Here is a 60,948-nt window from a genome sequence, read left to right as displayed (position 1 = left end):
CTAGTGTAGCTAGCTATAAAGCTAACTCTGTTTCACCTTAGCTTGGCTCGTTGACGCCGGTAACCATGGTAACTAGCAGTCCGGGCTAAGAGGAGAGGCGGAGTTGAACACATGGACCGGCTTTATTCAGCTATTTACTTCAACATCACAACACAGGACCTTTAGGAGTTTCATCACACTGACTATAAAGCTTACAGCGGCTACAGCTGGAGCGTGGTTAGCACTGCTGCCCCGTACTACGATTCCCGGTGTGGGCACCTGAACGTATCTAGGTTAGTTGGTTCTTAGTAATGGACTGGGCTACAGGAAGGTATGGTGCCCCTCGAGCCCAGAGAATATGGACCAGGAAAAAACAGAACAAAATCACCCATTGAGCATAAAAAGGGGCAGAATTTAATATACCAGTTCATTGAATGTAAAAATATATAATTTTTTCAGTATTTAATTCATTATTTCGTGGTCCTGTTGCTTCATGAATTTATTTTATCTGTCAAACTCACCCATCGAAGTTTGACCCCCCCACCGAGCCTTGGCTAAGCCCCGCCCCCCTTGGTTACTGTTGCTATGCCAGGCTGTTTCCTTTTGTCTGAAGTTCTGTAGGAAAATGTCAGCATCAGTCCGGTGATCAGAAAGGGAAAGAAAAATTATTCTATTTCAACTTTTTAGTTGGAAGACATATCAAAAAATTAAAAAGTTTAAAGTTTTATGAAAAAAATCTTAATTAAATGAAGTTTATGTTCCTAATTTGATCAAGTTTTCTTTTATTCCCCAAAAAAGTATTGAAAATAGTACTGTAAAGAACTGGATCCATATATAGTTATAGTATCAGTTTTGATTACAGTTGATCACTCACTCAAAGCTTCCAGACTTCAAAAACCACACAAAAAAAAAACAAAACAAAAACAAAAACATGAACACAAAACAGTATAAAGGGGTCAGTGTATCTAACAGGAAAAATCTCAACCCCCCCAATGTTGAACTCAAAGTTACGCCCTTGCTTACATTTACTTTAATCTTTATCTCAGGTTTTACATAGCTGTTGATATCAATGTTTTGTTCAGTTAAAGCCTCACACTCTATGTGCTATATATGTTGGTTTTAGTTTTTTTTTTTTTTTTTTATCTCTTAGAATATTTGGCAAAGTGACAAGTCAAATTAATAATGAGGCAAATAGTTAGTTTATAATGCGATCAACTTTCAATTTGAAAACATGGTGAATCACCACATCTGTGGGAAGACTTCACACACCTGTTACTGTTGCTTTGTACTTCAATCTGCAATTACTTTGCTTCGTAATAATTATAATAAAGACTTTAATATTCTATTCGCAAGCACGCTGGGAAGTAAAAAGATTAAAAGTTAGTGGAAAAAGACAAACATAGTTATTTTAAGCTGTGTGTTTGTGGGACAGAGCAACACGAGCAAACCATCCAGACCATTCACAACAGTGTCACTCTACCTAGTTGGTGATGTACAAAAATACATATCTCCTGTTATGGTGGTGGGACTAAAATATTAATAAGTTACATTCAGCAGGATGTCCTCAAAGCAGCAGGACAAGCAGGAGTAAGAACAGAAAATAGAAAACAACAAACAAACACCAAATCACTCTGGAGATGCCACACACATCACCAACGCTCGCTCTTCTTTGCTTTGTTCTCTGACTGATGGGAGTTGAACTGGAGTTGAAGCAGGACCAAATAATGGTGCAAGATAACTCTCTTCTCCTTCTATTAAAATAAAAAAGAAACAGCTAAAGTCTTCATTTAATTAAAAATGATGCTCCTGATGCCACTAATGCTGCTTACCAGATTTGATATCTTAGTATATTTTTAATGTTCATATTTTATTTAAACATTTCCTCCTAAAATTGTCCTTGGCTTTGATTCTGTGAGTTCACTTTAGTTGTCAAAACGACCACTTATGGAAATCAAATGCCAAAAATTTATATCTGTAATGAATTTCTCTCCCCTCTCTCTGAGACTATATATTAAAAAAAAAACAAAACAAATGTTTTTAATATAGTCTTAATTTAATGACTTTAATTTATACTACTTTGCCTTTCAGTTAATTAGCTTGGCTTAAAAAGAAATTACAGAACTAATTTTATCTCCTCTGACAGTACCTTGTCTATTAGATGGACCTTTCACATAATTCATTTGCATACTTTCGCGTGAAAAATTTAGATCCTGGTTGTGACTCAGGGTGAAACCTGCTCTCAAAAAACACAGCATGATGTCAGCCATTATTTATTTAATAGCCCCCCAACCTCTAAAACCTCAGTTACCGGAAGATATATTTAGTGCTTCAGTCAGCTCAAAGACATACAACAGAATTCAAACAAGCATCAAATAATTTTATTTTACACCCACAATCAGCCAAAATATTTTGTCAAAATCCCTTTTAAAATGGTGGTTTTGTGCAACTCAATGAACTGACAATTCCACAACTTTTAAAAACAACTTGAAGTTTCCCTTCAATGCATTCATTGCCATCCTTTTCTTTTAGAGAGAAATCTGACACTTTAACTACGATGAGTAGGTACTGTCAGAGTAGAATAGTCATTTACGTGAAGATGATCAACACAACAACTGGAATATTTTCGATGTCAGGAAATATTAACCGCTTCTGTAATGCAGTGCACAGTACAAGTAATAAGTAAGTTCCTTTTTCATTTTCCGGATCGTTCACCATGACCATAATTATAATAATAAAACATTAGCAAAAAATGCAAGTAATCATATTTACTAAAAGATGTCATACTGTCAATTCCCTCAATAATTTGGATTAAAGAGTGTGCCTGCTAAATGTGTATTAGTTATTTTTGGAATGGACTTTCCATTCAACTTTTCACGGTTAGAAATGACAAGTGCAGTTAAACAAGTGGAAACAGGTGTCAGCATTTTGCATTGCATCTGGCTCATTTATCCTTTGGTGAGAACAAGAGATGTATCAAAAAACCTGAAAATTGGACAGTGTGAGAATGCAACCTTACTCCAACAAGAAAATGTAAACCACAGAAGTGTTTAAACAACAAGTTTACCTTGAACTCATCTGCTAATAGCTTTTAAAGCTCGCATTCGGGAGCAGATTAGTTTTAAAAAGGAGAAATAAAGTTGAAACTTTGATGAAAAATTAGGAGGATGCCTATTATAAATTAAACATGTTTTTTTTTTAGCTTTGGAGACAAATCTTGTGAATGCTTGTGGTTATAAGGGCATAAGGAGGGTTATGTTGGAAAGTAATAAATCTTGCCAGGTCTATCAAAGGCAAACGTCCTGATTCTGCACAGCAGGAAGTTTTGTGGGAACAGTCACGGTTGGATGATTAGACTAGTTGATTTTCAGAGTAAAGTATAGTAAAGTAGTAGAGTAGAGTAAAGTAAACTAAATGTGTTTTAAGCAGTGGTATAAAAAAAAAAACAACCTAACAATGAAAAAAGATTAGCAAATACGTCAGTGCTGAAGATTTTATGTCAAGTCGTAACACCAGAAACAAAACAGTTTTGTTTTGTTTTTTTAATTTCGTGTTCGTGTTAATCCCTGAGACTGTCTGAGGCACAGTGCATCTCGAAAAAAAAAAAAATAAAAAATAAAAAAAAAGAGTTATGACATCCCACTCATACATTAGTACACTCTATAATACAAGTCAGTAAGTTAAGAGGTAAAACTGAAAAATGAACTCTTGAATCAAACTCAATCTTCCCGATAAAAAACAACAACATTTTCTCTCCATTGTGGAGTGTCCTTGCAGTAAACCTGCAGTTGAAGATTCCCACAGCTGCTGCAGCTGTTTCTGGATCTGCACTGGTATGATTTAACCAACTGCGTTTGCTGGCTGCTCTCATTTTGCTGTCATTTGCCCCCATCAGTCAGTCTCTGGCATACACTTGAACCATTTGGACACACGGCCCCGCCTCCTGGGCTGTCTCTGCGGAGCGCCCGAGTCCATTAGACCGTCCATGTAGTGACCGTACTCACTGATGGCGTCTTCCACACGCGTTATATACAGCCAGCTGATTATCACACCAAAGAACTAAACAGAGAGAGAAATAGAGGAATAGAGGTCAACAAGGTTTTTTTCTCTCTTCGTCTTCAAATGTCTCTTTGTTTCCTTCACTGACATCTTACAGTCACACACAGGATGCAGGGCTGTTTTTTTTTTTTTGTTATTTAGTTGTGTTTTGGCTGCTAGCTGAACCATAAATCGCCCACTAAGTGACAAACTGTGACTTCGACCTTAACCTTGAGATATGGGGGGAGAGGGAACTGATTTCTGAGCCATCAACATCACTCTGCCAACACTAACAGCCTAATTGCCGACACTTCTGCAGACGTAAACAACGTTGCATGCTTCGGAGCTTGTACTTGTACTTAAACAAATATCCAGGAGTGTGATTCACTGCCCAGATCATAACACAAAGGTCCAGAAACATTTTTACCACGGCAGCGACGTGGTGATGCCTTAAATTTGTAACAAATGTATATTTTGCTTTTAAAATTTGAACAGATGCGTTAAACCTCAGTGCTCAGTGACACTACAGTTACCACAGATCCATTTTTTTTTTTAAGTAAATGAAGAACGAGAACAAAAATGAAATTTACACTCTGTGGTGATTCAGTTTTTTGTGTTGAATCTGTTTTCTGTTCCAACGAGTGATGAGTGAGGAGACACATGCATGAATTGGATGAATCACTGACAACTTCATCTCATTAAAGTCAAACACCACCTCTATTCATAAGAGTCTGCATGTGTGTGTGTTTTTTGCGAATCTTGAGTTCAAATGAGACGCGAGAAAACAAAAAATTTCACAGTGAGAAAATTTCATGTCTGTCGTACAAGAAAATGGGTTTGAAGGGAACTCAAACGTGTAGAAATCCATTAGGTGTAGTTTTATTAGAAGCCTCAGTATCTTTTAAATTATCATCATTTTATTTATTAGGTAGGAATTAGTCCTGACTCTGCTTTTTAATTCAAGTTGTTTTAGTTGCTGACGTAAAACAATATAAATCTCTTTTCCCTCATCAGAGTTGCTTGCATTAGATAGGGTGATATAAACAAAAGCTTTATGTCACTGTGCTACAAATGTTTCCAAACATACAGGAACTGAAGTTGCCTTTCTTCAATACATGCCAGTTGTCAGAGTCTAGGTAAATATTCAACTTTGGGAAATGCACAAAGATTAGACCGATCAGTAAGGAGATCAATGTGCACAAATTGCACGGACCATCGCGAATGCTAAAAGTAATAATGACAAGCTCCATTGTATGTGTTTTTGTGTGTACCTGGGGCACTAGGATCCCGAGCAGCAGTCCTGCCATGATCTTGTAGTTGTCCATCAACCAGATGAAGAAAGCGTCGGTGCAGCCCCTGATATAAATTACATCAACCAAATCCAAACGCTATAAAAAACAAAAACAAAAAAACCCTTCAGTTTTCACATTTATACAATGACACACCAAAAGCTGATAAAACAACAACAAACACTTGATTGCCCTGCAATATAGCAGCACACAATTTAGCAGTAATTGCCCAGTGTTTAATTTTGTGTAAATAGACAACTAGTCATTACAGTGAATTTCAACAGCAGGCAGATGGACAAAAGGGACTAATTGACAAGACGCCCATTGCCTCGTAAAAGCAGGAGGTTTACGCTGACAAAAGAGAGAAGCTGCACTTAAATGAGGGTAAAGGAATGTCTGTTTTTATTCAGTCATGTTTTTCAGACGTTCAGTCATTATCTTACCTCTCGTTCCAGCACCTTGTAGCCACACAAAGTGTTGGCCACTTCGTTACGCTGGAGGGGACAGAAGTAGAGAGACATCTGAGATAAAGTTAAAAGTGAGTGATAAAAAGCATGTGAGAGACAGAAAGCAGGCTGCCAATAGCTTCAAGCATCAAGAGGAGTTAACACGAAACAGAAGACGACAAGCTTTCAGTAAAAATTTATCTTTAGAGGTGGAACTACAAAAAACAGAAGCAGACAGTAAAAGAGGCACAGACACACTTCAACTGCCTGAGATGGTGTGATTTTTCTATGTTGTTTGGTTTTCTGTGTGTTTCTGTTATCGTGTGTACAATATCTATGTGTTTTTTGCGTCAAAAAAAAAAACAGAAGCAGACAGTAAAAGGCACAGACACACTTCAACTGCCTGAGATGGTGCGATTTTTCTATGTTGTTTGGTTTTCTGTGTGTACAATATCTATGTGTTTTTTGCGTCAGCAAAAAAAAAAACAAAAAAACAAAAAACCATAGTGTGTCTCTGACGAAGCCTTCTCCATATTCAAATATTGAAATATATGAATATATTCAAAAAGGAAAAGATAAGCTGCCTGTCTCTCGTGGTTGGAAAAGGCAAAGGAATGGAATTTGAAGTTATTTTGCATGTTTAGCTGACTTAATTTTGGAGATGTTGAATTCATTACTAATGGACCTGTGTGACTGAAAGCATGTGAGGAATGTGAGGAAAATTCACAATACCACCCCGTCACTATGAGTCCTCCATGAAATACTACACTTCCATAAAACTGAAGTAGAAAATAAATCACTAGAAAGGCAAAAATAAAGAGCCTGTGATGAGCTTGAGTCATACCAGGCAATGTCCATTTTGCTCCGTGTTTGGCTCTAATTATCCTAATAGATACTGATGAATATGGGAAAGTGAATATGGTGAACAAAAGAAACAACTGATTATCTGTCCATTACTGCTTTATAAGGCAGCACTGTAATAATAGCAGGACTGACTTGGCTGCCTTTAGGCTGCTACACTATGTTTCAAAAACAGTAAACAGTGGGCAGTCCCTACTACGAGTACAGCAATATTAAGAGAGGCGAATATAAAAAACAAACACGCAAACAACCAAAACACTAAACCTGTGAAACATTAATTGAGTTACACCCACTGGATAAGAAATAAAGTGATCGCACTAGTGAATTTACTTCTCACAACAAAAGAAACTCTTAATGAGAATGATGATTTTGCTCATATTGCTTTCTGATGAAGTTTTTGTTTGTTTTCTCTTTGGAAACTTTGGGACAGCGTAGGTATATAAGGTCATGGTAGAAACTCTGAAAATGTGTGGGGGAGAAAATTGCATCTCGCAATGGAACAGGCATAATCACCATCATAAGGTTGATGAGGTTGATGTATTTTAAAAATCCAACACCATTTATGCAACTATAATGATATATAAACTGAACTCAGTGTTCAAAGCTTCTCAGGCGATCAATAAGTAAACAAAAAGGCAGGCGTGACGAAATGTTTACTGAATCTAAGCAGTTACTGGTGACATTATAGATGCAAATATCTAACACTGACTTGGGAAAGTAGCACATATACAGACAGTCTCACCACCAACCAGCAGATTGGTGCAAATGCAAGTAACATCACCTGGACCAGGAAATTCATAACAGATGTTGTACAGCAGCATGTATATGTGATGAAGTCAGAGCGACGCCAACCTTGGTAGTAACACAGCAGGTGTACGGGACACCGCAGGCCAGTGGACCAGGTGCAGTACAGTTGTGGTACATGTTGACCTCCCAGTCCTTAAACTCTTGACCTCCACAGCAACTAAACTGCAAGAATGGGGAGGAGTAAAGAGGAGAGACAAGCACAGAAAAGGGAACGACAAAGCAAGTGAATGAAAATACACAGAGAGAGCGAGGGTCAGCGGGAATGAGAGAGGGGGAGAGATAAAAGCCAAACAACTTTGTAAACACTATCTCTGATATGCTCATCCAACACCAGCAACATTTTGCAACAAAATAAACCATACCCAACACCTTTCATGTAATTATGATCCTTCTATGTTTATTTTGTACAGGGAGCAGTACAGCTGTTCAACATAACTGAATGTAATTTTACAATGTTGGTAATAGTATTAGTATACAGTATCACAGCATGCAAAACCAACAAAACTGTTTTTCATTATTTTATCAGAATGTATTTGGAGAATAGAAAGACATCAGTGACATAAAAAACTGAAGAGAACACTGCGTGGTGCGACAATCCTGGATTAAAAACTTCATTTTTGCGATGTTCATGAAGTAGTTGCAAAATTTGAATGCTATTTTTTGTCTTATTTAATTAAAGGTAGTGATGTTTACCTTACATCTCCATGAATAACAAGAAGAAAACAAAGTCCTGTTTTAGTTGAAGTTATTCAGGTGACAACAACAAATCTGCACACGTCCTTTTGCGCAAAACCACAAATTCACTACAAAGCATCTCTCACCTTTCCACACTCAGCTACACACTTTCATAGCAGCAGCATGCAACAAACTGCTACCCAACAACCTTCTTTTGTTGATTCACAGGTATAAAATAGGTGGTGCAAACCAATTATTTTTAATACATTTATAAATATCTTTATAGGCACAATAAATTAGGTTCGATAATATATCATTGGTTTGCCTGAGTGTGTCTTAGCATTTAAAGGCCAGTTAGATAACTGTCCTTTTCAACAAACATTGGAATATAAAATGTAATGCACGACATAATTAATTCTCACGGCATGAAAGGTAAATATTAATGGGATGCAGCTCTTATCACTGTTAATAGTAATGCCCGTTTTCGGCGCCTAATATGCACAAAACACACACACACACACACACACCGACAAAAATTACTGCACTTACACCAAATGACACCAATTCAGTAATTTCATTTGATTTTTCTGCTTTACTGGGTAGACAACAGCGGCGCAGCTGCTGATAATAAACACTCCGGTCAAACCAAAGTCTCACCGTCATTCATGACGAAAAATATTTCATGGTAAGAGGTGAAAAGAGGTCGAATAGAAACCTGGAGAGACGTTATGAGGACGAGACACAAAATAAAGAGAGTTATGAATAAATGAATGAAAATGAAGCAGGTATGCTGAAAGTTACTCCGTCTTATCGCTGCTGTGACGCCACAGAAGGGCAGCACCTATTTTGTAACAAATATCTGCTGAGAAATCTGGAAAAAAAAACCCAAAACAAAATAAAACAAAACAAAACAAAAAAAAAAACAAGAGGAACCACTTGATCTACTGTAAGTACCAAAGCAGAGAATGCAGAAGAAGAGTAAAGTCCCTGATCTCCTAAAACCCGACACAACAGGCTGCTCTACTGGTGTTATGTATACGGGCAGCATTTTTCTGTCAATTATTCGTGTCTTGCCTATTTGCAGAAGGAAAGAACGATTTTGTAGTCTGACTGACTGATGACCAGCTGTTCACTGGCTTAAATGCTGGTTTTAAGAATGTATGAAAACATCTCTGTAGTGCACGCTACGTGCTTTTATATGAGCGTTGAGCTGATTCCACCTAAATTAACCGTAATTCTGATGTGAACCAGCAAATATGGATTTTATGTGACATTTACTTTGAAGTCCAAATAAACAGATGGTTATTATGTTTTTCTGAATACAGTGATAAGTAACGACGGGATAATTTGAGTTTCTCCATTGGAAACAAACTGGTGGAAACCTGCTTTATTCGGCAGCTTTACAGCCTGCAGTGCTTTAAACTGAGCATGTGGCTGGACTCTGTATAAGAATCACACCTTTTGCTATATGTATTCATGCTGGAGGGAATGGACTTTAATTATATGTAGTGATATTGCTAAAGGAGGAGGATTAATATCCAAAAGGACAGCGGAAGGCAGAGGGAATATGCAGTCCAGTCATAGCGCTTTTGGCCAAGTCTTGATTTATCCTGATTCAGGTCATAGATTTGAAAAGGGTTAAAGTTTTAACTGTCAAACAAAAAGCAAGCAACTAATTAATATTTACATTGCTTAGACGCCTGCATGTCCGCCCCTCATGATGGTGGGCCTGCATTTTCTTCTTACAGATCATCATCCATCATCCTGCCAAAAGTCGCATCTGTATTTTGTGCTGTCCCACAGCAATTAGAGACATGGCTGTGAAGAAGGCTAAGGGGTAATGAACACCAGAAGAAAAGGTCTCACTAGAAAAAGCTGATGTCACTGCAACATGGGGTGATCGATAGAGGATAGAACGAGTGCAGACGTTTACAGGTTCCCCAGTGTGAGTTACACAGTGATGAGGTCAACACTTAAAGGCACTTCAGTGAATTGAACTGTTTCAGCCCTGCAGTATTTTGGCTGCTTAATACAATTAAGATTGATCATCTTCATTTTTGCTGAGATATTTTATAATTTGAACATTTATGAAAGTGAGATCTTGTTAAAGTTTCAAGGAAAAAAAATCTCACAATTTGGTGAAGCTGGTAACAATTGCATCTAAAATGCGACAAAGAGTAGAAATAGCTTTTTGAAGATGTCAGTTTGGTTTAATCTTTATCAATGTGCCGTATTTTCAAAACCTGTTCTGATATGCGTTGTGTAAAATCAAAATAGTAAAGCTGTGTTTCAAAAAACAGCAACTAGTCCTACTAGCACACAAGCAATCAGTTAAATCACTGCAACTGTCCCAAAAAAGACAAACTCATATTTCACAGTGACGCTGATGGTCCACATGGACAACCGGAACAAACAATCCACTGGGCTACACAGATAATAAACGGTTCCTGCTATGGTTAAGCCAGCCATCGATCTAATGGATGGACATGATCTGTAGACCAAACTGATCAATCAGGGCCTTTCTAGGGGCTAATAGACAAAGCCAGGTATCAATAATAGATAAGTGGAATTACAGATTGGTTCCTGTGAGAGGGCATCATGGACCCATGCATTTTAAATAGCTTTAATATTACAACACTAAATGATTCTTTTCATTTTATTGGTTTTGTTCATTGTCAACTTTTCCCCTCGCTCACATAATTTCAACAATTCATGTTTAATACTGAATGAAGCCATTTTTTCTCTCTATGGCTCATAATATTTTAGGAGTCACAATGGCAAACAGATATTGTATGAATAATATCATAAAGTCAAAGCATGTGTGTTCTGTCTATAAAAAAAAAACAAACAAAAAACGATGGAACATTTTACATATTTATTTCTATCCATAGAGTGTATATCTTTGTTATATCTAGTTATAAACAAATCAGGACTTGTTGTTTAAAAGAAATTTGTCAAACAACAGAAATAACTAGTTTGATTTGAAGACCCTCAATTCCGTTCCCAAAATGTACATAAAGTTTACGAATGTGCTTTTGTATGAAATGCTTTTTGTGTTTTTTATTTTCATACTCACAAATGCCAAAAAAATGCCACCAACGCAGCCTGTGATGAATCAAAAAGGAACTTATAAATATGCATGAGCGCTATTATGTCAAACAACCCCACAGCGCTGGGAATATGAAGTCAGCGGCTAAATGAATGAATAGCTTTGTTGTTTGCAGTGCTGTAAAACTTTTTTGACATCAACCACAGAGCCCGGCTGTGGCAGATGAGAGAAAACAGAGCTGCGAGTTCAGTATAAATTACAAATAACAAATGGGCTGACAGATTTGAGCTGCTTTGTTGGACAGGCTTCCAAAGTTTCCAATTATGAGATATGTGAGTAATGGAAGCTTACTGCTAAAAGACAATGTAATATTTAACATTATGATTAGTGTTATGGTTGAACTCTGAGATGTGATTGTGTGAGAAAAGGGCCATCACTGTCTCCCCAAGTGTTGAAAACACAGGCTGCCAGTTCTGTTGGCATAAATGTCACATTTCCATTTGGATACTGAGGCTCATTGGAAATAAAGGCCATCTAGATATTAACTGCCCTCAGGACAGGATACAACCAATCTATGGCTTTGTGTTGTCGAGCCAAGGTGAGATTTCTCTTATTTCCTGTTGTTGCAAACCTGTTACAATTTACCGCTATAATCAACTACCCAACTAATAACTAGACCAACACAGTATTTATTTCCATTAGCTACCATCAGATTGATATTTTCTCAAATTATCAATGAATAACTTGGTCACCATTCGTCCCTGAGGCCAATTGCGACAACATCATGTCTAAACTCATCAAAAACCAAAATAGGTTCAAACACTGAAATATTTGAAAGGCAATCTGATGGAACAAGAATAGGCCAGCTGTACACAAACATCAGACAACACCATCCACTATGACACAATATGACTAGAGATTAGATTTTTACATTTTTACATACAACACTGAGCCTGATATTTTAATGTCTGATCTGACCTGTTCAAATCACTGTTGAATTGTTTTCCACTCCTTGGCAATCAAAATCTGATGGGAGCACTAAAATATGGGCACAAAGATTAGAGAAAAAACATTATCATACAGACAGGTTATATTACAAGGTGTTTCTAAATGCCGATATAGTATTTTTCACAGATAATGCCTTCATAATCTCGTGGCTTTCAAGATGACCTTAATAGAATCTGATCGTCTGAGTCCTCTGGGAAATCATTCGAACCGCCCCAACTGCAAAACACTTGACCCGAGTGTTTGCTTTACGCCACGACAGGAAAAATAAAGGTGCTTCATGCCGCTACTGCCAAATGGCTTTTAACCACTACTGAAGCACTCCTTGGTGTTAGAGGAAGTGGATAAAGAACATCAAAGGATGAAAAGTCTGCTGTCAAAGTAAAATAGCTTCAGATTTTTTGGAGTGAAAATAATGTTGAGCAGCTTCTGAAGTCAGTAACCAAGTGCAGGTTGACCAAACGTCTGAATTTATTTAGAAACGCATAAAAAAAAATGACATTGGACCAGCAGTGGGGGAATAAATAGGGCATTTCAACTGCATTCTGCATGGAGGTGGTTTGAGGTGAATTTGCAACAATAGGCATCAAGGGTTTACGGCAGAATTACAATTGCAAAGTCATATTTTGAACAAAACATTACTGAGTCCATTGAGACATTCATGAATGTCTTAATTTTATATCAAATCAAACCCTCCGGAGCAGTGTGACTAAGATATAATCTGAATGTGAATTATATTGTTATTTGATTCATTTTTATCGTAAAAATACCAATTAAAGTTGCAACTTAAATACTAAAATACGAAGCAGGATTATGCCAATTTGTTTTTGATCAGATCTGACAGCTTTTATCAAGTTGATCATTTCCGGCTGAGCTCAGTCCTTCATCCAGTGAGAGAAATAGACACCCTTTGGTCGTGCAACAGAAACGAACCAATGTGGATGGTATAATTGAACCATCTTGGCACAATGGACATCAGGTGATGTGCCTGCTGAATCCACCAATCAACAAATGTGTGAAAATTCAGATTTCTGGGCCCAAGTAGTTAAAAGCTGCTCAGGTCCACCAGGGAGGGATCTGAATTGAGACAGGTGCTAAAGCCCCGATACCGCATCGCTCCGTGCACTTAACAAAAAGTGGTAATGAGATTTTCAGCTTCAGGCTGTGTTTGTGGGAACTTGATGTGCAGTAGTACATCAGGTGCTCGCTGATGCCTCAGCACAGCGCTCTCATTATTTTGGACATGACTTGCTGTGATCATCCTAGTTCAGCGGTGGTGGTTCATGCAAACTGATCTGAAATCAGCTTTATATTACTGTCTGCTCTGCATGTACATTACAGCATATTAAAACTTTGTTTTTCGTTGACAGGGATCTTCCTCAGTGTGAGTCACATTGCCTTACCTTCCTCTGTACAAAGTCCATGATGTTTTTGAAATCCAGGTCATCGTAGTAGTTCTTCATGCCCTTTTTGATGTTCTTGTTCAGCAATTCCACCGTCTGTAGCGGTGAAAATAAAGAGGGGTGTTGTGTGAACACGTTGCTTTCGTAAAGGAAAGCCAACGCTGTGATTAGTCAAGGTGACTGATCCGCTGAACTGGAATATTAAAATACGACAGACTGACAGCTCACATCTGTCAGTCACAATCTGGTGCAGCAGGGTCACATCTATCCACAGACTGAGAATAAATATTTGAAACTAAGTACACTCATGGAGAGCTTCTCGTTGAATGTTTTCATTTTTCAAGCTCTTCATTTATTCCACTAATTTCACTCTTTCACAGCATATTGAATAGATTGCTTTTACTTTTAATTTATTAAGCTTCAGGTTTTTTCCTTATTGGAGCCTGTTGATGCTCCGTCATGTCTCTTTTGTCCCTGCTATTAATAACAAATTGGGACTACTACCCTTGTGAGAGTCAGATATTAGAAGGATGGGAGTGGAACATTCATCAAATTTCTTTTCTGCCACCTCTGAATATTTCTTACCCCTCACAGTGAATTAATAAAAGGCAAGGCAGCCACGTTTAAGCCACATTACAATTAGCAAATTTATGGGCTTGGTGTTGCTGATTCGCCACGATCCTTGCTTTCACCTGGCAATTATTATTACAAAGCTCACTATAAGCTCACATGACATTATCATCTTGAACATGGTGTTCATTGAAAGTAGAAAAGAATAAGATCCATGTTTATATAACTCTGCTTACGCAGGAAAGAAATTAAAATGTTATTAATATGCACACATTTCTCATTCCCTGCCGTATCATTTTTCTCTGTCTAAATGAAATGCCTTTTATTTTAAATAAAACTGTCATTAACAAGCTAAACTCTACAATCGTAATGGTGATCGTTATGATTTTCTTTCGTCAAGGAGACAGAAACATTATGGCTGAGGGTTGTTCATATGCTTAATTGTACATGAAAATGCAAACATTAAAAAGCAGTCAAAAGGAACAAACCCTAAAACACGAGCTTGTCCCCACATTGAAACATTCGTAAAGGAGAAAGTCTTTCTAATCAGGAAATGTGATCTGATGAATATCTCAGAAGAGGACTGCCAGCATCACACCACTTTGGCTCTGGGCTCATTATCAGTAATCCTCCACCAATGTCACACGTTACGTGAAACCCACTGCAGAAACTGTACAACCCCACAAAATCATGGTTAATTTGAATTATAACCATGAATTTGAATATGTTTTTCAGTTCACAGTAATATAAAACCCCCTCCAGAGTCATACCAATAAGACTGGAAAGATTGGAAGGGAAAAAAAAAAAAAAAGACTAAACAATGCGGTAATGCTCACTTATTACTCTACACTGTGGTGAATCCTGATTTATCAGGCACAGGTTTGATACAGAACCTGAGCAGCATGAGAGCCACAGTAGCTCTCCTGCTTCGCTGCAGGTAAATATAGATCTATTTCATGGAGAGTTATGACTCAAATCTAATAGTGTAATTTGGTTTGCATTCACACTGGGCTGGCTGAAAAGTGGGTTTTGGCCACTGTAGCACTGCCATTTTTATTATGGCATCCTTATTAGCAATCATTTTTAATGTTGTGTGCTCCCTGCATCATCGTGATGGACAAAATTGGACTTTTAATGTTGTGACTTTTAATCTGCAGTGAGAATTATTTAGTGTACACTGATGGGAGCTTCGTAACAATTAAGTTTGTTATAACATGATCACATTATATGAGATGTTCAAGCCATGTTGTTTTGTGGAATTTGCTGGGAGATGGTCTCATTTGGACTGGTTTCCACTTTTTTATCCACTTTTAAATTTGCCATCAACTTAGCAAATTGCAGTCTTGATTTATTTGGTCTACTTTTCACGCACAGACTCTAATGCGCTTCTCTAGCAGAAGGACGGCTTCATTATTTTCGTCCTCTCAAGGATTCTATCAGCAGCTTTTAGCTGAACTACAGAGGGTGTCTCTTGTAGAGACTTTGAAGGGCCATGAGGAAAATTTGTGATTTGAGGTATTAGTGATATAAATGAAAACGGCTTGATCTTTTCTGACTTATGCTCAGACGTCTAACAGATTGTTAACTGCTCACCTGGTTGCGAAAAGCCAGCGCTAAGATTCCTCCCAGCAGCTCGAGGAACAGACACGCTCCCAGGGTGTACATGAACTGCATCAAACAGACATTAGAGAGCAAAGCAATTATATACTTATATCATTTCTTTGAAGATGTTCTTTGAACATCTGAAGAGCTGGCTATTGACAATAAATAAACATGGCAGAATATGCTGCATGATGCAGCAACTATACACGATCCAAGCACTTCAGTGGGAACACCTGCAGACCTGCTGGTGATGAGCAGAGCTGGGAAGTCATGCAGATGCAGGTCAAGAGCAGTTTATGGTCACTCAAACGTCAGAATGGGTTGAGTATTTCGAAAACTGCTCGTCTCACACATAACGGTCTGTCGGGTTTTTAAACACCAAGCGAGCAGCAGTTGTTAATGAGGAAAGTCTGTAACTCAGATAAGCTCAGATAACATTGAGGTGAATCCCCTCCTGTCAGCAAAGAAGAGAAAACTGAAGCGTAAAATAAATAGAAAAAAAAAATTGCCTGGTCAGATGAGTCTGGATTTTTGATCAAACAGCAGATGACTGCTCGGTCAGCAGTCCAGGTGATGATGGACAATGGATGATGGGGTTGATGATGTGAGGAGTGCTTTTATGGCCTACTTTTAACATTTTTATACCAATAATGCTGACACATTGTCTGAAAGCCTTAGTCTATCCAGAGGTCAATCAAGACTAGTAATCCCAATCTTTTCCAGCTCATGGAGAAATCCTGGCAGCCCACATTAAACCCCATGAGCAACACTCACCACTTTTAGTAGAGTTAGATTATCTCTAAGTGCAGCCAAGACTCCGATAAATGAAACAACAAACATGACGACTCCCAGCAGGATGAGGATTATAGCGGGGGCCAAAAATATCCCCTCCAGAGTCTTGTAGCGTTGTCTCTCCACCTCAGCATAGATGCCGATAGCCAGGATAAATCCACCTATTAACTGGAAACACAAAAGGGAAGAAGATAGCATGGGTTAGTCATCAGCTTGGACATAATGGGAAAATTAACTCTGTAGAAAGAAGAACACACATGATGAACCAAAGATAGGCCCACTGATGAGAAGAGCAATTTGCAGAGGACAGTCCTGGCAGGTATTATGACGCAGCGACGGAGGTAGTAAATGAATGAAGGTGATCAGATTCTATAAAGTGATGTTTGGATTTGATCAAAGCACTCATCTGATCATATGATAGTAAAAAAATAATACATTTTATTTATAGTATAGGTAAACGACAGACAAACAGTAAAAAAAATTTGGCTCAATCTGGTTCAATTTTGTCAGACAGGAGGTGCATACACAAAACACTCTGCTAGGTTTCTACACAATTACAGACTGATGATGGCAGATTGAGGCTCCAGACTTGGCTCCTGCAAAGTTACTGTCTGTGTAAATATCTCTGTAGTTCAGAAAATTAAAAGCTTTATGTACACCATAAGAACAAGACGCCATCCTAAACACAAAGCATGAGTCTTCAAAAATCACTTGAACATGACAACAAAAGAAACTTAGCTTCACAACAAACATCATCACTGCTGTTTTCTTAATAATAATAATAATAATAATAATAATAATAATACATTAAAAAACTAATTAAAAGTTGTGACCAATCGAGCCTGAGAGTCCATCCATTTACTATCCATACTCTGGAAGGGTCACGGCTTGGGGTCAGACCCTCCATGTATGGTTAAGGGGTCAAAAACTATAACTTAGTTGTGTTCTCTTGTTGTTCGCCAGTGAAACATAAAAGTAAAGCAACACGATAATGACGGGTGGCATTTATCTAAATAAAAGATACGTGTGATCAGCCAGAGGAGTCTCCTCCATTTGACAAGGGCCAATTTTTCTCATAACATGACAGAATGGTGAAAAATTCAGTTGAAGAATCCCTCAGCTTGTGAACAGACACACACTGTTCACTCCCAAGTGAACAAAATGCAAAGCAATCAGGCTTATAAAGCCACAGGCCTCTCATTATTAACATTACAGCAGCATTCTCATCCAGCTCCATACACATCTTGTTAATGTTCCTGTGAAAACTGAGTTATTCCCAAATGGATGGAAAAATATACTTTGATAAAGTCCATTTCAAATCCAGTGAGACTGGAAACATTAGTAACTACGGACCACTTAGTCTTCTTCCAACCGTGTCTGGAGAGGATTGTCTCAGAACAATCTTCCAAATCAGCATTTGCACTATTTCCAGTTTGGCTTCAGATATTACTGTTGAGTCACTTGATAAAGGCATTTCAGATCTTACATCACGACATTTCCATTTCAAAGAAATTTTCAATTTGTAAAAATGACCGGACTGAAGATCAGATGAAATAAAGCTATTTATATTTTGTGACTCTTGAATTTACTGTTACCTTTCTGGAGGGGAGCATTTTTGTGAGTGGGGGTAGCAGACTCACTGTGAGTGTCTTCCTACCAACTGCGCAAAAAATACATCTTACTTTCACAGTAAATTGATAATTGACTTACTCAAACATACCACGTACCAAGTATGGCCACCACCACCAGGGTCTGATGTGACCCCCCTCTACAGCCTCGTTATTTGAAAGGACAAGCTCTTCTGTAGGAATCTAATCTGAGTTGGAACCCCCCATTAATAATGGGGCACATGCAGTAAATCTTGCCAATGTGGTGGGGATTTAATATAATAATCCCCGCAATTAATTTTTTTGTGGCTTCTGGCAGCTGCAACTGTGTAACTCCTTGCTTGAATAATGGATTGTGCTTTTAATATTTTGTAATATCAAAGCTCCTCCATCATGAAAGGAGTGTTTTCCGTGGTCCGATTGGTCAGATGCAGCGAACCCCGCCCCTTTTACATGAACGCGCGCTGATCTAGACGGGAAAAACCTGAGTCCAATCAGCCCGTTGATAACCAGACGTCTGGGTAAGTGAAGCCAGGTAACGAAAAGAGATCCCGGACATTTTAATCCAGTTTCATGATGCAGGCCCCAGTTACAATAACACCACCACCACCAATGATAATAATATTAACAATAATAAGAAATCACAGCTATTTAGGCAAATAGAAATATTCTACTTAGTTAAATTTAAAAAGGCATTCATAGTTATAATGTATGTGTCACTGATTGTGAAAGTGGCTTGAGCTGAAATGTTTAACTGGAAAAAAATATATATTTGACTCCCCTCCATGTCTATTTTACTTTAGAATTAATAGTAAATTCATAACAGCAACACTGAATGAGCAAATCTGTCCCCTGCAACGCGCAACAGGCAAATCTAAAATTAAACAGGATACTGACACTTCAGTGTATGGAAATAGCACACAGGCACATGAAGGCCTGTAATGTGAGCTGAGCACTGCAGGAATCACTGGACAAATGGTCCATTTACAGCGACATCAATTACTTTGTTACCTTTCTTGTGTCGTGTGTCCGGTGAGTGAGCTTCCTTGCAATGTTCTCCAACATGTTTCCATGTAGAGCCTACAGGCCACACTTCACATTAAACAGTACAACTGTTCAGCAACACTAGAGTGCAAGTCCCTCGCAGAAGGAATCAGAGGATGACATGCTTCACACTTCATATTTGTTGTGTTGGCTTTTATGTACAATCGGCTGTCATTCAACAGAAAACTGTTAAAAGGCGAAGGTAATCTTTTTGATCCACAATCAGAAAAAGCAACAAAACTTACGCGCACAATAGCTGTGGCAAATGTTAAAATCACAGTATGTTGTCGAGATAATTCTTTGACACGTTTAGTGCTAACTGCTGTCAGCCTCCTCAAGATCTGTTTTCTTCCTTTCCATATTAAGATGGACAACATGTGAGGAGATGAGTAAAGGGGGAAAGAAAATGACAGAGAGAAGGAAAGAAAAATATTATTTATTGCCGAGTCCTCGAGTGCCAAGCACTGTTTATACTCCGCCACGGTGTCTCTTCCTTACATGTCCCTGCTTGCTGTCTGTTATGGTATCATGCTGCTGGCTGGTGACCTACCCACTGCAAGACCAACCTCCATTCAGCCAAGTGCATTTTAAACAGAGCGACTCTAAATTTCTGCCAACAAGAAAATGTGTCAACACTCATGCGTGATAATCTTTACAAAGAGTCCTGGTGGATTGTAAATCCCTCCGGTTAATGTAAACCGTACTTAACTAAAATAACCATGATAATATAATAGCACAGGCTGTCCTGTGTTTATTCCAATGCACTTAGCTGCAGATGACTTAGTGGCAACATTATGGCTTTGGGCCAATGTTAGGTTGGATTATAAAACTTATTACACTCTGCTAAAACTACATCACAGTGCTGTCACTGTGATTGACTACGTTCTATACTGGGGCATGCATGACTGAAGCTAAACATATAGGTGGTTGTCTTGATGAGTGTTGTTGGACACCGATGTCTGTCGGACTACCATTTTTAATATAATATTCCCATGAAGCAAAGAAGGATTATTTATTTAATCAGTGTATTATTCCAGCAAAGGGATATTGAGGACTGAGGGTAATAACTCCAGCAGAGACAGACAGTCCCAAATCACGATGCAATTAAAATGTTGACTGGTCAAAAGTGAAAGACTGACTTTGAACTGGTAAATCTCAAAGTGTTTCTCTGTGTTATCTGTAAGTCAATGTTAAACTAACCTTTGGTGGGTAAATAAAAGTTAAGAAAAGCAGATAACCTTATGCTGTAGACTTAAGTCAAAAGATGTCCAGAACTGCAGTTGTTTTAGCATTAACGGACTGATTGACAGACAAAAATCCTTTACACACCTTCAATTATGTCCCAGGAAATTACTTCACAATCTCTGCCCAGCAAATGTTCTCACTGTTGGAAATGCCAGTAGCTTATAAGGACTATAAAACATGTCCTGTGGTTCTCTTGTCAGTCAGGCGCTTTTGTTTTGGTTGCAGTTTTCATCTTTGTCAACCTTAAAACCTTTGATAACACAATAACACTACAGCACATTGAGCTACTGTCTTTTTATGGCTTAATTGTGTCACACAGTGAGCATGAATCAACTAATTTTCTATTCTCTAGATTATTCCTGCCAAATGTTATTTTATGTAGCCGTTTACAGCCTCAGTTAATAAATCCAGCACAGAGACATGCTGTGATCCAGGACAGATGAAGACCTTATTTGAAAAAATAAAAATGAAAGGGAGACAGAAGAAGCCAATAAGCCCCTTCTTTTTAAATGTTGGTTGAAATATCTTATCTGTTTCCGGGTTGTGGGAGGTGCTGGAGCCAATCCCAGCTCACACTGCGCAGGTCAGCAGTCTGTCACAGGGCCAACACACAGACACACACAGAAACCAACAACCACTCACACTTACAGACAATTTAGAGTCACCAGTTAACCCAAACATGATGTCTTTGGATGGTGGGAGGAAACCCACGCAGCCATGGGGAGAACAGAACCGAACCCGTGACTTTATTATTGTGGGGCAACAGTGCTAACCACTACGCTGCCACACTGCCCAAAGTCAAAGACTTGCAAGACAAATTTGTTTGGGTAACGTGATTAATCCCTGCCAGAGTCCGCGGCCACGCCCTCCCTGCAATGCCGCATCGAGCTGCCGACTGCATACAGTTTATATTTGAATTGGAACTTCTGTCATTAAAAGTGTAGTAGAAAACACAATGCAACAAAAATAAGTCACACACTCTTTCATGAGGCATCTTGGCAGAATCTCTGTAGATGCCCATTGTAATAAACCTGCCACATTTTTATTTCTTAGCGAGTGAACATTTGCTACTGTCTACATTTCATGGAGTATGTGACAAAATGACCTAAACAGCATGTCATCACACAGGAGGAAGGAAATTCCTCAGACTATGTGCTGTGAGAATATCTCTGTAACACAAGTGAATAAGCAAGTTGTCGGAGCAAATAAATAACCTGTTAAAGTTTCATCCACGTCTATCAAGGACGCATTCATTCTCAATAACACCAATTACAAATGCCTTTGTTTCTCTCTGCTGCTACACCCCACTCTCTCGCTCCCTTTCCATGAATCAAAGTAAAAAATAAATAAAAAAAAAAAAAGCTGTGAAGCCAAAGACCCTCTATCAGCCATTTGTCTGCACATATATACAATCTTTCATGTTGTCTGTTGGTGGAAACGGCTGCAGGGCTTGGCTAAGCTCTGAAAACAACAACAACAACAACAAACTTCTTATGTTGAGGTATTTGCTCAAACAAATGTCAAATTAAGTAATATTACTGCCCCCCCCCACAAAAAAAAAAAAAAAAAAAAAAAAAAAAATCCAATAAATGTCTCTCAGGTTACCAAGACTTTCTATTATTACAGTATATTTCTCCGACCAACATGACGTTTTCAGTTTCAGCCATTCATCCAGCTGGTACGTAGACAGGACAAAGAGCGCTCTTCTGCCAACACTAAATTAGTTGACATCTCTGTCGGACACATTGCCTTCGAAATAAAATGCAGCCTTTTATTCCTGTATATGGGATTGTATTTTTGCTTCACAGAGTCCTAATTTCTCCCTGAAGACAGACACAGCATATTTATCTGTACTGCAGCTCCAGGAGCCTTTCAATGTCCTCGTTCTTTGTACATCTGCCCACTGTCCCAGACAGGTTATCCGGACATGTGGAGGCAGAACAAAGCCCTCAGTTACCTTCCACGAGCTGGTTCATCCGCAGATCCATTCATTCCGTCAATAATACTGCTGTGTACATTTTCATAAACAGTGGTCAAGTTTGAAACATGCTTACTTTATAAAATCAAATACGTAATCACTTCGGGGAAGATGACTGTACAAATATAAACTGCAAAAAGTCCAAAACAGTATGTTATGGGGAAATGAAGTGGCCCATGACTCAACCTTCATACAAATTCAGAAAACTTTATCATCTGCTCTGCCAGAAATTCCTCCTAAAAATATTGGCAGGTAAATCATTCAATATTGCCTCAATCGCATATGTGCACCACCCTGAAGTCATCCTTATTTGGGTAACTTCTATCTTTACAAACAAGCAGCACTTATCTTGCTTTTCATTCCTTTTTTTTTTTTTTTTTTTTTCGTGTTGACTTCCCTGTTTAGACCAAGTTCAGCACTAACTTGAGGCCATCATGGCCTACTGGACACAGCAAAATGCTGCCATTTTCTCTTCCCCTCTTTTCCTGCAAACACTTTCCTGATCATGCACATGACTCACGCCTCAGTACAGTTCGACCACAACAGGAATGGGTGCACGTACAGTTTGTGGAAGCTCCCAGACCGAGGCCTGACCTGCTGACTCTGTTTCTTCTGCCCTCTCTGTTTGCACGGTGCATTAATCAGGCAGCTGAGAGAAGGGGCCGAAGGTGCAGGGAGGAGGGTGTGGCCACGTACTGTGGCAGCAGACAGACGGTTAGATTGCGTAATGGAGCGTTGCACACTGCAACAGGTACCTTCTGCACCTGTGGCTTCAAAACGCTTAAACCCTGTCTAACTCTGCTCAAAACAAGATTTGATAATATGTTTCTCTGTGTGGCTGAGGTGAACACACAGATGCATACACTGAACACACAGCCTGTCTGTCTGTCACCCAGCCGGCATATACGTCCCATAAAAGCGCACACCAAAAACACAACCATGGCGGTACTCACCCACCAGATGACGGCATAAGAGAACAGGAGGAATTTGAGGCAGATGTAGGAGAACCTGTGACAGTATCGGATCTCTTCTTTGTTGGACATGGTGTCTGTTAGAGGACAGTTAGTCCCTGCTGCCGTTTCCTGTGCTGGCTGCTCACCGCTCACTTCCGCGTTGTCTGAGCGCGTCGCCACACCTGGAAGCGCACGTCGCGATGATGGATGGACGGACGGATGCTGCCGACGTGAACTGGGAAAAATGGGAATTTTGTCTTTTCTGCCAGTTTTTTTTTGTTATTATTAATATTATTATTAAATTTATTGATGAATGATGCGAAATGCAATTGTTTTTGCTCGCTGAAGCTCAAAATTGATTTTAATACCTCAAGCTGCTGCCGCCCAGGGGCGTCGCCACGGATTATGGGATCATTATAGTTCCTCCACATTTTGTCAAGTTAATGCTCCACAATTTTTTCTTCTAAGATCCGATACTCCCTTAAACTATTACAGTATCTGAAGAATGTATTTCTGCTTTGTAAACATGCTGTTAAAGTAAACATTAATATGTTCTCAGTCACCAAGGTCATGGTGGTTTTTTCTGCCGGAGTCGAAGGCAGCTGGATTTCTTTGGGATTTTAGAAGATGTTTAATTTTTTGCATAAAAATAATTTTAATATAACGTTTTTTTTAGGTACAGGCCCACCACAGGGTAATTTCCCCATCAGCCTCTAAGATGAGAGATGAAGCATCTTATAAAAGCACACAGACGTCCAGTTGTCTTTGACTCAAGCAGCTGAGATTATTCATTCATCTTCTATCACCCATTTCCGGGTGGAGCCAATCTCAGCTCACATTGGGTGAAGGCGGGACACCTGGACAGGCTGCCGGTCCAACACAGGTCCAACACAGATAATAAGGTCATTTAAAACATGTAAATAAAGACATATAATTGGCCCCCTAGTGGTGAAGTATAGTACTGAGACACAGAAGAGGCCAGCCCCTGATGGTTAAACACACACACACACATACATAGATGTCACCCTGGCTTCCAATTTACAATAACAATTAATAACAATTGGATCAATAGGACACATGCAAACAGATTACATAAACATCAAAATTAAAATATTGCAATGTGAAGTGTTTTATGTCCTGAAGGTTGGATTCAAACTCAGAATGTACTGAAGAAGGTCATGGCAAGAACCACAAAAGAGTCTGAACTCTCAGGAGACAGGCAGCATTTTTGTGTTGTCAATAGCCATTGATTTTCCTGAGTGGATTCCGTGTCTGCGAATTTCTCCAGTCAACTCTTATCAGCTGCTGAGATTTTGCTGAGAAAATGGATGAGCGGCTCTTCAGTCAAGTGATTAGCTATTTTCATCCAGCTGGTGTATTTGTTGCTTTTTTATCCGCACAACCGTTTCTGATTTCACTCGACAAACAAAAGACCTTGGGCTGATATCTATGCTGAAAGTAAATCAGACAAAATGTTATTTTGTTTACTGAGAATACAAAAAGATAAGAGTTATTTCAGCAAAAATAAATAAATAAATGAAATCAAATTATCTTTCAGTGATTTTTTTTTTTTACTCATGACCAAGTAGTAAAATGTCAGCTTTTCTTGCGGTGCGTTGAGGTGCTGCTTTTAACAGATGACGAGGAACTGCAAGCTGATGAAGCCGTTTGTCTGTATTTATACTTTGTCAGAAACAGTCAAAAGCCATCCTTTCTCCATTAGGCCTTGCACACAGTTACAGCAGCTGTATGAGCCTTTTCATTTCCCTGCCTGTCTTTGTCAACGCGCTGCACCAGGCCCAGCTGGCCGGTCTGGATCACAGAGCATGTGAAAGGACACACACGCAGTTTGTACTGTACACATGCAACAGGACAGACACCCTGTTTAGATTTAAGATTAGGTTTAAAGCGTTCCTCCTTGGTGAAAGGGACCGCGAACTATCCTTATTGCATTCTTACATTACCTTCTGTATCAAGCTCTCCCTCCGCTTCTCCTTTGTCTTCGTTATTTATGCACATATTTTATTCCATTTCAAATTTGTTATTGGGTGCATTGCAATTCATTCCGTTGCCTGTGTACTTTTCTTTAATTATCTTTTAGCTGTGCTGCTATAGGCCTGCTGAGGAATGCAATCTAGGCCTCTCCTATCCCCCATAAATTCCATTATATCACACTACTACATGTCATATTGTGTTTTGTGTTTGTGCTCTTCCCTCCCGTTCTCATCCTGCTGGTAAAGAATTACCGTTCTGCTCTTATTGCCTCCTCTGTTATGCTGATTTTTACTGTACTTTTAGTGATATCAGTCATTTATGGTCTTTGCTTGTATTTGCTATGGTCATCTTTCTTTCTTCTTTTGTTCCCTCTCCATCCATCTCTCCTGCTTCTTTTTCTCTCTCTCTCTCTCTCTCTCTCTCTCTCTCTCTCATCCCGCCCGAACAATGGACACCCACCCTGAGTCCGGTTCTGTCTGAGGTGTCAGCATCTTAAAGGATGTTTGATAAGTTTTATGTAGACCTGCTCTACATGTAAAGTGCTTCGAAGTACCTTTTTTTGATGATTTGGTTCTTTATAAATAAAATTTCATTCAATTTGATGCATTGAACAAATGGAGAGCAAGAGTATTCAACCAAGTAAAAGCAGACCTTACCACTTCATTTCCGTGCACACATACACAGCACATATAGCTGATTTCCTCTAATAGGGCAGGAGACTAACAGCAAGCAGGAGACACAGAAATATTCATGTGAGGAACAACAGCAAACAAAGTGGTTGTTCAGTGAGAGTAATAGCAACAGCACAAGGAAAAATAAAACGGTAGGAAAGAGGTAAAGAAGCCATTAGACAACAAAATGCTGAGATGTAAAGGTGCCCTTGTGGCATCTTATGATTTGTTATCACCGTTGTGATAAAAAGCTCACTGTGGATTACCAAATCTGCAACAGATCGGGGCCATGTAGGTTAAATGGCACCACTACAAGAATGGACCATAATGTAATAAAAAACGAGATCATGTAAACATTTATGGGAAATATTCTGAACTTGATCAGCATTTTCTAGAGGAAGAGAGCTTATACTTACTGTGCATCTGCAATGAAAAAGAAAAAGATCTTCAGAGAGGTCTCTGTCTTCATGTTGCATACCAGCCCTGTACACTGTGGCAGTCACTGAGGATAATGGCTGATAGTTTACGTGCAATTTCACCAAGAAGCCACTGCAGTTTTCAGGATGGTTGCAGAAAATTCTGGTATCAACACAGAGCTTTTCTTTACTCATATCAGGGTCACCCTGACAGGTCAGCAGTCCATCACAGGGCCAACACACAGAGACAGACAGAGACCAACAACCACTCACAGACAGTTTAGAGTCACCAGTTAACACAAACATAATGTCTTTTCTCCACACAGAAAGGCCCCAGGCCCGGGAATCGAACCTTCCTTTTGTGACCACTATGCCGCCTTGCTGCCCTTCATACATGTTCTATTTCATTCATACATATAATGTCCCTCCCGCTTTAGACTGAGTTGCTCAGATAACATTACGTGCAACCTCTCCCATGTGTTCAGGCTTTCTGTTATTGTTTTTATTCCAGTTTCCTCTGAGGACCGAAATAACACTCAGAACTGTTCTGACGGATTCTCTTTGCGCGTGGAGTCGCTCCAAATCTGCGCGTGGAGTCGCGCGCCTGCTTTCCTGCGCGCCGCCGACACGCTCGGTGGTTTGTGCCGTGGCAAGGAAGTTATATACTCCAGGAGAAGGAGACTGGATGTCTGTGTAAGTGTGTGTGTGTGTGTGTGTGTGTGAGTGAGAGAGAGAGAGAGAGAAAGAAAGAGGGAGATAGTGAGAGAGCAGCGATGTCTTGATGGATTATTGGATGACTCTGGCTGTCCATTACGCAGAAGGAGTCTTATCCTCGTACATAAGCAGGGATGGATTGGACAAGATGATGCTAAAACTGACCATTCAACCACGTAAACAGAGGTAAGAAATATGAAAGAAACAATCCGGGAGATGTGTTATTTCATTTTGAAAAGAGCATCCTCAGGTTTGTGCGATGCATAAATTCGTCACTTCTGCAATAGCTGCTGCGCTTTTTGTGCCAAATTTCCACGGAATGGTATGCGTGCGTGTGTGCACGTATGCAACACTTATTACTTGTTGGCTCAACACATGTGCTTTCTTTAGATTGCCTACAGCTGGTAAAGCTCTTTTTCTTGATTAAAACCCAAATGCATTCAGCTTTAATTTACACAGCAGGATATTGTTTTTAGGAGGAACATATGCTTCCCTGGGATCAGGCTATCAGGAGACTGATATGATGCATGATTATTAACTCGACTCTGCCAAACGCTTTCACAGCCAGACTGAGAGCTGAACATGACAACCACAAATCTGAAATTGTTTTTTCATGGTTCATAACCTCTACAATAAAGTCTATTTTGCAGCAGCTCTCAGTCATGAGAAATAATTATTAGTCTAATGAAGTAGAACTGAAACGCTCCTCCAGGAGTTGGTATGTAAATATTTTGTCTGTAGGCGCAGTGAAAGAGATGCTTGCCTGGTGTAAATATATCAGTAATGCTCCATGTTTGTCCCTGCAAAAACAAACCAAATACCCACATATTCATTTATGAGCCCCCCCAAGAGAAGCTGCGGGTGTCAGCGTGCATGACACACAACATATGTACAGCTACACATAAAGACATAACATAGAGTTTCAATCTGCAGGTGAACGGGGACACAATAGGAATGGAGAGTCTTATTGCACAAACTGAACAAAACATGGAAGCCACTTCATTCCCAATATCAGAGACCACCGACTGGCTGGAGGACGGAAACGAGACGACTGGGAACCAGTTCCAGCAGCCCAACTGGCAGGTGGGAGAAATACAGCGAGATTAGAAATAAAACTGTTGAATTCAGAGACAGCTGTCACTGGGAGAGTTACATTGTGCAGAGCCTGTCAGCGTTTTAACAGAAGTCTGCTGAAAAAGCTGGGGAGACTTAACATTTAGCAAAAGCAAGAAACACAGAACAAATGTTGAGGTTTGGAATTAGATGTTAGTCTTGGATTTATATAAATCGTCCTGAATATGCTCAAAAATGTAAAAAACTTGTTATCATGCGGTGACATCTCTAATCAGAGACTCAATGAAAGTGTGCACAATAATATAACAGAATAATATCAAAGTTTGCTTCAGTATTTTAATAGTCAATGTCTTGTCTTCAAATTCTTAAAAATATCTTGATCCTCTCCTCTCCTCTCCCCTCCCCTCCTCTCTCAGGTGGCTCTGTGGGCTATAGCGTACTCCCTGATCATCGTGGTGTCAATCACTGGGAATGTCACAGTGATTTGGATTATTCTTGCTCACAGACGCATGAGGACTGTAACTAACTACTTCATTGTGAATCTGGCCTTCTCTGACGTTTCCATGGCAACCTTCAACACTCTTTTTAACTTTGTGTACGCCCTTCACAACGACTGGTACTTTGGCCTGGGCTACTGCCGATTTCAGAACTTCTTCCCCATCACTGCCATGTTTTCGTCCATATACTCGATGGCTGCCATCGCGGTGGACAGGTAAGGATCATTAGGTCCACCTGGATCTACTGAATGAGTCACGATTACAACATTACTATCAAGATGGTGCTCTTATCCAAAATGCTATTAACGTGAACCAATTCAGGCCTAAGAACCAGAAAATGAACCCTGCATGGGTGATCCTCAGGTGTCCCATTTAGCTGATTTCCCGTTTAGGAGGTTCATCATGGAAACGGTCCAAAAAGGATGGATGACCCATTACGAAATAAATCAACTCATCAGTATGGAAGCCATGTTGTGTTAGCAAACATCCCTTAAATGCTACATAACTACACTATCTGTGATCTGTGAGCCAATACAGGAAAATGCTGCATGAAGGAGATACAGTGTACTGTATAGGTCAACAGGCAGCGCAGATGCAGATGTCATTAATGCTTACTGGAACATGAATGACCAGTCTGTTAAACTAATAAAACTGTTTTCAGCATGGGAGGCTTTGCACTTAAACTATATATTGCTGGAAAACGCAGCAACACCTGCGTGACTGCAGGTGTTGACATACATGAGTGGAACCCAGTGATAATACATTTCAGTCACGTAGAGTGAAGTGAATTTCATCGAGCAGATGCAGCCAACTGTTGTAACATACGAACACCTCAGTTCAGTTGTTCCAGAGGAGAGCCCCAATGCAGCATTTATTCACCGATACCTGTACATGACATCTCAATGATGATTCATCAATGATGAATGAGAGATATTCACGGATCAGAGCAGGAGTAAAAGTTGCCTCTAACTGGAGTACTCAGTTCATTTCATTTTGTCAAGACTCTGGTGTTATCAGCTGCAGCAGCAAACAGAAAAGCCATTTCACATTAAAGAGACGAACAGAAGACATAAACTGGCACAAAGCTGCCTCCAAACTGCAGCAACAACTCTAAGCTTTTAACATTTACTAACATGCCACGTTAGTTAAACAGCTAACAAGTTAAACAGCAAGGCCATGGGAACTGAATATGAAAATGAGAAGTGTTACTTAAGGTTGTTGTTCAAGCTGGGGGGGGTTAAAATACTGAGTAATGCCACCTAGCACATTACTGTAAATGTTCAAATGTTGCAATGTGCATTTCATGTGAAATTACTAAAGTCAAAAAAAGTGAAAGCAGGTCATTCATCATTATTAGTTTGAATTAAAGGTGACCTGAGTATGAATCATGTTGCAGAAGACATTTTTGATTAAGTAGTAATTTATCTATTTTCAAAATGTTATTTTTGATATTAGCCATTCATGAACTTTTAAATAACCTTTCATGAAAAGGATTTTTTTGGTTTCTTCAAATCTAATGGATTCAAGATTAAATCCATTTTAACCTCAGTGACACTTAAGTTTATCCAGTGAAGAGCTTTTAGAGTCACACCTCAGGCCTCTTTAGGTCTCTGTCTCTGACATACACAGAAAACATGAATAGACTGTGTCTTCCTTTTTCAGGTACATGGCCATCATCCACCCACTGAAGCCCCGCTTGTCCTCCACCTCTACAAAGGTTGTGATTGCTCTGATTTGGGTTGTAGCAATTCTGCTGGCTATCCCTCAATGCTACTACAGCGTAACAAGATTTTATTACCCCAGAACTGTGTGCATGGTCGACTGGCCTGACGATTATGGAGGAAAACATCAACTGAGGTGAAATCACAAGATGAGTTAATAAAAAAAGGAAATAAAGAAAGACAGTGACACAACTAAAGCAGATCAACAGCATGAAATAATTGGTGGTAACGGGTGGCTGACTTGCTTTTTTTTTTTTTTTGCAACAATGCTCACATGTGCATACACTTTGGCAACCATGTAGAAATAAGGCCTGTACACGGTCACCCTCTGTATGAGCCTCTGTATGACCCAGACCGTTTGGATCAAAATGTATTTGCTAATGATTCACTGCATTTGTAATTGCAGGCTGCGTCTTTAGAAAATGTTACCACATATCAGTCATCATGCCATAATGGCCATTTCAGCAGTGATCACTAAGGACTGATCCCATTCCAAAATGTAAAAAAAGTTAGTTAATTACTGTGTTAGTGAGTTAGTTAGTCTAAAGTGACCAAAAGTCACTAACTTCTTTGTTTCTCTTTCCATCTTTAGTTACCAGTTTGCGCTGATATTGCTGATATACATGCTCCCTCTGCTGGTGATGCTGGTGACCTATAGTTTAGTTGGCCGGACGTTGTGGGGTGGACACATCCCGGGAGAGGCGACAGAACATTACCACGGCCAGATAACAGCCAAAAGAAAGGTCACACAGACTTCTACTTTTCTGCTTTAACAAACTATAACTTCAAGAAATAGGCCAAAACATGTAATTGAAAATACAACAGAAAATCTATATTGAGTTTGTCTGTCTCCACTAGGTGGTGAAAATGATGGTTGTCGTGGTGCTGACCTTTGCCCTCTGCTGGTTGCCCTACCACGTCTACTTCGTACTGGGATCATTTAACAGAGACATTTATAAACAGCATTATATACAACAGGTTAGCAGCTGCGTCTCTTCCTCTTATTAGTTTTATTTGGTCTGAATTATTTACTCAGTGAGCAAAATCTGTGCTTTCCCTCTCAGGTGTACCTGACAATCTTCTGGTTGGCGATGAGCTCAACAATGTATAATCCCATCATTTATTGCTGTTTAAACCAAAGGTAAAAAACTATTCTCACCTTGTCAAGTTCCAGCATCTCCAAATGTGCAGCAGAAAACTCCCTCTCCCCTCTTCCTGCAGGTTTCGTGCTGGTTTCCGCCATGCATTTGCCTGGTTTCCCTTTGTGAAAGTCTCAGAGGAGGACAAGATGGAGCTGCAGCACACACACACATTCAGAGTCACCATGACACGCAGCCACCGCAATGACATCTCATATGCGCACACGTCCATCAAGACAAGCGACACCAATGACTCCAACTCGGTCATCAAAATCACAGAGCGAGACGCTTGCATGCAGCTTCAAGAAACTACATCATTAAAAACACACAGCACAGGAAGCACACATGTGGTGAAGACCCCTGATGATACAAAATCAATAGCTGCTAAACTTATGGAACAGAACCACTGACAGCTGAGACAACTGATGACAGAGGAGACAGGAGGTTTCCTCTGTACGTAAAACAGAGCCGACTACAAATGAGACTGGAGCCGGTGAAGACACGAGCTTTCCAACAGCCAATCAGAGCTCACGTTCATCTGTGTGGAAAAGGAAAGTCTGTGACAAATGACTTGGGACCAGGACTTTTCTTAATTACTACAATATTTGAATGACCGTGACTGTAAAGCTAGTGGATGTTTTGTTTTTAGTTCCAAAGTTGTCAAAATGAACACGTGAAAATATAATTACAGATTATATTTTGTTGGCATTCAGAAATCTGAAGATAAATCCATTCATCTTTCCCGATCTTGTAAATCCTTTCTTTTTATTGTGGTTGTGTTGTTTTTGTTTTTTTGTGGTCACTGATTTTCTCGTGGATACAATGGATGAACAGTCCACTGGCATCAGCACTAAGCCTTAATGTTTTTGGTAGCATCAGAACCTCTCAAAGGAAGATTTTCTACGTTCATTCTTCAGTATGATAACTTTCCATCTCTAATCAGCATACGCAAAGTGATAATCAAAGCCTTCCGCTGGTTACTTCATCTAAAAACTTTTACAATCATAAAAAAGCTCTCATCCTGTAACAGTGAAGGAAGTACTGCCTGTTTGTGTCATAAATAAGATATGAACACTGACACGAATTTATGACTACACATTTATCACTGAACTGACCTCATCACAGTGTGCAAAATCTCCCTAACATGAACTATGTTGTTGTCACATATCCATTACTGTACAGTGTGAAATTGTTTGAAATGACGGTTATGGTGTGGTCACGTATTCTGTTGCTCATGTATTATTAGATCACTGGTCATAAAAGTTTATTATTTTTTTAATGGTCAGTGTGTAGAGTCTATGCTATATGACAATGTCAAAGTGCTGCTACTTTGAAGAATCTGATGTGAAACATAACCTTGACATCTGTTGAGTAGATTCCTATAAAAAAATGCTCATGAAGCGTAAATATGTGTTGTACGATGGTCGCACATTTACAGTCATGTCATGATGCCGAGAACAATGCCGGCGTTAACGTTTCAGGATGACGTAACAACCTTTTGATTCCTTGTAACAACACGTGAAAATACACACAGTGAAAATGTGAATCGTCTGTATTTGTTGGCGTTACCTGATATGCTGAATAAACGTGACAGCTGTAACACAATTACAGTGGAGTACATATTCACATTCATCAGGCCATTCCATTGAAGTTTACAGGTTTGGTTTTATTTAGTGACTGGTTGATTGATGGTGTTGGACAGATACACTGGGTTTTGGGAACAGAGGCAAAGACATTAAGGTTTCAGCGATGGGGAGGGTTTTTAGAATGACTTCTGAAGGCAGGACAGTTAAGGATTAACTTATCTAGGCAGTGAGTAGGTATGGGGAGTCATCTCGATTGCACTTCCAGTTCATGCTTTGTCATCAGTCTTGGCTCAGGTTGGAGCGGTGGCCCCTGTGATGGCAGTAAAATTTACTATCATCTTAAAAGGTCCATTCATGTATCACAACAACTACTAGACAATGGTACCCTGTCCTATGTAGATGCCAAGTGTAGGAATTGATATTTTTCAGCTGTCTTTTATACTCTTAAACATGTTTATAATATATCAAAAAAGCCAGCCCAAAATAAGGATTAAATAAGCCTTTAAAAATTTTATTTTGAATTTGGAAGAATTGTACTACATTGTGCCATCTGAGCCACGAGGAGCAAGTGGAGAGCATGGAGTAAATACAGGAAGGAGTGTGGTTTTTAAAATGTTTAAAATCAAAAGTTTTCACTTCTGTAATATTGTTTTTATACACAGTTTCACCAACATTGTTCCTCTGGCATCTACTTTAGCGCTACATCACTACTTCATGGCTATTGCTGGCCCATTGGTAAACATAACAGCAAAATATCAGCAGTTGTGATCGGTACCAATGGAAGGATTTCTACATATTAAATACAAATCCTTTGGATTTATTTTACGATAGAGTACACTGGAGAAAATTAGGATTGCTGTCTTCAGTTTGAACAAATCTGCACATTCACCAAACACACCTGATGGATGATCCCGCAGAGCAAGTCCTTCTTTTGTCATGTCACACCTACATTTACAGTACAGATAACCATCAGAGGGCATTTTGCACAATGGTTTCCTCTCCGTGCTTCATTATAGCAACAGAAACATTTTTCTACACCCCCTAAATATAAAAATAAAATAAATAGCATGTACGACATATTGTATTATTTTTGGGATGAGACACTTAAAACATAGAACAAAAAAATATTCCCATTCATCTCATTACACATTCATATACCACCCCATTTGCTTTAAAAATATTGGTAGCCTACAGCAAACATACTTTTGATGACTTTGATGTAAACCAGTGTTTTTTGTGTACCTGTTGAACTTCAACAGGTTTAAACAATCAATATTTCATTTTTATATTGTAATGTTTTGCTGAAATTGTCCTGCAAAATTTCTGCTCGCTGAGTATCTCAGAATTTTTCAGTTATCAGAACAATCCTCCAGATGGCGGCATAAGAGCATTTTGTGAAGTCCATTTGATGCTGTACATTTTCCCAAGAGAGGCAGGTTTCATCTTTACCATCAGAAATCAAAGAAATTCAAAGACATTTAGAATTTGGCCATTGTTAAAATAGTTGATTAAACATAATCTAACTACGACATTTAGAGAAAGCTATCTCCTTCTCTCCTTCACTTAGACTAAAGCAGCTCAATGCATTGAGAACACCGGTTTGATTTAGGAAAAGGAGACTGAACAGTGAAAGATCAGAGCAGAGGGGGAACCCATACGAACGGAGTGAAAGCAATAAGACATAATGCTTATTTGCTGTTCAGCTCCTGTCTCAGCCTGCAGCCCACGGCTGTGATGAGTGCAGCTCCTTTTCCACTGCCATCCTCCGACAACAAGAAGTTAACGTTACACTTAGGGGCCAGTTCATTCACTGTTTGGTGCATGATCCTGGAGAAACTGGACAGAGACAAGAGATTCGACATCATGCTTTTTCAGTGGTGTGAAAAAGAAAAAAAGAATAAGAGAATCTAATTTTTAGTCAAAGGTGAAGCATAGTTAAACACTAACACCTTAATGAACGAGATACCTGTTTACAACCTGAATTACCATCTGGTTAAACTTGCTTGTTACATGTTCAAAAAGCTGAACAACTGTTGTAGCTGCCAGAGCTCTGGTCATTTCTGGTTATGTTGGTTATGTGAAAGGCTAAATACACACTGCTATTCATGAATAAATTAAATATTTATTCCTCATTCCTAAGTTGCAGTATGAAGCTGTACAGTATCATGCATCAATATGCAGCATTCAGTACATCCACTATTCAAATCAAAATCAAATCAATCAGATTTACTTATATAGCGCCAAGTTACATCAAGGCACTTTACGTGTAGAGCGGGTCTAGACCACACTCTTTATAAAATGATTTAAAGAGACCCAACAGATCCCCCGATGAGCACTTGCTGACAGTGACAAGGAAAAACTTCCTTGAAGAGGCAGAAACCTCAGGCAGAACCGCGCTTGGGGAGAGGGCCATCTGCCTCAACTTTTTCACTTTCAGTTGTCAAGAAAGAAGACGTCCATCACAAATTTGAATAAATGGACAAAAAATAAGGGCCTGTTTGTTTAGTAATAATCGTCCGCAGTTCCTCTCATCCCAACAGTTTGAACCTACTCTTGTTGGTATTTGCCTTTCTTCGTCAGTGATCGAGTTTTATTGTCATTAGCTGTATTAACTAACGTAGTCACTCTGGTCATCATATGTTAGATCTCACATTAATTCCTAATGCACTTCAGTGCTAAGCTACTAGTTTTGTATGATCATCGCTCCACTTACTGTGGATGTAGTTTGTAGAGTGTCCCATCCACCCCTACAGTGATGTTGATTTGATCCAGTCCTCGGTTCTCTCTGATCTTATCGACCACGGCCGCCATTCCTGCCCCACACAGCTGAGCTGCACGATGTGACACCACTCCACAGACCTAGCAATGAACACAGCTTTGTATCACTCATCATCTTTGCAGCAGCTAAACTGTAAAAGACAACGTTCACTGAACCAAAGTAAAGTTAGCTCAACATGTCTGCATCGTGTTGCATATAACTGGCTCTTTCATAAGATAAACCTGATGGTGCTCACTGAGAAGTGTATAAGGCCAATGTTTGATTTCAAACTAACACCGCCGCGTAAATCAGCATGCAGTAATATACTGCACTATCTACAAGAACAGCTTGTGTTGATATGTGGCCTTATTGTTCTACATTTGTTCCTCTAGAATGGTTCATTGGTGTTTCTCACCTCTTTGACTATGATACTGTCATCACAGGTGCTGTCCAGACCTAAGTGTTGGAGGATGGATCTGACCTGCAGCAAAGCCAATCTGTCACTGGAGAAAAGAAACACACCCATCAGACTGAGCTAGAAGCACAAGACATCACATGATAAGAACATCTGAAACCTGACAGTGATGCTGCTACCTTCAAAAAGGATGAGGAGAGTACTTTTCAGCTCCTTGAATCACGTACAAACAAAGCAAAAATAAACAATGCATTTTTTTTTTACCTTTCTATCTGTGAGAGGAACTTTGTTTCAAAGATGCCTCTGGTCTTCAGAGTCTCAGAAATCTGCCCTCTGAACAGGAAACCTTTCTTGGTCATGTCTATGAGGATGTTTCGCACAATCTCTCCGAGATACATGCCACTGCACATTTTCTCATATCTGTAAAGCCCATTCAAACACAAAAAGGTACACCTAAATACACATACACACTCAAGTCATTTATGTCGGTGGAGATTCAGGAAATGAATGTTTGGTTAATTTGCAAGGATGTGTTTTTGTATAGTAAAAAAAAAAAAAAAAAAGATTATGTGTGCAAGGTGATTTCAACCTTTGTTTGCCTGGATTGAGGGAGAGGTCATCCACAGCACGGTCATACTCTGTCCGGATGTCATCAAGGCATCCATTGTCTCCAAAAGCCCCCCACTCCATGTTGACACACATCTGTCCCTCATCTCCCTCGATGGTCTCAATGTTCCTCATCTCCTCCATGTAGCATGCATTACTGCCAGTGCCTAAAATCAGACAGATGCATTCAATGACAGAGCACAAAAAAACCGAATATTTATCAAAAAGAGCTATCATCAGGCAAAACTTACCAGCAATCAGCCCAATCTGACATGTGGGTTCTTCATAGGCACAAGTCATCATGGTTCCCACTGTATCGTTGACGATGGCCACGACATCCAGGTCAAACTCCTGAAGAGGAAACACACGAGGTCAAGCTGCATCACTGTTTGTGTTTTTTGTCATGTTTGACTGAATAAGGCTCATGTCCTACCTCTCTCCTCTTAATGGCCTCCCTCAGGAGTCCCACTACATCTTCTCCTTCGCAGTCAGTCGCCTTGAAGCCTTTTGTCCACGTCACCAGGATGCCCTATGCAGATACATACGATGGGCTTCTCAGTGTTTTCAAGCTTCAAGCAACAAAACTGCTGCTTGAATGGTTCACTTTGTTACACTGAATAAGACAGAGTTTTTCAGAGGGGGTGTCAGAGGTGCACACTCACAGCATCCAGGCTGGTCTGTCTGCAGGGGAAGGAGAAGGTGAAGCCCAGAGGAAGACGAGTGTTCTTCATCCCCATGTAGTCCAGGAAGTCACTGATGCACTGCACAATGTGATCAAACAGCTGGAAGGAGAGGCAAGAGTTACCAACCTCAGGTATCAGGTGTTCATTAGACTTTGCGTCACTTCACAAAACTACAAATGTGAATAAATATTGTGAAAGAAGAGAAAGAACAAATATCTAAAAAGGCAAAAGTTTACAATACAATCAGATAATGGCAGGCGGGGATGTAGTGCGTCAGCGTGGAAAGACCAAAAGGTGACAGACTGGATCAGCTTAAAACAAGAGTTAAATTCAAGTCCGTGTTTCAGAAGACGCAGTCCTAATCTAGACCTTTGTCTGTCACTCTTCTTCCCTGATGCCATCCTCTTTTCCTCACAGCCATGCTCCCAGTGCCTGAGCTAAATACCCTAACCTTTACAGCCGGAATAATCTTAAGCCTCCTTTTATCTCGTAAGTTTAATGCATTTTACTGTCACTTGTCTTTCACTCTAATCTGTTTACATAAATTTCCTTCCTGCTCTGATGGTCCTCACCTCCTCTCCTGTGCCCTGCATCACTTCTAGAGGAATAGCGTAGATCTTGTTGTGCATCTCCACTGTTCTTCTCTTGCCAGAACGAATCTTGACCAACAAAACTCTGAAGTTGGTTCCTCCCAAATCCAGAGCCAGGAAATCACCGTTTTCTAGCAGAAAACAGATAGATGAGTTAAAAAAAAAGAAAAGAAAAAAAAAAGAAGTCACCTTGAATTTGCACACACAACTCTGACATAATGACTTTAGTCACTTAAGCTTCCCAACAGATTCGCATGTCCAGTCACAAGTGTGTATGTGTGTGTCACCTGTGCCATCAGGGGTGCTTCGCACAAAGGTTGGCAGCATTTTGACAGTAGCACATTCCTGAGTGCTCTTCGAAAGGCCATTTTGGATCTCTTCCCTCATACGCTTCTTTACCTGAATAAATTTAAGTCAAAGTATTTGAAGTGACTGAGACAAAGACACAGACCCAGAAACACACACAGACACACACACGCTCTGGGCTCACCTCCAACAGCTGTTCGGTTGTCAGGCGGAATTCAGACAGCGTTTCTGCTATTTGTCTTGATTGGTCAGCAAGTCTAGAGGCCACAGCTGTCACCATGGCAGCACCCTTTCCGCTGCCACTCTCTGACAGCAGAAATCGTACATCAGAGTCTGGGACCAGACGGCGGACTGTCTTATGAAGACGACGGGCATACCTGAAATTCAGAAAGAGTTCAAGGGCTCAAATTTTAATAGTTTTTAAAAATATATATTTTCTATATAGACTGACAACACAGAGCATAATGGGATTTTTCTAAATTTGAACTTCTGACAACAGCATTCAATGTTTATAGTTAAACTGCAGAGCAATAATAAGATGTGTGAAGCTGTAGCATGAGATAAAACATGCAAAATGAATACAAATGCTTAACTGTTTTCTGTCACTCACTGTGGGTGCATCTTGTAGAGGGATCCATCGATGCCTACGGTGGTTCGGAGTCGTGACACACCTTTGTTCTCCTTTAGCCGCAGTAGGATGGCAGACAGGGTGGCAGCGATCAGGTTGGCAGAGCGGAAAGACACAATGGCGCAAACCTGAGGAAAATGGGCAAGTAGAAAGCCATCAAGCAGCACATTCGAACTGAACAAACCCCTGAACAGCACAAAGCAACTTATGATATGCAAGTTATTTTACAACAACACAACTTGTGCTTTAAAACTAAAAAACTAAAAAAAAAACTGAATGAATGTTTCATCCAAGTAAGTAAAATGCTTTAAAAAATTTGAACGTATCAATGAAATATTTTGAATGTGTGTCGTTTCCCTATTTTAAGAGTATTTTCACATCAGTGCTCACATGCTGCACAGCAATGCAGTCATCATGTGAGGGCTCCACGCCAAGTTTGGTTAAAACCTCTTTGGCTTTACTGAGTCCTTCCTTGCTCCTAAGTAAAAAAGAAACACAGAGAAACAAACACTTCAGCTCATTTCAAATGAATATGATTGAAATTATTCAGTTTTGTAAGTATTTGAGGGAGGAAGTGCAGTTAGCATGACCTACTTCTCTATTGCCGAGACGTGCTTGGTCTCAACCTTTCCCCAGGTGAGTAACTCAGGAGTGATCCTCCCCTCGAACAGCAGGCCTTCTCTCGCCATTTTCACCAGAATGAGACGAACCAGCTCCCCCATGTACATACCACTGACCATTTTCTCAAATCTAGAGCACGGAAAAAGAAACAGGAAGTCAGACAGACATCCAAAAAATCTGCTTCTTTAAGTCGTGTCGCTCTTCTCTAGTAGTTCAAAGTGTTTATTTTTTTATTCAAAGGACGTTTGATCACCTATGAGCATGTCACATTTTTAGATTAACAGGCACATTTCTGCCATTTTTAAAGTTTTTTATGAATTCATTTTAAAAGAATAACTTCTGCTGCAATGAATAAACATTTTCTGAATAATTGTCATCTATTTCTCCGATTAAAACAACAGACAGAATGAAATAATTTGATTATTCAGCGTTTCTCTTGTAGCTTAAAAAGTAGCTCATTTTGATTTTGAGTAAAGGCCTGTCAGTTTGACATACAGCTGTTTGCCAGGATTCAGAGAGCCTCGGTCAATCTCCCTGTCAAACTCTGTTCTGATGTCTTCAAGCCTGCCGTCGTCTCCGAAAGCGCCCCACTCAGTGTTCACACACATTCGCCCCTCGTCTCCCTCCACCAGGTCGATGTGACGCAGCTCTTCCATGTAGCAAGCATTGGTGCCTGTGCCTGAACACACAGAAATGGATACAACCTCACAGCTTCTTGTTTCTTTACAGTACTGAAATTTCACTTTAGGTGCAACAACTGTGAATAGACTCTTGAATCCGATTGGTTATATTTAAATAACCATACCGATGATGATGCCGACTTCACAGCGTTGATCATCGAAACCACAAGTCATCATTGTTCCAACTGTATCATTAACCACAGCCATGATGTCTGCGTTGTAGTCCTGAAATTATGAACACGCGCACACACAGATGAATGAAAAGCCCTATACAATGTGCCCTTCTGCATCCTAATTTTTATTTGACCGAATCGATTGTGATGAACAGCAGATTACAGATGTGAAGTGTGGTATGACATGAGAGAAAAGATTCAAAGACTCACTCCTCTTTTCTTAATCGCTTTGTTGAGTAGCTGGACAACATCCATCCCCTCCACTCCACTCGCCCTGAAATGCTTTGTCCACGTTAACAGATATCCCTGGAGAAGGAGATCGACATGAGCAGAGGGAAAATGAGAAACCAAACTTCACGGAGACAGAGTCAGGTACGTTGATTTTGTTTTACCTCATCCAGTTTGTTCTGCTGGCAGGGGAAGGAGAAGGTAAAACCAACTGGGAGTTTCTTATCTTTGATGTTGTGTTTCTCCATGAAGTCACCCAGGCACTCGGCCACATGGTCGAACAGCTGCATCAGAGGCGGGAAGATGGAGAGGTTGACTCAGGTTGAGCTGAACAGAAACTGTGCGAGTGTATTTAGATTTTAATATAAACCTACCCTTGCTCCAGTCCCATGAATGATGTCCTCTGGTGTGTCGTAGATTTGGCTCTCCATCTGGACAGTCTGTTTCTTCTCATGGCTCACTCTCACGTGGAGGATCCTGAAGTTACTGCCTCCCAGATCCAACGCAATGAAGTCTCCCTTCTCTGTTGACACAGAAAGAGGAAAGTGTAAAGTCTAGACATTTATTGAGCATGTTCCGTTTTGTGTAGATGTCGATTTGCATCACTCTTTGTAATGTTTTACAAGATCAACTTCTTTTAAATTCATTGGTTAATGACTGACCAACTCACAAAATGTTATGCACCAGTTCAACGTTTCCTTTTATTATCTCCAGGAAATAACACCAGTGTATTAAAATATAAGGGAAGAAATTCTTAATGTTATCCCTGATCCCGAGTCTACACTGTCAGTGTTGATGGTGTCTGTAACGTGTGATTAAGAGTTTTACTTATTTAGATTATTAAATCCCATAAATACAAGGTACACAATTAAGTATATGTGGCACAGAAGGCAACTTATTCTGTCTGTCTTTTTTCCTTTGGCATCAGACACAATAGTGTTTAACTGCTTATCATGACTGAACCAGCAGTACCACCTGACTTACACAGATATGGCCTACTCCCTTTCCTTTGAAGCCTTATTCCTACGTGATCCAGCAAAAAAAAAAAAAAAAAAAAAAAAAAAAAAAAAAAAAAAAATCTTTCACCTTTCACCAGGCTTCGTGTTGATCTGTGGGCTTAAATTTTTTATCAAAGCCAATAAGTCCATCTGGGCCTGCTTTTCTGAGCTACCACTGTAGACAATGATTTGGAAAAGTAACAACCACACATCCTTGTTCTGACTAAACGTTTTCAAATCATAGCTTTTCCTAACACTGCACTTTCATATCATTAAAGCACGATACTGCAACAACAGAATGTAAGGTCAGGTCAGTGGAGTTGGATAATTTATCTTGAAGGAATGTAAAAGCAAATAAGATGAGCAGTTTTTAACAGATAGATATAAAACACCACAGGAAACTGCAATAAGATAAAGAGAAAACAAAAAAAATATATGAATTTTATATTCAAGTCTTTAAACAAGCCATTGAGTAGTTTGAGTCGTTACTCGTTATGGTGACCGGAGCTCATTTGAAAAAATAGTACCCGGGAGTGGCTGAAAGTAAAAATATGGTAAACACTTAAAGCGCTAACAATCTCATCTGTCAAGCAGAAGCTACAGCAACTCTACAGAACTGTGCATTCAAGCGCACTGATTTGACAGACTGTCACCGTCCTCAGTCACAGTTGCGGCAGGATTAGTTCTAATCTTTGAAAGTGCTGCTTCAAATTCACAGGAATAACAAGGTCAGACGCACTGCAATAAATTAGGATTAGACGACAAGCAGCAGATAATGACACTGTCCCGTGAAGAGTCAGGGAGAGGAAAGCAATATTTATGTATTACAAGAGGAAATAACACTTTAATCTTAAACTCGAGTTGAAGTAAACCACAGATGAAACTTGTCTGCAGCGCAGAATGAGCACAATTTCAGGATTTCACTTGTAGATAAACACAGCCAGTTGTCTTCATCACTAACTGTTCTATTATTAAAGTAATCTACAAACACGAGCAGAAGGAATCTTTATTTAACCTCACAGCACCAGAGTTTTCTGCATTGGGCTTTCGTTTTGTGTGGTTTCAATGTGGTTCCAACTTATTTCCTCTCACATGTCAACGACGTTGTTTAGTTACTCAGGGCTTGAGTAACTCACCTGAGCCATCAGGGATCGATCGCACAAAAGTTGGTAGCATCTTTAGTGAAGCAGTGGGGTTGGTATCTTGACCCAGACCTTGGGCCAGCTCAATCCGAAACCGCTGCGTGATGTCCAGTAACGTCTCATCAGACAACCGCATGGAGTACAGGTACTTATCGATCTGAAACAAAATGAGACAGACTTGATCAGTAAATAGTGATCCACAAGGATAATTCACATCCTCCTTTACTGAACCACAAGTACACTGAACCCTATTGAGCCGTGACATGAATTAAAGTCACAAAACATAACAAATGTTTTAGTATTTCATTTTCCAGGATTACTAAATTAAACCAACTGAGTGTACAATATCGCTGGTGTGCTAATGAATGTCAGTGTCAGTGATACACAAGAAAGCATGAAAAGTTGTTGGAGCACAGGGTCTGGAAATCATAGCCTGTTTGTTGGCAAGTCTTAGTGCCTGTTAAACCTGCCCAATACAGGAAATGCCACAGATACACCCAGAATGAACTGTAGATTATGACCTTTCAGGAACAGGATGTTGAACAATCTTGGTGAATTTTACTGTTGCATCAAATGGCATGGTAAACCGAAGACCTGCTTTATGAACCACGTGCAAAACATTACTCTGGTTAAATGGTTCAGTTATTATGACTTGTTTTGTGAAATGACAGAATGCCTCAACAAGATGTACTGTTCCAGTTGTCAGTAGGACTCATAACTGGATTATCAGCAGTCACTTTCATAATGATGACTCAATGAATTTGCAACATATTCATTCAAGTCAGGAAGGCAAGATGTTAAAAGATGTTAGTATGTTAGAAGAATAAACAAATATGTTTAAATGATTACCCAAAGCCTTGGATTGTTGTTGTCTTTACTAAATAAATATTAAGTATACAGGCTGAAAAAAAAAAAGCATGTGAATATCTCAGCTATTGACATTAACAAAATGCTATTACCGTTACCCACAATTACATGGGGCACATTCGTATCACTGACCTTATTAAACTGTTGCTACTTTTGTAATGCCGTAATTTAATTACTGACTCAGTTAATCTTTGAGAGACGTAAGTAGTAACTATAACTTATTCATTTTTTAAAAGTGACATGTCCAACGCTGTTAAGGACGTTGCTTCTGTCTATATTTGCGATTCTACTTGAAAATCAGGTCTTAATCAGGACCAATCAGTTCAGTAAACCTGGCCTCTATATACGTTTCCTCATATGTATATATATGTGTATGTGTGTATGTATGTATGTATATATGTATATATGTGTATGTGTGTATGTATGTATGTATGTATATATGTATGTCTTTGGTATATGTACTGTGACATTATTATTATGGTCATGTGTGAGCAATACTTATTTCAACAAGCATTGCAAAACTTCCTATTACAAGCCTTCGGGAGTCGTGCTGTCACAACTGTATTTCCTGTTTAGCTCTGGTCTGGCTCAGGACAAGCCCAGTTTAGATGTGAAAATACGGCCTAGGAGGAATTTGTGTTTCGTAGCCTTAGCAAAGGACTAAAGAAGAGAAAAACTGGGACTAAAGACATATATACCTGACGACATTTTGACATAAAATGCAATCAGCAAATAGACACAAATGTACAGTTTTTTTTCTTGTCAGACAGTAAAGTAGATTTCTATGCAGAAAAGTAGCGGAAAGAAATACATACTGAAATGGAATATGCTCATAGAACCAGTTATGATGTTTGATTTTATCTAAACCAAGTAGTCAGTCTTTTCTCACTGACACACACAAATTCTAATTGAATCATTTGCATAGGAGGAGCATTGGACATCTTTAACTACAGTGTAGGTGATACATTCCCTACAGCCTCTCTAAATGTGGAGTCTTATTAGCACATGCGTACTTGTCAGACAGAAGCACACAGCTGAGAAAATTTAACCTCTCACCTTCATTAGTTTAGAAAAGTATGTGAGTATTGTGCAACTGCTGGAAGGTGACACTAACAGGCTCCCCGTTTCACCCTGAGGTGTGTTTTACTGAGGTCTGAAAACACATTTAAAGAACAGTGACATGCTGGTGCTTGAAGACACCCTCCCCTTGTGACGTTACTGGAAGCTCTCAGCATCTGTTTTTTCAATTACACAGTAAACAAACCCCCGCCATATAAATACTACACTTTCTTCAATTCGTAACTGTTTGCAAAAGTACACATGGACACAATACATGTGCAAACAAAATGTGACCACAGCTGCTCTATGAGGTACAATTCAAGAATGATATTTAGGGAGGGTCGGTACATGATAAAAGAATCCCACAAATATGGAACAGTTTAAACCTGAGCGTTGAAAGGTCACCGGCACAAACAGCCAGCTGATTTGACACAAACATGGGGAAATTAAATTAGATTTGAGCCACAGCTAACGCACCACAAATGTTTCCAGTTCCCAACAATGACATCCTGGACACAATGCAAATGTGAAAATGATCCAAGTTTTATATCCAAATATGAAGTAAAATCCACAGTGAAAAAAAAAAAACAACCCCAAAAAAACCAAACTTTGTAGTTCAAGCACTGACATAATTGCCCTTCTCTCCTTGGTGCAGTTCCCTTCATTGAGAATTGTGATTCACAAGAACAAATGAATGTTGTTGTTGATTCTGTAGACAATCGATATGCTGCAGTCTGTGTTTCTGTCCTTGTGGTTTTCTCCAACCTCTCACTTTGTATTAATTGACAGAAGTGTCTTAGAGGCCACATTTCACTGAAGTTAGAGGGAGACCTTCAATGAAGGAATCAACACTCGAGTAATTCTGAGACAGGAAATTAACCATTTGTACACCCGTAGGCAGACTGCCTGTGTCCCTGCTTCTGTGAATGCAGAAATTATGCTTGTCCTTATTTTCATGTAAATCATGTGTACACAGATCCATTCAGGACCGACACTCACAAAACATCCTGTTGACGCCAGCTGTTGGTGCCAGCCTGACTCCTATTCCTCCAACCACCAGCCGACCTTCCTCTCCTGGTTCTTTAAGAAAGCATGCATCTATCTCATCTATAACCAATGATGGGAACCAAACTGTCCGATGCAGAATGATTGTGTAACCATTCATCAACAGCGTTTCGCTTTGTGGAGTCTTCTCTACTGTTTTCAACAGTGAACTCAACTTATATAGGCAGGCAGATTCACTTCTTATTCAAATGGCCTGCTTAAAATAACAATCCAGCCAATTGACTGAGAACACCATCCTCACCAGTCTACATAAATAACATTGTGTTCCTGGATGACCTGCTGGGTCCTGGTTACAAAAGAAGAGGATTAAAAGTAGCCATTGTCTCTAAATTAAACTAGGAGAGGTGCGCCGGATTCAGCTCATGCTGCAGTAAGGACAGCAGCATCCCTGTACTATGAATCAGCAATCTGCAGCAAAAAAACAACAAAAAAACAAACAAACAAACAAAAAACGTGTCAAAGCATTCAGCATTTTATCAGCACATCATCTGATATCACACAGTTCAGATAAACACTCACAGGAAGAAAATACTGTTCTCAATGAATGTAATGTTATCTGTCACACATTTTACTCTCCGAGTTCAATTACATCAGTTAAGTTTTCTGATCAAAAAAGGGGTATTTGTGTAGAAAACAATTTCCTCTGATATCACCAGGAGCTTGGCTTAAGTTTCAGAAAGAGCTCAAACCCACGGCCTCCTTCCCTCCCTTTTTCTTCGCTTGTCATGCCTCTTTTCACTCTCCTTTATGTTTGCATTCTTTTCAACAATGCCCTCTTCTCGTTATCACTGAGAAGTGGCTCAGGGAACCACTGAAACCTGACTCTGTTGGGCATGTTCAGCCTCCACAATGTGGAAAAGTACTGTCCTCCATGATGCACTCTACTGCACCAAAACCTCTTCTCCCTTACGCACGCACACACACCAACACACTTCAGTATAGTCAAGGACAGTGCAGTCAACTGCAGGGAGACACACTCAGCTGACTTAGCCTGTTTGACAACCATCACAGTAGTGATGAAATCTCATGTGCAGTTTCACTTGCAGCCATTTAAAGCTGGTTCAGGTAAACCTGCTGTCCAGACCTCCACAAACTCTGCTCTTTGAAAATAGCAACACAATAGGTACACACCTGGCATTGTGTGCAAGTGTGAGGGTGTATTTGTGTGTAAGCCTCCTCCCCCCGTCACCTGTGGTCACATGGTTCAAAGCTGGCCTATTTTAGGGAGGCAGTGAGAGGAAGAGTGCAGCAGTAAAGAAGGAGTAATGTGCCGCATTACCTCAGATCCTTGCTAAAATGTGTTTTAACTTCACAAGCTGTGGTTTTGCTTTGGTGCCGCAGACGCACCTGGGAATGACAGCTCTGTGTGCCCCTCGTGAATTAAGTGTGCACAGTGTAGCATGGCAGAGTTAGGAGACAGGAGAGGAAAATGGAGGAAGGAAATGTGACTTTTTCCATTTAGACAGGGGAAAAGGCCGGTGTTTGGTTTGTAGGTTTGGCAGAGTTCACTCTTCTGGTTTGACTCTATTGTTTTCATCAGACAGCATCAAATTACAGAATACAGCTGACTGTATTTGTTTTAGAGGGAAAGTCAATCAGGAAGTACAGCTGGGGGCTGTTGTGGTTTGAGTGACTGGAGCAGCTCAGCTCGTGCACTCGGAGTCCTCTCTGAGTGGATCAGTCAGTTTTGTAGCAGGAGTCTTACTCTGCTGAAGAGGAATGAAAGAGGCACATTCATGGTGTTCACCTCATGTCATTCGTGTTCTCTTTTAAGCTGAACTTTTACAGATCCAGTCATCCAATAAAACTCCCCAAAAGAGCCTACAAGAGTCAATTACAGCAACATTTACTTTTAATTTGGACTCATAGCTGTCTATATGGCAGATATGGTGACAGGGGTGATTTGTGCCTTTTAGCTCCACTGAAAGAAACTGAAGTGTATCATTTTAACAAGATCAACAACGAAAGAAAGTCAGTGACCTCTAAAATGACTTCGACCCCTTCATGTCTGGTTCCACCCCCTCATCCGTCTACTCCTCTGTCTTCATCCCTGACTGTCATTTCTTCCCTCTTCCTCACCACAACTCTCAAAACTTGCATCAGCATGAGTCAGACACTCCTGTCGTCTCCCCTTACACATGTTACTACACAAATCTTCCCCTGTGCAGTCTGTCACGTCCTACAGTGCTACGGTTACACAAATCTACAAACTCAGGGACCCAGGCACAAGACTAACACTTTTACAGAGGTAGAAAACTTCAGTTTTACTGCAAACTTTTGATGGCGATGTGTTAAACCGAATGACCTTTACAGCACACGTTCTCCTCCTCTCATTTACTTCACCCACCCCTCACTTCAGCGTCTCTCTCACACAACAACTACGACAGAGGCAGAAGAAGCAGACAGCACTCACCTTTTTGACCTGGTCATCCTTGAGTTCAGTGAAGTAGTAGGCTAGTAGCTGAGCCGCAATCATCCTGGTTCTCCTTGTCTTTCACAAACACATGCAGACTCACTTGAGAAAACACACACAGACACACACACACAAACAGTCTCGCTCTCTCTCTTCCTCTCTGGTGGATAAAAATCCAAAATGATAGTAAGAAGTAGTTTAAAAGAAATGGTTAGAGAAATTGCCCCCAGCTATGCTGTGGATACACAGTCTTTCACACACTCCGAGGGATATAAAAAATGTGTCCTGAGTCCGATCTGAGGCGGTTTAAAATAGACAGAGCTGGCCCATGTGTGGCTTAGACTGCAGCTCTTCCTCCTCTGAGCATGTGAGTGAAGACAGGAAGCATGAGTGAGACAGCAAGTTTAGCTGTAGGAGGCAGAGGAGGACAGAGAGGGGAGGGGCTGGGGGTGGGGTGGGGTGGGTGGGGGGGGAGGACAGGAGCCATGCCTGTTTAATGTCAGCTCATTGGTTAGTGGCTGAGCAATCTGGGCGGGCATAAGTCCCAGTTCCTCTTTTATTATTGGCTGGCCTGATGATGCCTTTGAGGCCAACTCCGTGATGGAGGGTGATGCAGGAAGGGGGAGGGACACATTCAGAGAGAGGAAGTACAGTAGAAGTCTAGGAAGTTATAAAGTCAGATTCCAATCAGCCCCTGTCGGTGAAAAAGTGAGTCACACGGGCACCACTCATCTCGGGAGGCTGAAAGGAAGAGGAGGGCCTTCCACAGTCATCTGCTTCTCTGGGAACTTTGAGCCTTGGAAGGAAAACTTCAGTTTAAACTTCAGGAACTTACGGAGCTAAGGGGTCGCCACAGGTGGAGGATGCTGTACAAACACCATATTAGACAAAACGGCAGTGTCGACAACAGCCAAACTCATTAAATATTGTATTTGTTGTGTGTTAAGGTGGAATGAGTTTGTGTTTGTAAGTCTAGTTGCTGTGTAGAAAGCGCTTCCTGCAGTTCCTACATTAATGAATTATTTGTTCAGTGGTAAAATAAAGCAACCAATTTGATAATCAATTCATTATCTCTATCTTTTGTAAGATAGGGAAGTGCCTAGCAAAGCGTTTGTCTGACAAAAAAAAAACTAGTCTGAAGAGGGCATATTTGGCTTGGCTTCAACATTCAAATTCCTTTAGCTGTCCCACAAATATTTGAAATTGTTATAACATTACAAATTAATCAATAATGTTTTGATATTGTATGGCTCACTTCATTTTTTAACTCCTCTGACCTGAGATCAGGTAACCTGTCCCAGTGTGACACTACTTGATCTGCATGGTGACTGAAATCATGTAAAGAAAATTAGAAATGCTGAATATTCAAACACGAGATGATTGACCTGTTACTTAAAAACGATCTCTCCTCCTAATCATCTATAATTCAAGTAGGACGAGAAGCACTCATGGGCTGAGGGTCAGCCCATCAGACAGTTGATGTCTGGCAGTGGTGCCAGACATCAACTGACAGACATCCTTTCAGACAGGCCTGACATCATGATAACAACAACAGCTGTCTGTTGTCTGTTTTTCTCGAAACAAAGACAGACAGAGGAACTGTAACCCTTCATATGCTCAGTCAGGGCCTAACTGTGAAGTAAATTCCACCTCAATACCTTTTTCTAAATGTGATAGTGCTGGGATATATGAAGCACCAAGTGCCGATGAAGAGTCCTAAAAGCGACTTTCTTCAGATGAAACTTTAACTGAGTGCCTTGAACGTATCACAGCTCCTCCTGTAGCCATGTCCTCTTTTTCTTGCAACTTGACTTTCGCCTTATCAACTTGCCTGGACTTGTTATTTTCATGTGTGCAGCGGCAGCAGTGAGAGTTGTACTGCTGACAAAAACACAAATTGCCCTGGCAACAATGAGAGCATGTTCACTAAGGCCAAACTCATCAGAGACTTTTCAACGGTTGATTTATCTTAGATACCATGTAATCTACATTTAATCAGACAATCACCACCTCTTTCTGAAATAAATTAAAGCTTTAATTGATATATTTTTGTAATAGCACAGTTAGATGCTCTTAGTTATACGGATCATACTGGATTAGTCCTGATGTTTTGTCTAGTCTCTTTGCCGTCTGTTGTTTATACTGTGAAATATTCTAGATTTAGCAACAGCTGCTGCCATGTCTAACATTAGAAAAAAGCACATTCATCTGATCAGTTTTGCCTGAAGCACTGGGCAAGAAAGGTTTATAGTTCTTATCTACCGATATTTGCAAGCTCTGGTGAAGTTGACCAGTAAGAACAGTACAATGAAGTACAGACAGTCAACTGCCTACAGATATACGTGTCTACAAGATCAAGTTACATGCGAGCCCTCCCAGTTCTCAACAGTTCAGCTTAACCTGCATGTGTGTATCTAATTCTTTACTCCATTATCCATTTCAAAAATACATTTTAAATATATTTCTTCTTTATAAATCTCTGTAACTCTCACCTGCTTCACAACATCAGTACATATGACAAATAATCCCTCATCTTCAGCACTGAATTGGGATTTGCACATTTTCAATAGTCCCAGTCCCAGCAGTTTTAGCTCCTCCACATGCCATCTTAAGAATTTAGTCACCTTAGATGTTGAGGCTTTCTCATGATCGTAAAGAGCTGACGTCCAACCGCTGCAACCATGGTGATGCTCAGGAGCATGCTTCACCCTCCCACTGTCCATTCCACGAAACTGTTCAAATCTCATCTTCATTTTTCGATTCATTATACTTCTGGAGACAGCATGAGAGTCAACTCATTGCCACTGCCAAAGATCCCGAGCTTTCCCCTTTTGTTGGTCCTGTAGAACCAGCGTCTCATCTCTGCCCCATCTACAGACCTCCATTTCTGTGTTTGTGTGTGCATGTGTGTGCGTCAAAGGTCTTATTGTTGCTTCATGGGGCAGACAAAGACACACAGCCACATATTCAGAGACTTGAACACACACACACACACACACACACACAAAGAAAGCGAATATAAAATAACACTCACACACCTTGCTCCCTCAGGAATGCCCATTCAGGGAAAATCTGAAACAAGTGGGAGTATTTGAGGTATTTGAAACTACAATGAAAGCTAAAAGAAAGTGTTTTTTTAGTGAGGGTGAAGAAAATGTGTTTTAGAGTATGAAACTGATACAGATTTAAAAAATGAAGAAGAAAAAGAAAGGCCGGAGATGGATGTGACAAGAAGAGGCCCCTGCGTGTTGCAGAAGCTGCAGATTCAGCAGTCCAGCTATGTTCGTCCATGTTGCTTCATTGAAGGTGCAGAGTTTGTACATGTGTGGTGTAGCTGTTAGGTCACTAGTGGGACAGTGCGGGATTACTGTGTATTGGTGTGTGTGTGTGACGAAGCCCTCGTGTGGCAGCAGTCTAACATGTTAATCCCTGACAGATTAGCGACTGTTTCACTTCTGTTGGCACATACCCTTCACAGATTTCCTTCCTTCCTTCCTTTCTTTCTCTAATCCTCTTTAATGTATGTACTTTCTAAAAATCTTGCTAATGTTGATGCTCTGGTTTTGGTTCCATTAATTATTGTGTCCTCTATTCTTTGCACTCTACTGCTTCCCTTCTGCCTGGCTTCATCTTCAACACATTATCTAATCTGCCTTGAATGGATTATCATAAATACACTGATTGCACTGCTCATTCCCTCTCCAGTACTGTCAGATCAGTATTTCAAGATTATAATGCAATTTGTAAACAGAAAGACTAGTTAAAGTTATTTATACTTCTACATCACATTTACAAGGAGACACTGTACAGCTGTCCTTGTAACCCCGGTCGCCGGACAGAAATGCCATCTTATGAAAAAAAGTATCAAATGTATCGACGTCTTTCAGTGCATTTTGTCATGTTCCTGTCTGAACCTTCTGTTCGCTACTCTTATTTCAACATGTACTGGGCAGACAGTAGATAAAGTCAGAAACAGATGGGCAAAGAGCTAGGCAGACAGATCAAGCACATAACCAGTGACCAAAATGGCACAGGCAGACAGGCAGGCAGGAAGACAGACAGTCAGGCTACCAGGAAGACAGATTGGCAAGCAAGCAGCCAGACAGGCAGGCAGGGAGACAGGCTGAAAGGTAGGTGGGCAGGCAGACGGACAGACAGACTGGCAAGCAAGCAGCCAGACAGGCAGGCAGGGAGACAGGCTGAAAGGTAGGTGGGCAGGCAGACGGACAGACAGACTGGCAGGCAAGCAGGCAGACAGGAAGGCAGGGAGACAGGCTGAAAGTTAGGTGGGCAGATAGACGGACAGACAGATAGACAGGCAGGCTGGCAGGCTAACAGACAGACAGACAATCATAAAGACATAAAGTCGGTCCAAAATGGACCGAACAGTACATCAGTTGTTTTTATTACTGGAAAATGTGGTCAGCCACATTCCTCTCCTCCTCCTGCCTCCTGAAGTACTGCTGACTAACACGCACCCACACACACACAAACAAACACTCTCTCTTTATACAATATGTATTATTGTGAAACCTACTGTGAAATTAATCAAATCACAAAAAAAATTACTGCTATAAAAAGATAATTGAAACACTGTAGTGTCAGTACACATGTAGAAGGATAACACTTTCAGGAACATGTTGCAGTGTGCAAATATTTGAACTTCAAGGAAGAAAAAGTTCAGTTCTTATCTCCAATGACTCATATCATAAGTACAGTTTCATTCTGACAAAGGAAGCTTGTCGTTTCTATGAAGTATTTACTACCCTGAAACATCAGGCCCAACCAACATTATCATGTGACTATCTTGGTGTGACGTCTATCCGATGATTGACTCATTAATAATATTGAAAGACTTTGAAAGACATTGGTTTGAAAATTTTGAGAATCAAGAATGAATGAAAACCATATTTTCTATTTTAGTCTCAGATTAATGCTGAAATTTGGAAAATCTGCAGTGCAAGAGGTTGATCTTCCATGTAAAACTGGTTGAGTGAATTTATTAATTTAAATTACAAGATCCTCCAGATCAAGCTCTGTGCTCAAGAAGAAAAAATATGAATGGATTTGTTTCTAAGACAATATGCATCAGTGAATGTGAAATCTGACATTCAAAAAGATTATTACATATATATATATATATATATATATATATATATATATATATATATATATATATATATATATACATAAGGAGTGAAAAAGAAAACCCTTCTCCCTGCCCTCCTCTGATGACAGAAAGGTCACATCACATTGGGGAACCAGCACTTTAGCAGTCTCTCAGAGGAATTCAGAGAAACTACAAACAACAGAATAAAAGTTTGTTGGTTTTAGGAAGTGATTTTACAAATACTATTTGAACAGTTAGAGTAACTTCTGAATCCCTTCACCAACAGCAACAATGGCATCGACTACAGTGATGTTGATTTGATCCATTCCTCGGTTCTCTCTGATTTTATCAACCATTCCTGCCCCACACAGCTGAGCTGCACGATGTGACACCTAACAATGAAAACTTTTATCACTATTGCAGCAGTTAACAGCCGGTTGGTGTTACTGTTTGCTGAGTCTGTCTATATCAAATTGTGTGGGGTGGGGAGGGCAGGCGGTGCCTTTTTGACGGCTGGCCAGTGTTGGTTCGCAGTGGCTGCCAGGGTGGCTGGTGTGTCCCCTGTTGCTGCACTGCACTGCACTGGGAGCTTGCTGGATTCCCTGGGGCCCCCACCTCGCCTGCAGGCGCCCTGAGGCTGGTGACCGGCAGTGTACTGCAGTCCAGCTGACTAGTGTGTGATGGCTCGCCACTTCCTCTCTCCCTTCTGGGATGGAGAGGTTTGACACTTCTCCTGGTGCATGGAAGATGTAGGGAAATCCCAACCGCTGGGTGGTGGATGAAGGGTTCATGTTAGTGTGGTGCAGTTTGAAGTTTCATATCATTCAATCATGAAATGTTCCTGGTCTCTCACATAAAATAAGTCTCTAGGACGACCTTCTTCAAGCTGTGCCATATTAAAAAGTGGTCCATGCATTTGTTACCTCTAAACTGGATCACTGTAATTTATTATTATCTATGAATTCAAGGGCGTAACTTTGAGTTGAACATTGGGGGGGGGTTGAGATTTCCACCTACGAAACAGGTCTGAGGATACTGAGGCCTGTCAGATACACTGCCCCTTTATACTGTTTTGTATTCATGTTTTTGTTTTTGTTGGTAAGAACACGGCCACAATGTATAATCCTCATCCTACCTGGATTTTTCTCCATAACAATCGGCTCATTCTTCATTATACATCTTGGTCATATTATCACCTGAACACACATTAGCTTGTATCCAGAGTTTGGATGTCTTCTGTGGACATCACTGACAACAACACGGTCCAACTCCTCATCACTCACAGCTGAATACAGCTCTGTCTTTCTGCACACAAAACATTAACAACTAGTAATGTCCCGGTGTCCTGTGTGTTGTTGTGTCTGCAGCTGGAGCACTCTCCTCTCTGTCTCTTCCTTTCTGATGGAGCTACCAAACTCAGCTGTTTCTGTCAAAGATAACGTTTTTGTGTCGGGCTTTCATACAAGCTAGGCTAACGGACGTTAGCATTAGAGCTGGTCAGTTAGCTTACGTTACAAGCTAACTGCGCTGTTTCTTACCTTGCTCTGTTTCTCCTCCCAGCTTCACCGTCACCACCTTTTTAAAAATATTTATTCAGAAAATGTGTTAACTCTTTATTTTCCTATTCTCTTTTCTTTTCCTTTCTGATCACCGGACTGATACTGACCGGACATTTTCTTACCGAACTTCAGACAACAAAGAACATCCTGGCATAGCAACAGTAACCAAGGGGGGCGGGGCTTAGCCAAGGCTCGGTGGGGGGGTCAAACTTCGATGGGTGAGTTTGACAGATAAAATAAATTCATGAAGCAACAGGACCATGAAATAATGAATTAAATACTGAAATAATTATATATTTTTACATTTAATGAACTGGTATATTAAAGTCGCGGTGTCATCTCACCCAGTATTTTCCTGGTCCATATTCTCTGGTCCAGTCTGGTTCAGCCTAGGTCCTAGTGGGGTGCGCCTATCTTGTATTAGAAAGAAATCGAAACTCAACTCTGGTGTGGCCTGTTTACCATCTGTCTACTATCCACTTTTTCTTGCTGTAGCCCCATCCCTCTTCACCAATTGACCATGTGCCCTTACTGGGAATTGAACCTGTGAAATCCTTATTGGGGAAATTCATTTACATGCATTACTCACACAGCAGACAAACAATAAGACATACAGAAACATGCTGCCTCACCTTCACACTGCAGTGTGCTTTACTTCCCAACACAACAGACACACAGCTCATTTTGGTACAGATTAGATGATGAAAGGTTTACAAACACAAAACAGGCTCAGCAATGGGGAACTATATAGAAATGTATGTTGATACTTTATATGAGATATTCTTCTAAAACAGCTGGTTAATATCCACACAGCTCCACTTTAGGGGATCTTCTGTGTGTGCGAAATGATGTTGTCTGTGTTCCAGACAACTCAGAACTCGAAAATTTTCCAGTTGAAATCTCCAAGTTTCCTCAAAAACCTCAAAGCTTTCCAGGCAAGTTACGACTTCCCTTTGAGCGCAAGGAATTCTGGTGTGTAAACAAGTCAACATAAGATTTATACTTAATCATTTCAATCGCCAAAGGTGTCTGCAACTTGCTCATTTGAGTGACACGGAAGTTGAGAAACGGCGAATAAGTTAAGAGAAGCTTATACTTTATATTTTATGTTATTTGTCGTCATGTTGAAATTTATTTTGTATTGATTGAGTGTACAAGATTAATTTGTACGCCTAATTCAATGTTGAGTAATTATACATTATATTGTTTTTTTAATGAGCATAATTGACTTTTTAAAGTTAGCTAGCATTAGCCATCGCTAGCTAGCACTAGTTATTTCTTGTCAGTGACATATTTGGGCGCCGTTTCGGACACATAACACACATTGTAGTACACAGCGTCAATGAGCCAAGCTAAGGTGAAACAGAGTTAGCTTTACAGCTAGCTACACTAGCATAAGCTGAGCTAGCTTAAGTGCGGAGCCACGACTCACTAATTCTCGCCTCCATTTTTGCCTCATCCTGAATCTATGACAAGAAGTACTATTACAAAAGGAGGCAGAGGAGGAACTGGACATGGACACACAAGGACACACACAGCACAACCAGCAGAGACCCCCAGACCCCCCCGAGTTTGAGACTGTTTATTGTGTCCACATAAAATATGTTTTGTACAGACTACAGACTAGAGATTAGACCCGAGGTCTCCAAATCCGGTCCTGGATGTTTCCTGATTCAAATGAGTGACTCCTGATCAAACTTCAGCAGAGCTTGATGAGGAGCTGATCATTTGAATCAGGTGTGTTTGAGCAGGAAACATCTAAAACCTGCAGGACAGCACCAGAGCTGGAGACCTCTGGACTGGACCAGATCCCTCCTCAGACCAGTTCTTGTAGGGCCTCTTTAACTGAAGGTATTGTTGAGCTATAAACATGTCTGTAGCAGAATCACATCAGTGTGTTGTTACTTATGTCATTTTTTTAATACTTTAATACTTTTACTTTAGTAATATTTTGACAAAGCTACTTTTACTTGTATTGGAGTAATATTTGACATGGAGTATCTGTACTTTTATTCATATAGTGAAGTTGTGTAGTCTGTCCACCTCTGGTTGGTTGGGCTTTTTTTACACCTGCTCTTTTTATCACACCGTGTCACCGTCCGGCTCGCTGATGTTTGCATAAGGGGAGAGAGCACAGGTAGGCAAAACCAAATCGGGATGGGGGTTGTCTCTACTCTTTCTTCCTTGCTAAATTGAGAGAATCTACCACATTGTTGTGTTTATAATACTTAACTTTCATTATCGATCATGAAGATATGATATTGGGGGGCTGTGGGTGGTTTGGATTATTGGGTGGGCAGTTAATGGGTAACTTTGTTGCAATCCACCAAGCCACCCGATAAATTACGCCTATGTATGAATTCAGTTGTCTTTAAAATCAAAGGATGCCTTTGTCAAATCAGTTAAATTGTCTCACAATATTCTCAGAAAACTAAGATGAATGGAATTAACAGTGTTTCTCTCTTAGTTTCCAGTTATCCACACGTTTAAAACTTCTTTGTTCTGATTACAAATAGACTGGACTGCTGTCATTCTCTGAAAGGCTTCCAGTTGATTCAGAATGCTGCTACATGTTGAATCAGCTGTTGTTAACAGGAACTGCCTGTGTTGGCGTCTCTTCATTGGCTCCTGGTAAAATACAGAATGGAGTTTCTCTCAATATTTGTCTTGGAGGCGGACTTTCTCACAGCTTTCAAGATCAGGCTTCAAACCTTCCTCAATGGCAAAGCCTGTAGTTAAAAAGTTAAATTGCTCTTAATTATGCTGCTATGGGCCTATACTGCTGGTGGATGCACTGAGCACCTCTCTCTTGCTCTAGCTCTCCCCCATCCATGTATATCATACCATTAAATGCCATTAACTGTGTCTTTTCCTTTCGTCTGTTTCTTCCTCCCGTCCTGCCACTACCTCTCCCCGTCCTACAGGTGGTGAACTGTCACTGCTCAATAAGTTATCATTCAACATTATTAGTCATTTCCCATTGTCATTTCTTCTGCTAAAAGCGCCATTTCTGCTGCTTTACTTACTGCTAATATTTACTTATGCACATTTTGTGGTACTAGAATTTAATGACTCTCCAATATTCACATTTTCTGAGATAGTGAATTTGGGGTCTTCATTAGCTGTCCGTTATAATCAGAATGTAAATAAATAAGCACTTGAAATATGCCCGTTTTGGTGTAATAAATCTATAGAATATACGAGTTTCACTTTATGAAATAAATCAACTTTTTGATCTAATTTATTTAGATTCACCTGTAAATTGCACTACTACATGCCATTAACTTTGTTTTTTGTCTCCCCCATTGTTTATTATTTTTTTTAGGATTATTGCTTTACTGTGATTAATAACAATGCTATTATTGCTCTCTTGATTATTTTAACTCACTGCACCATTACGTTTATTACTCATATACCATAGTAGTTTCAATATGGCATTATTAATACATTTGACATATTTATGTGGTGGTTGTAGTGCTTGCTTTGTAAGTTTTTTTCTTGCCACTGTCACCAAGGGCTTGGTCATGGGGAGATATGTTGGGTCTCTTTACATAATTCTATAAAATTGGTCAAGACATGCTCTGTAGATAACAAGTATAAGGTCCTCATGATAGATATTCTTTATATCTGTCATCTACAGTAGATCTGACTGCTTTCTCACATGCCATGAGTGCTTTTCACTACTAGATGGCAGCACAGGCCTTCAGACCAGCTCAGCTTCTCAGTCATTCATTCATTGATCTTTTACTGCTTATCGCTTCCAAGAAGCGAGGGGGTGCTGGAGCCAATCCCAGCTCACATTGGGCGAGGGCGGGGTACACCCTGGACAGGTCACCAGTCCATCACAGGGCCAACACACAGAGACAGACAGAGACCAACAACCACTCACACTCAGACCTACGGACAATTTAGAGTCACCAGTTAACCCAAACATGATGTCTTTGGACGGTGGGAAGAAACCCACGTGAGCACAGGGAGAACATGCAAACTCCACACAGAAAGGCCCCAGGCCTGGGAACTAAACCCACGACCTTCTTGTGAGGCAACAGTGCTAACCGCTATGCCACCATGCTGCCCTCACTTTCTCAACAGCTAGCAACTATAGGCTATAAGACTGGCTACAGGATCCACTGTAGCAACATTGGACAGAATGAGCCGAGGGTTGTCCTCAGGGGGCGCTGAAGTAAAGGTCATAGACAGGGCTCACCCTCTGACAGCCACAATGAGTTTTAGTTTAGCTCAAGACAATCTGGTAAATTGGGCTTCTTTTGTCCAAGCATTTGATTGGATTTGATTTCAGCAACACAGAGGAAACAAGAGAATCGAGAGCCATCTTCCACAGAGAACAAATGAACATAGCCCAAAATACACAAATGTCAACATTTCCCTGCTTTCAGAGGTTTGACGCTTCGCTCTTTCACTGTGTATGACCATGAGGTCCTGTTTTCAGACACACTTTAAATCTGCCTGCAGACATCACATCTATAAATCTGTCACAGTGTGAAGCTTCCAGGTAACAAACAGAGGATAAGGAGAAGACATCTTGTGTTTAGTTGCTAGACCGTATCATGTGTATACATTATATTGCATATTTATTGATTCTGTATTTTATGAAAAAAAAGATTGTTATTATGGAAAATGAAAATGCTTAAAGCGGCATCTTTAAGACCAACTGTTTGTGTGTGTGTGTATATGTGCATGTGTGTAAGAGGATGAGTGTAAGCATTGAATAGCTCAGTCTGCGACAGGTTGAGGTGAACATGAGAAGGGTCAGTAATCCAGCGTCTCAGGTTTCCTGTTAATCTCTCTTAAAGGAAGTGTTCAGAGGTTCCCACACACTCAGGACAATGAGGCCAGTCTGCTGCAGCAATACTGCTGCAACTACCAGCCGTCCATCTTTATCCATACTGCTCTGCATCAGTTCTCCACAAACCTGACTTCTTTCATTCCTCTGCCTCATCTCTCTCGCATTATTTGATGGTTTGTTTTATTTGTATTTCAAAGTACATAAATGACTGCAGCTTAACTTAAGCCTATAGAATTGGACTTGGTCATTCAACCAATGGATTTCATTAAAGCTTTGTAAAAGAAACTTAGACAGGAAGTGATGTGTTGGAGTGGTTGTTGATCAAGGTGCCAATCAGACAAAGAAAAATGGATTAAACTCAAACCAGCTGCATCAACAGACGGGGAGCTTATTTGCCCTGTCCATAACCTTCATCAAGGTGGTCTTAGTCCAGATTTCCCTGTTCAATTCAAGTGAAAGAACCTTTCAGAATTATTTGCCACAGATTGGAGTTTATTTCTTTGATGTCGTAACTAGTCCATTTTTTTTATGCAACTAACCCTAACCCTTAATTTGATAAGGACAGTGCAGAGTACAAACCTGATCTTTTTCATGCAATTTATATGCAACTCTTGTCCCCGTGAGTATTATATTACAATATAATTGTTGTCATTTAATTCTTCAGATTTTTTTTTTTTTTTTTAGCTTAATTAATTTTATTGTTATGCTTCTTTCCTTCATGAAATGTCTCAGATAAACTATGATAATATCAGATAAGTAACTATGGCGAGTCATTGGCATATTGTAGGGTTGTTACTACTGTTACATATACTGTAATGTGGCTGTGACATCAAGGATACCAGAGTGGGGGTGGGTGATGGACTCAGCAGCTTTGTGCAGCTAATGTCCTTGTAACCACAATAATCCCAATCTTGCTGAAACATGGGATTACTGAGACTCCTGAGGCAGAGGCAGCACCTTAAAGACGGTGGCGACTACACTAATCAAAGTATTCACAAACTAAGTGGGGCTAAGCTACAGCAAGCTCATTATCTTAGAGCCAACCTCCTGCAAGCAGTGCTGGCGCTCAGGGCCAGGGTCAGGGTCG

General features: G+C 40.1%; 3 protein-coding genes across 5 annotated transcripts; 1 reads left to right on the top strand and 2 right to left on the bottom strand.

Moving 5' to 3' along the window:
- Nucleotides 1–2,132: 2,132 nt before the first annotated feature.
- tspan15 (tetraspanin 15) lies at nt 2,133–23,493 on the bottom strand. The gene is made up of 8 exons (XM_029498748.1): nt 23,341–23,493; nt 16,496–16,681; nt 15,713–15,787; nt 13,550–13,645; nt 7,463–7,579; nt 5,747–5,797; nt 5,286–5,402; nt 2,133–4,035 (listed from the first exon to the last, which is right to left on the bottom strand). The coding sequence occupies exons 1-8, from the start codon at nt 23,428–23,430 to the stop codon at nt 3,868–3,870; spliced, it is 900 nt and encodes a 299-aa protein (XP_029354608.1). The 5' UTR covers nt 23,431–23,493; the 3' UTR covers nt 2,133–3,867.
- A 3,664-nt stretch (nt 23,494–27,157) lies between these two features.
- tacr2 (tachykinin receptor 2) lies at nt 27,158–32,973 on the top strand. Its single transcript, XM_029498236.1, has 8 exons — nt 27,158–27,322; nt 28,070–28,219; nt 28,627–28,922; nt 30,370–30,564; nt 31,021–31,171; nt 31,287–31,406; nt 31,493–31,569; nt 31,650–32,973. The coding sequence occupies exons 2-8, from the start codon at nt 28,091–28,093 to the stop codon at nt 31,975–31,977; spliced, it is 1,296 nt and encodes a 431-aa protein (XP_029354096.1). The 5' UTR covers nt 27,158–27,322; nt 28,070–28,090; the 3' UTR covers nt 31,978–32,973.
- A 201-nt stretch (nt 32,974–33,174) lies between these two features.
- On the bottom strand, nt 33,175–48,448 carry LOC115040648 (hexokinase-1-like). 3 transcript variants are annotated; one of them, XM_029497526.1, is made up of 21 exons: nt 48,386–48,448; nt 42,976–43,138; nt 41,216–41,364; nt 41,006–41,125; nt 40,824–40,919; nt 40,566–40,665; nt 40,256–40,439; nt 39,734–39,889; nt 39,530–39,614; nt 39,122–39,267; nt 38,696–38,888; nt 38,493–38,604; nt 38,188–38,336; nt 37,595–37,714; nt 37,366–37,461; nt 37,184–37,283; nt 36,916–37,099; nt 36,591–36,746; nt 36,327–36,414; nt 35,867–36,012; nt 33,175–34,989 (listed from the first exon to the last, which is right to left on the bottom strand). In XM_029497526.1, the coding sequence occupies exons 1-21, from the start codon at nt 48,446–48,448 to the stop codon at nt 34,842–34,844; spliced, it is 2,754 nt and encodes a 917-aa protein (XP_029353386.1). In that variant the 3' UTR covers nt 33,175–34,841. The 3 variants fall into 3 exon arrangements, with proteins under 3 accessions (XP_029353386.1, XP_029353387.1, XP_029353385.1); XM_029497525.1 differs by having other exon boundaries at nt 33,177–34,989; nt 39,530–39,617; XM_029497527.1 differs by lacking the exon at nt 40,824–40,919 and having other exon boundaries at nt 33,176–34,989; nt 39,530–39,617.
- Nucleotides 48,449–60,948: the final 12,500 nt, after the last annotated feature.

The sequence above is a fragment of the Echeneis naucrates genome, chromosome 3, assembly GCF_900963305.1.
Source record: "Echeneis naucrates chromosome 3, fEcheNa1.1, whole genome shotgun sequence".
Taxonomy (NCBI): Eukaryota; Metazoa; Chordata; class Actinopteri; order Carangiformes; family Echeneidae; genus Echeneis; species Echeneis naucrates.
This window is presented reverse-complemented; position numbering and strand designations above follow the sequence as displayed.

What these genes read in the sequence shown, in the direction of transcription:
- tacr2 (XM_029498236.1), top strand. Translation starts at nt 28,091, where the DNA reads ATGGAGAGTCTTATTGCACAAACTGAACAAAACATGGAAGCCACTTCA. An exon ending in AACAGCATTATATACAACAG is followed by an intron (nt 31,407 to 31,492) that starts GTTAGCAGCTGC and finishes TTTCCCTCTCAG; the next exon opens with GTGTACCTGACAATCTTCTG. An exon ending in TATTGCTGTTTAAACCAAAG is followed by an intron (nt 31,570 to 31,649) that starts GTAAAAAACTAT and finishes CTCTTCCTGCAG; the next exon opens with GTTTCGTGCTGGTTTCCGCC.
- tspan15 (XM_029498748.1), bottom strand. Translation starts at nt 23,430, where the DNA reads ATGTCCAACAAAGAAGAGATCCGATACTGTCACAGGTTCTCCTACATC. An exon ending in ACAAGGTGCTGGAACGAGAG is followed by an intron (nt 5,403 to 5,746) that starts GTAAGATAATGA and finishes TGTTTTTTATAG; the next exon opens with CGTTTGGATTTGGTTGATGT. An exon ending in TCGGGATCCTAGTGCCCCAG is followed by an intron (nt 4,036 to 5,285) that starts GTACACACAAAA and finishes CTCTCTGTTTAG; the next exon opens with TTCTTTGGTGTGATAATCAG.
- LOC115040648 (XM_029497525.1), bottom strand. Translation starts at nt 48,448, where the DNA reads ATGATTGCGGCTCAGCTACTAGCCTACTACTTCACTGAACTCAAGGAT. An exon ending in AAGCACCCCTGATGGCACAG is followed by an intron (nt 38,337 to 38,492) that starts GTGACACACACA and finishes GTTTTCTGCTAG; the next exon opens with AAAACGGTGATTTCCTGGCT. An exon ending in TCAGATTGGGCTGATTGCTG is followed by an intron (nt 37,100 to 37,183) that starts GTAAGTTTTGCC and finishes GTCTGATTTTAG; the next exon opens with GCACTGGCAGTAATGCATGC.